The sequence below is a fragment of the Leucopleurus acutus genome (assembly GCF_964270905.1).
Source record: "Leucopleurus acutus genome assembly, chromosome: 5".
Lineage (NCBI taxonomy): Eukaryota > Metazoa > Chordata > Mammalia > Artiodactyla > Delphinidae > Leucopleurus > Leucopleurus acutus.
In genome coordinates, this window is record NC_139147.1 from 128696221 (window position 1) to 128762239 (window position 66019).

The following is a 66019-nucleotide window of genomic DNA, read 5'->3' on the forward strand; positions in this document are numbered from 1 at the left end:
GGAGCAGACGCTAAGGCAGCTGAGAAAACCTCTGCACTGGATGGGGGGGGGGTGTCACTGTGCCACGCAGGGGGCCCGCTGCAGAATCCAGAACAGCTGCGTCAGGCAGGAATCAGCACACCCATTGTCCAGATGAGGAAAGCAAGGCCCAGAGAAGGGACATGACTGCTCCAAGGTCCCACAGCACTAGTGGGGGACCCAAACGGCCTCGTTACACACATGCATACACACTCAGAACTGCCTGAAAGGAGCACCGGTCATGTGCAGGAAGCAGCTGCTCTAGGAAAACACAAACAAAAGACAGCCCCGGCAGCAGAGCACCCAACGAATGCAGTACTTGCACCCCACCCTGCTGTCCCTGGGGTCCCATGGAGAGGTGCTCCTCCCGTGCAATGTACAGAGACGCCCCTGACAGTGAGGGAAGCAGCCATGTCCCGGTTCAGGGCCAGCCTGCACAGCTTGTGCACAGGCACCACCCCGCGCCAGCGTGTGCTGGGCCACAGCCTGCACTACGTCACTTTGTCTTCTAGCCGGGGTGGCAGGCATGATGGATGCTGGCTTACAGATGGGGAGACTGAGGCTCTGACTTGCTTGTCCACGCCAGGACTTTGAGCTCCCTAGGTCCCAAGTGGTTTTCTTAAGATGGAAATAAAAGCACCCAGCAGGGTTCCCCACCCCAGACCCAGGGAAGAAGCAAAGGGGAGGCAGGAGAGACTCTCCTGGACTGAACGGGCCCAGCAGGTGTCCAGGTGCCAGAAACCAGAGCAGGCCCTGCGCATGCGCAGGCTCCGGAGGGAAGGCCTGGTTTCCTGGGGGTTGTGCATCCAGGAGGCCCCCGCTGCTGCAGCAGCCGTCCCGTCCCTCCTGGCTAGAAGGAGGACAGGATGGCAGGATGCAGTGGGAGAAGGCCCGGCTCATGTTCCCCCTCTTCCTGGCAGGGATTCCGTGGTGCGCAAGGACAGCTGAGCTGGCAGGTGGCCATGCCGTGCGGAGGGGAGAGCTGGGGGGGGATGGGCGGCCAAGGGAACTGGACCCAGAGCAGCCACTCTCCCCACCCATGCCCCTTCCCAGTCCTGGGTGCTGGGCCCAAGCCACTGGGCCCTGGACTGATACCTGGACACCTGCATTCCCTTTACCCAAACTTGCTCTCCAGGGCAGGCAGGCAAAGGCCCAGCGAGAAGTTTCTCAACAGACAGATGGACTGACACCAGGGAGAAGACCCACTACTTTGTAGGAAGCAGCAGGCCGCAGCTGAATGAGACCTCTGTAATACTAGAATCTCTGATTCACACTGCCATCCCCACCCAGCCTCCGTGCTGTTCCCTAACCCCACAGCTCTGCACCTGTTGGAAGGCATCCATCTGGGAAAGCACAGGGTCCCTTCACCTTGAGCTGTCACCAGAGTCCTCGGCTGCTTGGACCACCTACCTAACTATCTGGGGACACTCCAGCCTGGGGACATATATTGACAATCAGTGGTCCTTAGAGATTCGTCACAAAAGTCAGGGAACTATTTGGTGACATCAAACAATGAGGACTGTATGTGGATCCAGAAAGTGCCAGGAATGATGAGTCAGCAGCAGAAAACTGTACATCCTGGGTGTCAGAGGCACCTGGGGCTGGGGCTCATGGAGCCCTGGCTGAAGCCCTAACAGGTGGGAAGTAAAGGTGAACTCTCCTCTCTGGGGCTCTATTGGGTCCTCACAAGACCCTACCCCCAGGGGGAGGACTTGAACCAGAAAAGCAAAGCAAAGCTGGATGCTGAACTGGCTGAAGTTCAGTAGGTCTAGCCTGAGCCTACATCCTTGCAGAGAGGGTCCAGGGCCAGGAATCTTCCAGGAGGACCCTGAATCTGGAACAGTCAGCAAGGGAGGCTCCAATTCCATGTCAAACAGATACGACCTGGCATCCAGCTCCAGCAGGTGTGCGTGCCCCCATGACCTCCTTCTGAGCACCACAGGAGCCGATCAACTTCGTGGTTCCTGTCCACAGGCACAACTTCAGGCACCACAGTCCCGAAGTGAACTGTCAGATAGCACGCTCTTCAATTGTCCTAGACCGATTCGCTTCAAGCTCTCGCTCTGATGCTTTGTGATAGCAAGCATACTCAACCCAGCCCTGCTCTTCAGGTTTTATTCATGTTAAACAGATGCCCTATCTGAGACCCTGTCCCTCATCTCCAAACTGCATGTTGTTGAGACAATTAAGATGAATGAAAGCACTTAGCACAGGGTCTCGCATGCAGTGGATATTCAACGCATATTTCCTTCCTTCCTCCCTCCCTACCCCCTCCCTCCCTCCCTCTTCCTTCCTTCCTTCCTTCCTTCCTTCCTTCCTTCTTTTCTCCCTCTGTCCCTCCCTCTCCCTCCCTCCCTCCCTCTCTCTCTCTTTCTTTCTTTCTTTCTTTCATCTTCCCCCCAAAGCAGAAGCTAGTGACCTTAATTGATCTCCTTCAGCCCCCTCTCTTCTGTTTGTCCTGCAGCAATATTCTTTCTGTCGCTCCTCTCAGGATCCTCTTAAATTCCACTGTTTCCTTCATACGTGGACCTGCACACTGTTTTCTAGGTCCACTACAAGAGAGAGACTCATTCATCTCTGTGTGCCCACCACACCAGACTCAAGGCCTGGAACGCAGTGTCTGGTTCTAGATGGAACGAAGGAATTGGTAATGGGATGGGGATGGAGGAGTGGGTGAATGAGGGGGATGGGTCTATGTTACCCTCAACAAGACCAGAGCTCTTGAGAGCAACAGCTGTAGCCTTGTCACTGATCACTGCCTCATTCCAATGATAGAGTTCCTGACAAAGAGTTGGCATAGAAAAAAAAAGTTTTATGGTTTATAAAACAGATAATGAGTCTTACACACGACTGACTATCATTTGGGGAAAAGTGGAATGTATTGGTAAACAACAGTAAGCCTTGATCTAGGACACTGAGTTTCAATCCCAGCTCTACCACTTCCCAACTGTGTGGCCTTATCCAAGTGCCTGCATGTCTCTGAACCTCCATTTCCAAATCCTGTGAAATCACGATAATAGTTGATACCACTCAACTATCCCCTGAGGCTGCGAGGATCCTGTTGGGCATGGGTTCTAATCGGGTCCTTTTGAAGACCCTGCCACCACGAGAGCCTTGATAGCCAAGCCCCAAAGCTGAACATCCATCCCACCTGCTCACCAGGGGGTAGAGTGAGTCCGTGGGGAGGGGACCAGCAGGCTGCAGGATGTGAGCCTGCTCCACTTTCAGGCTTCTGTAACTAGGGATATGCATGATCGTCCTGACCTCAATCTTTCTCTGTGAATTATGGAGAGTTCTCTGAAAATGAGGCATGTGCAAAAAAGTTCCACCGGGCTCCCCACCCTCCCCTCATTTCATCCTTCCCAACTTAATAAGGACCATGGTTTATTAGCTGTTCCCTTCCAGCTCGCCTTGTCCTGTGCCTGCACACGTGAGACTAAAAATATCCATGTCTCCTATTGGAGGCTCTGCCCAGGAACAGGAAGGGCTGGAGCCCGCACTGACACTGAAAACCGGCTCCCTTGTGCCCCCTGGGATCTAGGCCACTGGGCCTGTCCCGCTTGGGGCAGATGGGCACCAGCTTCCTCCCGACAGTCCCCAGGGATCCCCAGTAATGATCAAAAGGCTGTTCTGACTTCATGTGTGTATGTGTGTGTGTGTGTGTGTGTGTGTGTGTTTTAAAACTTATTTATTATTTATTTTTGGCTGTGTTGGGTCTTCATTTCTGTGCGAGGGCTTTCTCTAGTTGTGGCAAGCGGGGGCCACTCTTCATCGCAGTGCGCGGGCCCCTCACTATCGCAGCCTCTCTTGTTGCAGAGCACAGGCTCCAGACGCGCAGGCTCTGTAGTTGTGGCTCATGGGCCCAGTTGCTCCGCGGTATGTGGGATCTTCCCAGACCAGGGCTCGAACCCGTGTCCCCTGCATTGGCAGGCAGACTCTCAACCACTGCGCCACCAGGGAAACCCTTCATGTGTGTTTTTGTTCAGATACTCCAAAGTCATTTTCTGGGAGTCTCCTCACCACCCCGTCAGACAGCCTCCCACCATGAGGCACGAGGGCTCTTCCCCAGGGGACACGCGTGACCAGGAGCACAGCTCTGGGCCCCACAAGTGGCCCATCCAAGTCTTAGCCTGCTCCCGGAAAAGACATCTGTGCCCTTTCTATTAAAACACGCAGGACGGCAAGTGTGTGAGCACTGGGCCCATCTAGAAGCCAGAGTTGGTACACTGGTGAAACCGTGTGAACAGATTTCTTGCTCCTTGTTTCTCTGCCAATAAAACAGACAAAAGGCATCAGCCCAGCCTTGGTTAGAGCGAGGACGACATGAGTTCATGGAAGTAAAAATGCAGAATTCTGCACAGAAGTAGGTGACAGCAGGTGGACGAACTTTGAAGCAGGAAGTAGGTGTGAGGACGCCTTGCTTCCATCAGAGAGAGAAGCAGATCGAGGAACATGTAAGGGACATTTCAATAGCTCGGCAATAAACACTTGGTGAAGCTGAAGGGGTAATCTCTCCATGGGCTTTCATGTGCCACTGGATACCTCTCTTGGCATGGCCTGAGATATTTTGGAAGTGATGATGAAAGACAAATTGATTTTCATCATATCCATCCACAGGAAAAGGCCAAGAACGCCAGCGAGTATAAAGACTCCAAAATTTAAACTACCTGGAACTTGGATGTGGTTCTTCCCACAGGTGCATCTCATTATATGCAAGAAAGGGGGTCGGAATGAGCCATGGACAGAAAAATAGGGACTGGTGATGAGGGTGTCATGGACAGAAATACTGACAGGGAACGGCTGACGGGCCATCGGGGAGGGACATACCAGAAAGGTTGAGAACGGAAACCGTGTTTAACAGAAATGTCACAGCTCTGGCTCCCGGCTGCGGTGAGGTGGGGCGGCTGCGTGGGACTGAACAACACTGTCAGAACCAAACTCTCCCCAGATCCGTGCTCCAGATGGTTCTGCCAGGAGCGGGGGAGGCACTTTTAGAGCTGCTTGTCCTCATTTCACCTTCTTCTCCTCTATCCCCTGAAGGTCCGAGGGAGACATAGAAGAGCAAGTGCTACCAGTCTCTGGACGGCTGGTACCTCTCTCAGCTAAAGGGAGAGGTCTTGCTGGCTGGGAACACTCATTCCACCCCATTTGATTCAAACATTTATCGAGCGCCTCTTGTGTGCGAGACACATAGGAGGCACAGGAAGGGGGACTCAGGAATGAGGAAGACCATGAGTTGGTCCTCAAAGACCTTAACGTGATCCCAGCGTGGCCATTACCTCACCATAGACTTTGCTATGAAATAGAAAAGCTCTAGGTAGTTTGGAAGAGTATTCATTTTTCAAACTGATATTTAAATGTTTGTGCCATTCCAGTAGGAAAAAGGAACTAAGGATTCAAACTATTTAAAGTTTAATGATTTAACACACACATACCCACACACGTAAATTTATGTAAAAAATATTGTTCAATCTCAGTGGTAAGTTTAAAATGAAAATTAGAAAGAGTTACCATGTATCAATTATATTATGACAAAGGTTCACACAATGACGGTATTCATTACTTGTGACGGTCTACAGGGAGTCGGACGTACACAGCTAGTGAGATTGTAAACAGGCATGATTTCTCTGGAAAGTGATTGGACATTATATCGATTTCTCTGGAAAGTGATTGGACATTATATCTATCTCAAGCCTTAAAATAGTCATAACCTTTGACTCAAGTAATTCCACTACCTGGAATCTACTTCTAAAGAAATAATCAGAAATGTGGTCAAAGGTATAAGCACACAGATATTTATCAACATATTATTTATAAAAGTGGAAAATGCAAAACAAACTAAAAGTTCAACAACAAGAAAATAGAAAAATGGATTGAGGTACATCGGTATAGTGGGTGATGAAGCAGCCTTTTAAATTAGGTTTTGAATACCTTTCAGTAAACTATTCACTACCTGTGTTGAGACTAAAAAAATCACGAGACCAAGCTCTATATGATGTGATCCCAGTTTTATTTTTTAAATAAGTATATACACATATATATGTGTGTATATATGCACACACATTTATTATATATGTTGTAATAATTATATGTTGTAGTTGAAGGAAATGCTAAACAACAAAATGTTTAAAAGTGATTATCCCTGGATGATGAGATTGGGTGATTCTATTTTCTTCCCTATATAAAGCTTGCATTTCAATAATGAGCATGAGTTTGGCAGGACGGCTTGTTTCACAGACCCCTCTAGGGAGCCCTGCTGGGGGTGGTCCCACCCTCACCCTGAACGGTCACCTGTGTCTGAGGGTTGAGCTGGGTCTGCCCTCCAGCTGGAGTGGAGGCCCCTCGTGTCACCTGCCTGCTCCACCAGCGCCTGGCGCCTGCCTGTGCTCCTGCCTGCTCTGAGCCCAGCTCCCCACCTCACCTGGGCAGTTCGCACCACACTCCCAGACGCCCCTTCATCACACAGCCCAAGTGTGGTGTCTGACGATCTTTTCACACCAGTATCCCCTTACCCAGCAGCCTCTCCAGAAGCCCAGCCCACAGTATGTACCCTCAGGCCTCGCCCTCGTGAACACTCCCTGCTCTCCCTTCCCTGCTGACAATATCCATCACGGCTCAGGGTGGCAACAGGAGCCCCACCCACTGCAGGCCTCCCCTCATGCTGACCCCCTGCTGCTCTTGGGCTCCCCTCTGAGCCCTCCTCCCTGTACTGCGGCATCAACCAGACCACCCTGCTTTCACTTCCTGAAACGTGTCATCTTCTCTCTCACCTCCAGCACTCTCCCTGTCCCCACCCTCTCCCCCACAGGCTGTTCCTCAGCCTGGAAAGTCCTCACCCTTCTGGGGCTCTTCCGACTCATTCACCACCAAGGACACTGTCTGGATGTCCGCCCCACCTCATAGCCTTCCTGGACCCTCCTCTTTAGGAGGACAGGTACCGCCTCCCTGAGCGCTTACTGTGTCATTTCATCATGATGGCACTGCCCACAGTAGGGTCTCAAGAATAAGCTGCAGCCGGTGCCAGGAAGCATCCTCAAGACAAACCCAGCAGAAATAGCAAGGCTTCTTTACAGATTAACCATCCTCTCTGCAGCACACCTCCTAATGATTCTGCAAATGGCAGAACTCTGCCTCCCTCTCCATCCCTCACAGCTCCTAAAGGCTGCTGAATGTTCCCGACCACCAATATTTGTCTATTGCCACTGCCACCAGTTCTCACCCACCGAGATGACACAGAGCCTAAGAAATCTGTCCCCAAAGGCCCAACTCAGGGCTTGAGCTCAGAGAATTTTCCCAGGAACCTCAACAGATGTCTTGGGCTCCTGGCTCAAGGTGTGTTCCTTATGACCATTGAAAGCATCTCCCCTGCAGGCTGACGGCTGTTCTTCCCCTCGGCTGGGACGCTAGGCATCTCAAAAGCATGTGATGGTCTCAGGGGGCGGGGGGTGGTTCAGCACATGAGCTTCGGGGTCATACAGGGTATGGTGTCTAGGGTTAGGGCACCAGTGCTATGTATGAGACACTGTGGGACCTTGTATAGGTCTCCTTAGGTCCCTGAGTCTCAGTTTTCTCATCCATAAAATGGAGATAATACAGAGGCACATCCCATTGAATGCACACCGTGTTCACAGAGCATAGGTGGGGGGGGATGGGGGGAAGGAAGAAGAGCTGTGCTGAGCCACACTCCGCTGCACAGATCTGAATTCAGTTGTGCAAGAAGTGGATTCTGTGACTCACTGAGTTTCTCTGCAATGGCAGAACAGCGACAGAGGACAGTGACACAGGAGGGAAGGCAACTTCCTGCTCCAGGAGGGGTTCAAGGATGCCTCCAGTTTCTTCTGTCCACCCTCCCCAACTGTGGAACCACATCCATGAGAACCTCCTCAGACCAGGACACACAGGGGTCTGACCAGAATACAGGAAACCACTATAGCTTTAACTAAGCTATCGCTAAGCACTTTATCTCAACTCCCTCACCCATTTGACAGATGAGGAAAACTGAAGCTCAGAGAGGTTAAGTACATTGCCCAAGGTCACCCCGCTAGGAGGGAATCTGGAAGCATACATCTTCCTGGCATAACTGCTTCAGTGGGAATTGACAGGTTTTGTAAATTTGATGAGTGTGGGACCAGAGTTGGGATAATCTTCCAAGTCCTGTTAACTATCGGGATGGATACAATGAGAGGCACCACAGAGAGCTGGCATTCTCTAGGACTTGCAGGAACTAGGGTGCCCAGGAAGGCTTCAGGGTGGAGGTGAGGTCTCATGTCAGGCCTTGAAGGATGGCTAGACCGAGCTTGCCAGGGACGTCTAAAAAGTCTTCCAGGAAGAAGTGAAAGCAATAACAAAGACTCAGAAGTAGAAGCCAGCCAAGCCAGGCTGGTCATGACTCCAGGAGAAGCCCACAACAGCGGTGAAAAAGGTTTCTGGGAAAGATGTCTGGTCCCCCGTGTAACTGTTTGCCCATCTCAGGGGAAGCGAGAGTGTTAAGGGGCGGGGACCCGGTCTGCTGCCCTTCCCCGAGTCGGCCCCCTCTCTGTGCACCCCTTCCCCACTGCACCAATGGAGAAAAGCATGTTGTGTCTACAGATTGCCGGCTAAGAGCCTTCCGTGGGTTGGCTTGCCTATTAGGTCTCTATAGAAAAGGGGAAAACTTGCCTCTTGGAATCTCTAGAGAAGTAAGAGTTAGGACTGGTGGTCCCTGAGGAACTACTATTGCTGAGGAAAAACAATAATGTGAGTCAGAACACAACCCCTTCTGGCAAGGGCAAGCCTCCTCCCATCAACCACCCCCCACCGCCAAAATAGGAAAGTGGGCTCGGGGCTCAGAACCACTCAATTGACAAATCCCCCCTTCAAGCAAAGGGGTGAAAGCAATGTGGGTGACAGCTGGATGTGTCTGGGTATTAGATGTGACAGAGGATAAAGGAGACAATACAGCCATATGACTGCTCTTTGTCTCTAGGTGTCCTGAAATTTCCAAGTCATTGTGATTAAAATAATTAAAGTTCTGCCCTAACACGGAGATATCCCCTGGCTTGTCAGATCCTCAGACGAGGGTGTAGATTAATTAGCTGGGTCAGGATACTGAGGTCCTTGGATCCCGTGTTGTTCAGGATGGTGGCAGGATAGAGGGGCTATTAGGAGGTGCGGAGCAAAGCCTGGCAGCAGAAAGGCCAGATGTGCTCGGGGAGCAGTGGGCATGGCTGTGGCTGCAGCGTGTGTGAGTTGGCAGCGAAAGAGGAAGACATGGGTCTGTAGAAGGAGGCTGGACTAGGGTGTGAATCATAGGCTGAGTGTCTGTTCTCTGTCCCGCTGGTTGTAGGAACAACTGGAGAGGGATTTTAAGCAGAGGGATAGATCCTCTGACGGGTACCTCGTAGCCTCGGTCTTCAGTCCTGCTCCCCCTTCCCTTTCCTGATACACCCTAATGCCTTCGCCCACATCACCTTCCCCGTGGTGTCTCCCTCTCAGCCCGGAACCGATGAGGCTCTAGATGAGGGTATGGGTCACCTGAGGCCGGGGATGGGGGAGGGTGGGGGTGAGGAAAGCATCTCTTCTTTCTGCTCATGCTTCTGGCAGGCCCAAAGACTGAGGGCTGTGGGTGGGAGCCTCTCCAGAGTGGGTCCAGGTTCTGGGCAGCATCAGGATCCAGGAGCGGCACCATCTCCCAAAGCAGTCAAGGCAACGTGGCCCCTATATTTACGGGTTTTTTCCAAATCAGTGTTCTGACTGCATTTTTGTCCCCCAAGAAACATACGTCAACAACTGGAGTTGTTCTGGGTTGTCACAACTGGGAAGTGGGTGCTCCTGGCATCTAGTTAGGTAGAAGCCAGGGGTGCTGCTAAATATCCTACAGTGCACAGGACGTCCCCCTACAGCAAAGAGCTCTCTGGCCTCAAATGTCCATAGTGCCATGGGGGAGAAGCCCTGCCCCAAAGATCTGTTTTCAAGTACTCTGGAAAGGCAGGGGGTCCCAGACCATCTTCCTGGAGCTCAGGCTAGCACCACCACCCTCCCCCCTGCCCCAGGTCATCATCCCCTCCTCCAAAGGCAGCTATGGAAGGTACGCCATGGTGAGCGAGTTCCTAAAATGACACTCCCAGCAGGGGAGTAAGCATGGGGGATGGAACGCAAATGTCTGCTGAGGGGGCTTCAGCTCCCTGCCCTCCCCACGCAGCCCCATTCAGGTGCCGCACAGGAGCTTCTGTTGGGATCCGCACCCTCAAAGGACTTAGCCCCAGTGGTGAGGTGATGCTAGGAACAGAGAGCTGCCTGGGCAATCTCCAAGACCCCAGCAGCTTCAGATATTGAATAATCCATAGTTCTTACTTCCCTAGTCATCTAGAGAGCAAGGCTTAGCCAGCCTCCCAGCCCTGCGTGTGTGTGTGTGTGTGTGTGTGTGTGTGTGTGTGTGTGTGTGCGTGTGTGTGTGTGTACATGCCCACATGCAGACAGGACAGGGAAGGACAGGGCTTGCTGCATGAAGAAACTGCCTTGCGAGTCATCATCTTTACTGGTCCTGCACTCAGCTCTCTCAGGACTCCAGTCAACACTGCCGGAAGCCAGTGACCGCTCCTTTCATCGGATGCCCGGTGGGCAATGGGGCGGCGGTGATACAATGGGGTGGCGGTCTTTACATGTGACTAAACTGTGAGCCACAGTCAGTGAGGAAAGATCTTCAGAGTCTGAGAGTTCAGCTTTGTGACCCCCAGCTCCATCACTGACTTGTCACTTCACCTGTCCCTTTCCTCGCCCTTAGAATCAGGTAAGAATGACAGGTACCACTTGAAGACCACTTACAATGCACCAGGCACCTCACATGCATGTCACTGTTACAGCAGGACCTGCATTATGCCCATGATACGAGTGACAAAATGAGGGGAAGTGGCTTGTCCAAGGTCACAGGGGTAGCAAGTGTGGAACCCAGGCCTGTGCCATACGGTCTGCCTCCAAGAGGTGGCGGGAGGTCTCAGCGGCCACGCTGCAAGGTAGGGTCACCTAACTCCACAGCAAGGAGGGTCCCAGAGCAAAAGCTCTCCACGCCCACGGTATTTCTTAACAGTGGAAACTCAAGTTAAGGGACTGACCCCAGCCCGGTAGGCCCGCGGTGCCGAGGGCTGCCAAGCAGATGCGCTGTAAACACTCCTGAGTCCCAGAGCCAAAGGCTCTGCTGCCGCTGGCTGGGCAGGCCAGGCCTCACTAAAAATAGACGGGCCCTCAGGTCCAGCTCCCTGGCTGCCAACCGAGGCAGGCCGCTCCCCACACCCAGCCTCCTCCCCTCCCTCTCCCCCTTCCCCAGTGGGCTAGGGCCAGGCTTCTAGAAGGTACAGAGATGTTAAGACTTTCACTTCAGACCAGGCAGGGCTGTTAGGCTGACGCCCAGTGGGCAAGTTCCAAGTTCTGGTGGGGCCATAATGGAGGAGGGGGTGTCCTGACCCCAACGCCCCACACACCTCCCTCTAAGGAAGGGAGCTGTCAACCTCCAAGCCCACCCGGGGAGGCAGTGGAGCCCAGGCCAAAACTTGGCCAATTTCTCCACATTTTGGAATTGAATCTGGGCCCCCCTTGCCGTTTCTCTTTCCCTGCACTGATTCTCCTTGTTGACAGCACTGTACAATTTCTGTATTTGCCGCGGCTTTCGGAGATCTGCTGCTGGCCATTTCAGGAAGGCCCGGGGGAGCGCGGGATGGGCCAGCGCCCGGCCGGCAGGGGCGGGAGACAGGGGGCGCGGGGAGGGAGGCTCCGGAGAGCGGCCGGACGGGAATTTCCTTTCAAAGGTGACTTAGAACGTCTTCATTAGGGTAGCGCCCTCCCGGGCGGGCCCTAATGGCGAGTTTGGCAGAGTCAGCGAAACGCGGCGCGGCTGCCGGGCGGCGAGGAGCGCCCTCTCCCGCACCCTCGCCGTCTCCCGCGCCGGGCAGCGGCGCTTACGAGCCATTTGCAGCTCAGGCAGCCTCGCGAGCGGCCGCCGCGCACTGGCCGGAGCTGGCTGCACCATGGAGCTGAAGAAGGACAGCAACGCCGTATCCATCGACATGCTGCTGATCGTGCACTCGGAGAAGCGGCACGCCGCACAGGGCGCGCACTCGGACCGCCAGGCGGACCCGGGCGCGCCTCCGCAGCGCAGAGGAGGTAATGCGCCCCCAGGCAGGGCCCGGCCTCCAGCCCCTGGACCTCCTCACCCCAGGGCCCGCCTGTTGGGGGGTCGCGCTACGCGCCCCCCCGAAAGGGGTCCCCGAGGCCGACCCGCTCCCTAAGGCTGGCTGCGCCTCCGCGCGGCGCCTCTGGCATCCCGTGGCAACGCGCAGCTCCGCGATTGCCCCAGTTGACACCCCGTGCAGGCCTGCCGTGCTTCCGTCACCCCCGGGAGCAGGTTTCCTCCTGGTCACCCTTTGAAGGGTGCAGATCAGGTTGGAAGATGCCCTGGAGGAAAGGGACCTCGGGCCTGACTCCTGCGTGCCCGAGGCCGCATTGCAGGGCACAGGGGACCCAGGGGGATTCGTGTGCTGAGTCAGCTTTGAGGTGGGACCCTCCCTTGGTGTCCTTGCACAGTTCATGGCCTCACTGTCCCCTTTCTTGAGCCCTCTCCCAGCCTCCTACAGCAGAAGGCATGCCAAGTGTAGAAGGCACACAAGCTTGGGTAGGCTTAGACTTGAAATCTGCTCTCCCCACTTTGGCTTCTCTGTTGACTCTACTTGTCCTACAGACTTTCTGGGGAAGAGTAGACTGGCAAAATAAAGCAACTTTTCATAGAGTGATTGTGGAAAGCAGGGCTCTGGCCTCTGTACTCTCCAGAGAACAGGACACAACGTGAAGAGAGTAGAGATGGAGAACAATGGCGGTTAAATCAGCCCCTCATACATCTGGGAACCCCCTTGCCCCGAGTCCCTGAGGAAGCCCTCAGGAGCCCTTGAGGAGACTGGTGTGAGGGCGCACTAGACGCACTGTGTCCTGGTTTTTTGGGAGCGAAGCTTCACAGCCCTCAAAGTAAAATGACCTGCCTCCTGTCTCCCTTCCAGCTCCAGAGCTCCTTGAAGGTGGTCCCCAGTTCTTCTGTCCCCGCAGCCCCTATGCACATTGAACGTGCACCTTCCACCTACCCTGCTGAGCAACAGTGCCGTGGGTGGCTTTGCCCCCCACCAGCCCCACAAGCTGCAGCTGCCCCATAGCTCCTGGTGACCTCCTGGGGAGGCAGACAGGGGAAAGAATAGAGATTCTGGAGAGCTGAGAATGTTGGCAGGTGCCCCAGTCTCCCGAGGGATTTGGGGCCCAGGAGTTATTTGGGTTAGTTGGTTCTTTAGTTCTCAGAGCTGCCCCTGGGAGAAGGGGAGATGGCCCGCGCAGGGGTATTTGTAATGAGGAAATTGGCAGAGGCCGTTGGCCTTCCTTGATAGAAATGTGGCTGCCCCTACTGCACGGACTGCGGTCCGGAAGGCCAGAGGCCCCCCACGAGGCGCAGCTCCAGGTTAGCGCATGAGTCCCCTCCTCCCTCTCTCCTTCTGATCACATCTCTCCGAAAGGCTCTGACACTAGAAAGAGAGGGCAGAGAACACAGAGAAGGCCCAGAGATGCCAGAGATCGGGGCTGCTCAGAGAAGTGTCCAGCACCCAGCATAAAGCCTACATGAGGCCAGACCAATGCACTTCACACTCATGACCGTGACTCAGGGAAAGAAGACTGCTGTTTGCTGAGCCCTCTCTGCTGAAATTTTTCTCCAAATATTTTCCTGACAGACATTTCTCCCAGGTGCTATGGCAGCGGAGAGACCCGTGTCACTTACTGATGATCAGACAGCTCTGCACCAGAGCAGGGAAGAGGGAGCATGCATGACCTCCAAGGCCCGCTGGGCAGCAGTAATGTCCAGGAGACCGCTGGCTAAGCCAGCCTGCGGGCCCACTCCTTGGGACAAGCTAAGGAGGGGAAATGCTGGACAAGACCAGCTTGTTCCAAGGCCTCCTGTTAGTGCACAGAGATCCAAAACCCACCCCTCCCCCACTTCCAGGCATCTCCTCCAGTCTCCTCCCCGCTCCAGGCCCCCGGCTGCACAGGGAATCTTCCCCGGCTCTGCAAAGGAGGGCCTGAGCTCTGCTTTGAGAAAAGAGCAAAGCTTGGTTACTCTCACATGCAGAGGACTGAGTAAGGGTGTGACCAGGTGGCTTTCTGTTGTGTCCCTGTGGCAGAAAAGAGTCAGAGGGAGCGTGTGCACTGGGAATTTGGGCTGCAAGTCAGCAGATACTCCCTCCCCTTTCTTGCAGGGCCCTAGCATTTCCCCAGCAGTTTCCTTAGAGCCGCACTTCTCCAAAACATGCCTAGAAGCCCTCAACTCCTATTGTATATTCCCCTGGCCATGGAGGAGGTAGCCTAAAGCTGCCACACCAGGTCTGAAAAAGCTTCAACGCCTTAGGTTTTATCCCCAAAGTGGATGGGATGTGTGCATTCCACTCCCCAAGTGTCGGTGAAGGTTCTGAGTGGTAAGGCCCAGACACTGACTATGGAGGGCTCTGCGGAAAAGAAGGGTGTCAAGAAAAGCCTGGGGGTGCTCAGAGTGGTGCAAAGGGTTGGAGACCCAGACTGGAGGCTGAGCTTCCAGGAACGCGACCATAAGCTGTGCGGAATGGCTGGTTTGGTGAGGAAGCCTCCGCTGCCACCAAGGAGCCCTAGACGCTCCTTCTGCGCCAGGAACTTGAAATTATTGCAGCAGCTTGCGCTGCCAGAACGTTTGCCTGTTCTGTGCCAGGAACTCGACCTTGCAGCCATCACTTCCAGCCACCACCAGAGAGAGAGAGAGAGAGAGAGAGAGAGAGTGGTTCCATTCGCTTCCCTGTTGCCTCACTAGGTCCCAAGACAGAATGGGACACAGGTTCATATCAGTGGATGCCTCGGCCACACAGGTCCATGCTCTAGCTGCAAGGGAGGCTGGGAGAGCAGGCAACCATCACGTTCAGTTCCCATAAGGATCCATCAGTTTCCATCTTTGCCCACCTGCCACCCACATCAAGACTCTAAAAGTGGGAGATTCACCACATACAGAAGTAGGCAGGAAAAATGAATGGCAAATGTCTTCACAATAATGCTTCCATATTTATGCAGTGGAAATGTGGGAGTGACAAAGGGGCACCTCTATTGTGAAAATTCTCCCTGAATGATCCTGATAACCAACCCACCACCCTTGGAAACTACCGTGGTAATATTTTTTTAATGTTTTGAACGTGGAGGCTTGCATTCATTCCTTCAAATGCATTTCATTCATGGGCAGCCTCCCTCGGATCCCGGGAGAGCCAAGCTCCACCAGTCCCGCTTTAGCCCAGATCAGTTTGCAACTGGTGCATCACACACTTGACCTGAGTCTCCCCACCGCAGAGAGCCTCACGCCAGTCCTTGTCACTTCACAGGGCTTCAAGGTGTTGGAAACGGAATCCGGAGATGGCAGAAATTAGAAAGAAATGACCTACATGGTAAATTCTCTCATTTTCATTTTGTTTTCTTTTCGATCTCTGGAATTCAACACACTGAAAAATGCCTGGAAGCATTGGGTTTCACTTGCTTGAGGACTAGTCTAGACATCTAACCACTCAGACAGTGGCTGCTTGTGATGCAGCCAGGCCTCTGGGGGCACTGTGACCCTGGAAAATTTTCCTTGGCAACAGGTCCACCAATTTCCTGGAGGGTGTGCGGGGAGGCAGGCGGAGAGATGCTATAACCCTGAGCACCCCTTGTTCGCTGACTGAGCTATAAAGAACTTGGCATCATATGGGATGGTGGGTTTGGGTGTGTTCCCATGGGAGGTGGGGCTTCCCAGGTCATGCATCCCATGCATCTTGGCGCACCCATCTTTTGAAAATATTTCTGAACAGAGAAGAGAGCAGCCTGCCTTGGGTGGTGTTACTCAAGGCCTCGGGAGATGCCACTCAAGGGTTCTGTGGCTCCTGGCCTGGGATCCCGAATACAATAAGAAGAAATCAGCTTCCAAAGCCTCTTTATGGTGCCAGGTGTCTTTCCCCCTGCAGGCCCAGAATTTCTCTGACCAGGCCATGCATGAACCGTTATACTGGGCCTTATTCTGTGCCCTTATTGTGAGATTTGTAAGCCCGGCCTCCAGGAACAAACACTGTGGAACTGCACTGTGGGCATGTGAGAATTCCAGTAAGAATCAGACCTCCATTCCCTGAGCCCCAGTAGGGGATTCAGTCAGATTCCGACTGTGTGAGCCCCAGGATCGGATGACTGACTCATCAAATGCCAGTAGGAAGGGATCCACGCCCCCATGACCCTCCACAAATGGGGAAACAGGACCCCAATTGAACAAAACAGAGCACCTATGCTCTGCCATCCTTCTGACAGTAACAAAAGGGGAGGATGAAATTCTAAAAGTAAGTTCATGCATTCATTCCCTCGGTAAAGGTCGACAGTGATTAGTTTGTGCTGGGAAGGGTTCTAATTGTTGGAGATGGAACAGTGAATGGGACAGTCGGGAGTGCCTGCCCTCCTGGGGCCATGTTAGAATGATTGCATCATAATGCCATTCACCACAGCCGAGTCTCAGCACCCTGGAGGTGAAGAGCTTGCCTGTGTCCCCTGCACTGTGCATGGAGATAACTTATCCTCAAGACACCCCCCCACCAGGGACCACCCTCTGAGTCCTGGCTGATGGGCATGCATGGGTGGGACGGCTTCCTAAACCTTGATACGGGGCCATCAGATGGTAGGCGCACCAGTTCCAGCTCTACCTAAGCAGACGCCAAGGTTAGCGAAACTGTGCTGTGGGCTCTTGAGAATTACAGTAAGAATCAGACCTCCAGACACCTGACAGCCACAGAAGCACATAGCAGCCCATGCAGGGAGGCTCGGCCAGTGTGCGGGTGGGTGGAGGGCAGGCGGGCCACGTGGGAGGAAAGAGACACTGCGTCTGTGCTTGTTGCAGCTCTTACTTTGCCTGAGTTGTTGGAAATTCATCTTATGGCTTCTCGGGCATGTTATTAATGTTATCAGTCCTCAGGAGAGGATTGAAATATACTGAATTCATCCTCTTTTTACCGTCTTCGGGGTTCCTGGTTTGGGGGAAGTTTAGTGGAAAAATATAACAAAACACAAAGAGACGTGATAACTCTTACAAGACTCTTCCTTAAGACATGAAGTGGGTCTTAGTACAATGTACCAGCCGACAAAGAGAATGATTATAGTTCTTGCAATACCACCCAAGAACTGAGAGTTTCAGGTAAGTGCAGGGCTGGAGAGAGGCCGCACAGAGGCCTTGAGCCTGGGAAAGATGATAGTTCCACCACTCCACCAACATAACGCAATTTAAAATTTACTAAGTCAAATTTTATTTATTTTTTTGAGTGGCATGCTTGCATCCGTGCAGAGGTTAAAATTCCAGCTTCTTTCTGTGTTTTCTGATGGTGAGGTCCTGGGTACATGCTTGCCTTGCTGGTGCCCAAGGCACCCAGCCCTGGTAACTGGATGGCTTTCATCTGAGAAGGAAGCAGCTGATGGCTTGTGCTTGGTGGAGTGTGCACAAATGTGGCTGAACGTGGGGTTGGTCCAAAGGGCACATGTCCCCCCTCTTTCTGCACTGTGCACTCCTTGGGCTGGGGCGTTGGCAGGGTGGGGGGAGCCCGAGTACTTCAAACTTTTCCAAGCAGCAGGTGTTTGGGCTGAGCCACCAGCTTGCCCGGCAACGGGCTTCCCCTGCTGTGATTGGCTGCTTTCCTTGGTCCTGGCCGAAGTCTGCCTAGCAGCACAGGGACTAACGCCCCACAGCTACAGGGAAACCAACTGTGCAACCCTGACTATAAATAGCCCACAGCAGCTATGCCAGCCAATCATCCTCCTTGAGGATTCCCTTCCCAGATCCTATTTCTTCCATCAGCCAGCAGAGCAGGGATGCGGCCAGCTGTGCCCGCAGGAGGCAGCTGCCCTGTCCTCGCCTGGGTCTGGCCTGGAGCTCCAGCCCAGCATACTGCATCACCCTGGGTTGGCACACACAGCGGTCCTGGCCCTTGGCCAACCAACCGACCTCAGCCCGGTGGGGGCTAAGGGTCCTGGCTGGGCCTGCTTATAGAGAAGGCTGGAGAGGATGTGCTTCCCAGCCAGGAGGATCACACGTCCAGCCCAGCTCAGTGACCCACCCACCCATCCACCCTGACTGGCTTCTGCCTGAGCCCAGGCATGGGAAACGCTGAGTGACAGATCTGGTTGGGTACACAAGGGATGTCGTATGAATGGAACCCGGTCAGGCCAGTGCCCCTGAGTGCTTGCACCAGGTCCAGGCACAGGTGCCAGTGGTCACTTCCAGTGACAGGCCCAACAGCCTTTCTGCAGCCCAGTGGGAGACCAGGGGAGAAGCTGGCAGGCCAGGGTGGTAGTGGCCCTTCCCCCACCCCTCTGAAGCAGAGGTTCAAGGGCAAGACCAGGCCACCACAGCAGCTGTAACGGGAAAGATGGAGAGAAGGCGATGCTTCCTGTAGGAGGGGCAGATAAGCCTGTGGGTTCCCCCTCCATGGCCTGTGGCAGCAGCTGAGCATCTCTCCACAGCAGCCTGGCTCCACTAGGCTCTGAGGACAGCTCTGTGTCCCAGGACATGAATATCGCCAGTGCATGGAGAGCATTCACCCTGCAGAACAGGTGCCCTGCAAATGTCTGTGAAACTGAACCAAACTGCAAGCACCCCAGCTCCTAGGCTACAGTAGGTGGCAGGGTACCCACACCCCCCCATTCCTCTCAGAGGGAGGCAGGAGGCTGGAGACTTGGGTTCAAGTCCCGGGTCTCACCTGGCTGTGGGGTCTTTGGCAAAGTTAACCAGTCGAAGCTTCAGGCCCATAATCAGGATAGGAGCCTCCCTGGCTGTTCCAAAGAAAGGTGTGGAGATCAGCGGGGCAACCCTCTGCACTTTGGGAACTGGGCCCGGCTGCAGCAAAGTCAGGAGCTGTGGTCACTTAGCCCATGGGAGGCATCCCCAGCTTCTCTAGAAAAACCCAGCCTCTGCCGGCACCTGCCGAGAGCGTGAGGCTGTGCATACACGGGCTCCCGGTCACTTGCCTGTGTTCAGGTGTGTGACTCTGCTGATTCACACGTGTTTAGACCAAGCCTGGCAGCTCTCTCCTCTGCCTGGGGAAAAATCCACCCCACCGTGGGCCCAGTGGTCACTGCAGTTCCCTCTGTCTTCCTTAAATAGGAAACCTGGTGGAGAAGCAGCACTCCCAGCAGACCCAGGTCATCACCTCCTACGACAACCAAGGTAAGGTTCCGCCACTGCCTGTGACCTCTCCCCCGGCTCCTGTGTGCCTGGATCCACTGTTCTGGCCAGAGACAGCAGGTGCAGAGCCCAGACCGTGGGGAGCAGGGGCCTCTCTGTCCTGGGGATGCTGGAGCACCCTTCTCCTCTCCCACATGCCATGGAAAACAGTGAGAGGCTGCATGTGTCGTGGAACAGAGAAGTAAAGTCCTCGGGCTCCAGCATGCACTGCTGTCATCATCATCCCCCTGGTTGTCATCACGATACCTAACATTTGCTGGGTGCCAGCTTCATGGCAGGCACCCTGCCAGACCACGTACATGGTCATTCTCATGCGGGTTATGCCTCACGACAGTCGTATTTGATCAGTGCCCTTACTATCTTCATCTCGCAGATGAGTGAGCTGAGGCTTAGAAAGGTTTTCTTTCGTCCAAGATCACATGGCCAGCAAGAGTCAGAGCGGGAGCCGCCTGACCCCCTCCCTGCCCCCCGGCCCCACCCACCCCCCAACAACCACCAGGGCCTCAGCTGTTACACTTCTCACAGCTCTGCTTCTCGTAGAAACTGGCCTCCCCCTACTGGCTCGCCGTGTGCAAGCCTTCCCTCCCACTGAGGCACAGCGGTTCCCTGGCCTCTCCTCCTGAGGCTGAGCCTTCCAGGCCCTTCCACCCAGGGACAAGTTTAACTCAGCAATGGGGAGTGAGAGAGCCCTTCCTCAAGAATCCTCACTTTGCCAGGACGGGTCCTGGGGGCTCAGGGAGGGCAGGCAAGGGCAGCCCCGTGCGGACTCTGCAGGTGACTGGATCTGAGAGCACGGCGGGGTAGAGACGAGATGGCTCCACAGCTACAGCTGGAGGAGAGGCCAGGTTAGAGACCTCCACTCCCCCCACCTCACTAACCTCCCCTCCTGCTACCCCGGTTTTTCTGCTCAGGGCCTGGTGCCTGAGAGCTCTCGTAGACTCAGCCCCAAGATGTCACCACTGGTGCTCTCAGCACTGATGACCTAATCTATAAGGGTTACGTCCAGGGTGCAGTGTGGAAGGAGGATGCCCTGGAGGATTCGGAGGTCCTCGGGGAATCGCTGTCTGAGACACCGGCTAACCCACCATCCCCAGGGAAAGGCACTGGCAGGTAGTGAGGAAGGGCCTGTCAGCTCAAGTTCCCAGCAGGAGGTGGCCAGCTGTCCTTGCAATCTAGGTCAGTATCCATTTAGGGCAGAATTCCTGGGACTATGGCTGCAGGACAAACCCAGGCCCCCTGCTTCTCTGAAATGGACCTAGCAGCACAGCTCACCCCAAATAAGAGTAAGTGATACCTCACTAGAGTGAGAGTGGATTAGCAACCACTTCTCTCGCTTAGTTCTGGCCACATCCCTGATGGGGTCATGGTGTTATTCCTGTTTACAGAGGAGGAGTCTGAGACTGGGGATGCTGCAGTCCCCCAGCAGGGTGCTCCTGTCAGACCTGTGGGGTGGGACTAGTGGAATGGGGCCTGCCACTCTCCAGAGCCTCACCTGGCACACCATACCCTGGCTCTCATGGGCCATTCACGTGCCACCTCCCAGTATCTGAGGCTTCCAGAGGGCAGGAAGGAGGGTCGCCTTGGCATCCAACAAACAGGAGAGGGTCCATTGTAGGTTGGGATAGGATGGGCCGCCCCAGGTCTTAAGGGAGCCTGGACCACAGCGAGGGAGAGGCTGCCCTGCTCTGGGGCTGAGCCAGAGTCCACACTGACGCTGATCCGTCCATTCCACAAAAAGCAGCTCTGGGTGCCGGCACTGGGGATCCATCAGAGAACACAACAGACAAGGCTCCTGTCCCCGCAGAGCTGACACCTAGTGAGGGAGACAGATGACCCTAACAAGAAAAATGCAAGGTGTCAGATAAGGCTGGGGGAGAAAATAAAGCAGGAAGGGGGATGGGGGGTGCACATGGGTGTGTATTAGTTTCCTACGGCTGCTGTAACACATTGTTACAAACTTGGTAGCTTAACACGATGTATTCTCTTTAACAGTTCTGAGACTACAAGTCCCAAGTCAGCCTCACTGGGCTAATCAGTCTCTCGGTTGGCAGGCAGGTTCCTCTCCTTTTGGAGGCTCTGGGTAAGAACCTTTTCCTTGACTCTGCCGGCTTCTAGAGGCTGCTGGCACTTGCCAACTTGTAGCTGCGTCACTCCAATCTCCACTTCCACTATCACGTTGCCTTCTCTCCATAAAGTAGATACATTCCCCTCTGTTTTATAAGAATCCTGGTGATGACATTGGGCCCACCCGGAAAATCCAGGATTGCCTTCCTATCCCGAGATCCTTAAGCGAATCGCATCTGCAGAGTCCCCTTTGCCATATAAGGTAACTTTCACAGGTTCCAGAATTAGGACATGGATAGCTTTAAGGGCCATCATGCAGCTACTACAGGGAATGATTTAAAATAGAGTGATTGAGAAAGGCCTCCCTGGGAAGGTGACATCTGAGTAAGGGAAGCGGTGGAGCAGCGGGTCATGCGGCCTCCGGGTAAGAGCTCCCAGCAGAGGGACACCAGGTGTGGTAACTTCATGCGACAGGTGACGGAAAGATCACTGGAATCTTGGATCTTCGTGCGGAAGAGGGCTTCGGAGGATTCATCTGCAATGGGTGTGTGCGTTGAATGAGAGGGGAACGATCACAGGAGCCCCAGTGACCTCAGGCCCCGAAAGTTATTCGTGACGAATCAGGTTTGGGTTGAGGCCTCATCCTTCCAGGTCACCCACCCTCATCCCCACGCAGACACTCTGTGCCTTCTTGGATCACGCATGCACTAGGCTCCAACTGCCGTGCCTCCAGACTTGTGACATCCCTGTCGAGCTCCATTCTGCAGAAAGAATCATGAATGGCCCTGGGTTTTCAAGAGCCCAGTGGAAGCCAGGGTCAGTCAGGGCTGCAGGAGATGCCCTTCATCACCCCCTGACGGGTGCCCCTGAGGTCTTGGCCCTGAGCTCTGCACACTCTCTGTCATCCCACGACTACAGCCACTGCAGTACCCGGTGCGGGATCTACAGAGATGCACCGTCCCGGGTCATCATTCAGCTCACTGTTCCTGGGATGTCAGAGCTTACGCTTCCGGCACTAAAGCTGACTGCCATACTCTGGGTAGAAACCTCTGTTGAACACCCAGCCAGGGGCTGTTTAAGGGTCATTTTTTTAATAATTACAAATGCTTTAGCTGAGGGTTTCTGACTCTCAGCTACTGCAGGAAAAAATTCCAAGGCAGAGGATCCAGGTTGTAAAGGCGGCAGGCAGCCAGTTACGGGGAGCATTAAGGACCACCTTAAGTCAATGATGGCAAACATCTGATGTGAATCCTGCAGCCTCCACACACTGATATACACCCACGTGTGTGTGTGTGCACTCACACACACACATTCACATACACACGCACATACCTGACAATCTTTGCTAATTGATAAGCGCTCCAGGCAGCTACTTCCAATCAGTCAGAGTTAATGAACAACACGAAATCTGTTTGCCATCTCTGCATTAGGAATTCTGAGCAAATTAGGCCTTTAGACAAAGCCTGATTCAAAGCCGCAGAGACCTGGAGATAAGCTCTCGCGTGGGAGGACTCTCCTGACAAGGTAGAAGGCAGGCCCAGGGCAGCAGGCCAGTGGACGGGCTTGGGCTTGCCTGCTGCATCTCCACGTCTGCAAGGGTTGGGAGACGGAAGCAGAGCCCGTAGCATCTGGGAAAAGGACCTGGGAACCACTTCTCAGATGTAGCAGAAAATAATCGCTAATACACTTTTACTAAGACAGCCAAAGTTTCAGCTTCTGAAAATGCTGTTTGGGTGACAACTGGTAGAAGTGAGGAGGGGTGCCATGAGAGAGCCAGCCAGGTGGCCCGAAATCCCAGGAAGGGCTGCTTTGGGTTTAGATGTGACTAAGATTAGTGTCATGGTATCTGACTGCACTTAGGGTTTAGATCTCACTTTAAATGGTGCTCCAATAATGCTCCACTCTTTATCATTGGCCAAATTATTTTTTTTCCATAAATTAAGAGTCTTATTTGACACAGGAATGTTGTAGTCAGCAAACTCTTAGCACTTCACACCTTTAGGAAGCACGGGTACTGTGACCCTGCTCACCTGGGGACAGCATGCCCAGACCCAGGCCTGTGTAGAGCAGAGAAGCCTCCCGGAAGGGCTCTTACACAGCTGTGAATCAGAGCGGGAATCACACTCCCACACCCATCAGGGAGGCGGGGAGGGGAGCGATAATCAGCAGCGCCACTTTGGGACAGAGCCAGGAGTGGACCTCAGGAGGATGCTGGGCGTCAGAGGGGAGAGAGAAGAGGCAGTGCAGGAAGCAGGAAGGGATGAGAAACAGTGATGGGTGGAGCTTCCGGCCAGGGCGAGTTCCCCGCGTGAGACCACCTCGGAAGGGCTTAAAGAGTATTTTGTTTTTCGGCTTGCTCATTCTCTGACAGAGCGACGTGGCTGGATTGGAGTGGTTGGAAGTACCCAGACGTTAGGAGAAGTTTGGGGAAGAGGTTTGTTGTTGAGCCCTAAACCAACAGGTGGGTCAGTTTTGCAGCTTCCCTCCACTTCTGGAGATCGTTGCAGCTCAGCATTTCCCAGATTTTGTTTGATAAAATAGTACTGGGTCCAGTAGACTTCTGCAGGACTTCTCAGAGCATTGTGTGTTGCGAACTACAAAAGGGGAGAAAGTGGGCATTTTTCTCACAAGGAATCTGGCAGCCAAGTACAGCTTGGCACCCACTTTGAAAACTGACTCCAAGTGTCTCTGGGGGAGAAAGTACAAAGGCAGAGGTGAGCAGGCTGTGCCTCGTGCCTCGTGGGAAGACACACAGGCAGAGTTGGCTGCCCATGGCGATGGTACCCGATCCTGTGACCAGACCTGAATGATGCTTTGAACTCTGAAATGCTTAACGTCTTGTCAAATCGCAGGCTGATTTTCTTTGACAGTGAATGTGCTAGAAACTACACTCAAAATGAATATTAACCCCTTTAAAGTAATCCCTCGGGAGGCCACATTGTATCTTTTAAAATTGTTTGAGAATTACCCTCTTTGGCAGGCAGAGCAAGTTCATGAGCTACACAGGAAAGTCAGTATTGTTATTCTGTGAAAACACATTTAACAGGCAAAGGGTTAGTAAAAAGAGCTCTTACAAAATCAACAGGGAAAAAATAACGCATCAATAGGCAAATGGGTGATTCATTAAATAAGATTTAAAATGGCAAATAAGTATATGAAAAATACTACACTGAAAATTAAAGAAATACACAAAAACAATGAGATGTCATTGTCCATTGATAAAAATGTAAAGGATTAATAACAATCAAATGTCAGTGAGTGTATTGGTACTCTATTTTTACATTACAAACCACCCCAAGACTCAGTGGCTTAAAACAATGACCAGCTTACAAGTGTACAGGTTGGCTGGATATTCTCGTCTGAGCCACACCTGGCTGATCGCAGGTCCTGGCTGGGCTCGTTCATGCGTGTGGTCAGTTGGAGGGTTGACTGGAGAGCAGCTGGTCTAGGGTGGCCTCACCTGAGATGGCTCTGCTCTGCTCCACGTGGTCTGTCATCCTCCAGGAGGCTAGCCTGGGTGCAGTCACATGTCAGTTGTGGCTGGAATCCCAAGAATGGAAGTGGCAGCGGCAAAGTCTCTGGGCCTAGGCTCGGAGCTTGCACAGCGTCACTTCTACCACATGCTAACTGGCCAGATCACGTCATTAGGCTGGGCCAAATGTGATGGAAGGAATAAAAGGCCTCTTCTTAGGAAGAAGTACAAAGTATTGTGGCCAATTTCGCCATCAAACACAGCAAGGATGAGCAAAATAGGCATTCTCTTGCACTGTTGAGAGGATCGTAAACTTAAAATCATTCATGTGAAAAGTTTGCCAGTATCTAACAAAAGCCTTAAAAATCTCCATACTTTTTGATCCATGTTTAAGAATGTATTTGAAGGAATTGATGTGAAGAGTGTGTAAAGCAGTGTGTATCAGAACGTTCATCACATCACTGTTTAAATAGCAAAACATACGGGAAATGTTAACTATCCAACGAAAAGGGATTGCTTATAATGATTATAAGCCATTTGTAGAACAGAGTATTATGCAGCCATTTAAAATGATGACTTGTGAAGATGACTTTATATTCACTGACATGTAAAGACTTAAGTGAGGAAAGCAGGATGCAAAAAGCATGTTTATTATAATCCTGCTTTTCAGGGTCACCTTCTATTTTTACATCTTTCTGTATCATACAAGTTTTTGTTTTGTTTTCATTCTGCTTTGACTTTGGGGTTTGGTTGGTATTTTAAAATTTTTATCTTCAGTTAAATTAGCATACAGTAAAATTGGATTTTCTGGTGTGGAGTTCTATGAGTTTTAACACATGCACAGATTCACGTCACCACCACCACAATCAGAATACAGGGAAGTTCTGTCACCCCAAAAAGTCTCTTGTGCAGACTCTTTGTAGTCACATCCTCCCATCATTCATTCCTAAGAGAATTGTTGAGAAGTACAGCTTGATATAGATGTACCACAAAGTGTTTATCCATTCACCCATCGAAGGACATTTAGGTTGTTTCCAGTTTGGGGTGATTATGAATAGAACTTCTATAAACATTTGTGTATATGTCTTTGTGTGAACATGAGTTTTCATTTCTCTGGGATAAAAGCCCAAAAGTGTAATTGTTGAGTCATATGTTAAGTACATGTTTTGTTTTATAAGGAACTGCCAAACTGCAGTATCATTTTACAATCCCACCTGCATATACTTGTCAGCATATAGTATTGCCACTATTTTTTTTAGTATTGGTCTTCTAATAGGTGTGATATCTCATTCTGCTTTCAATTTGCATTTTCCTAATGGCTAATCATGTTGAACAACAACAAGATGTTGAACATCTTATTTGGTGATATATCTATTCTTTTACCCATTTTCTAATCGGATTGTCCTTGCACTTTTGTAAAAAATCAATTTGCCATATTTGCGTGGGTCTATTTCTTAACGCTGTTATGTTCCATTGAGCTATATATCTATCCCTTTGCCAATATCACACTGTTGTGATTACTCTAGCTTTTTTTTTTTTTTTTTTTTTTTTTTTTGCGGTACGCGGGCCTCTCACTGTTGTGGTCTCTCCCATTGCGGAGCACAGGCTCCGGACGCGCAGGCTCAGCGGCCATGGCTCACGGGCCCAGCCGCTCCGCGGCATGTGGGATCTTCCCAGACCAGGGCACAAACCCGTGTCCCCTGCATCAGCAGGCAGACTCTCAACCACTGCGCCACCGGGGAAGCCCTACTCTAGCTTTATAGTACATCTTTTATTCTTTTTAAGTGATTTTAATTAATTTATTTATTTTTGGCTGCATTGGGTCTTCATTGCTGCGCACCGGCTTTCGCTAGTTGCGGCGAGCAGGGGCTACTCTTCGTTATGGCGCGCAGGCTTCTCATTGCAGTGGCTTCTCTTGTTGCGGAGCACGGGCTCTAGGCGCGCGGGCTTCAGTAATTGTGGCACATGGGCTCAGTAGTTGTGGCTCGCAGGCTCCAGAGAACAGGCTCAGCAGTTGTGGCGCACGGGCTTAGTTGCTCCGTGGCGTGTGGGATCTTCCAAGACCACGGATCAAACCCATGTCCCCTGCATCGGCAGGCGGATTCTCATCCACTTTGCCACCAGAGGAGTCCTATAGTACATTTTAAAATCAGCTGGAGTCCTGTTAATTTTTTTTCAAAATTAGTTTGGTTATTCTAGTTGCTGTACCTTTCCATCTAAATTTTAGAATCATCTTGCCTATATGTACCATCTATAAAATTCCTGCAAGGAGTTTGATTGAAATTGCATTAGCTCTATAGATAAATTTAGGGAGAATTGCCAACTTGACAATATTGAGACTTCCAGTTCAGAACATGATATGTTTCCCCACTTATTTAAGTCTTCTTTAATTTGTGTGATCATATTCTTTAGCTTTCAGCCTAGAGTTCCTGCACTTTTTTTTAGATTTATACTTAAGTATTTCATTTTTAGAGATATGAGAAATAGTAATTTTAAATTCAATTTCTAATCACTTATTGCCAATACAAATATAATTGATTTTGGGGTGCTGACCTTGTATCCTGTGACCATGCTAAACTTACTTTTTAGTTCTAGAAAATTCTTTTGTAGATTATTTGGGATTTTTCTTTGTAGACAGACATGTCATCTGTGAATAGAAGACTTTTATTTCTTCCTTTCTGATCTATATGACTTTTATTTCTTTCTCTTGTCCTATTTCACTGAGTAGGACTTTCAGTACAATGTTTATTAGGAACAGTAAGAGTGACCATCCATGCCTTATTCCCAATCCTAGGGGGAGAGCATTCCAGTTTTCACTACTAAATATGCTCTTAGCTCTGAGTTTTTGGTAGATGCCCTTTTTTCAGATTAAGAAGTTCCCTTCTATTCCTAGCTTCTTGGGAGGTTTTGTTGAATGGATGTTAAATTTTGTCAAATGCTTTTTCTGCATCAGTTTGTATGATTATGTGGGTTTTCTTCTTTAGCCTGCTAATATGGTGAATTACATTCATTGATTTTCAAATATTGAATTAGCCTTGCATTCCCAAAGTAAACCACCCTTGGTTGTGGTATGTTATTCTTTTACTATGTTGCTGGATTTTATTTTTCTAATATTTTGTTGAGGATTTTTATGTTTATGTCCATAAGGGATATTGGTCTGTAATATTCTTTTCTTATACTGTCTTTGTCTGGTTTTGGTATCATAAAAGGATATAAATTATTCGATACTCTTCTGTTTTCTGAAGGATCTTGTGAAAAATTGTCATTGGTGTTATTTCTTTTTAAATTTTGTTAGAACTTGCCAGTGAAACCATCTGGGTCTGGTTTTTGTTTGTTTGTTTTTGGAAAATTTTGAACTACAAATTTAGTTTTAAAAATACATATAGGAAAATTCAGGTTATCTACTCATTGGGTGAGTTTTGGTAGTTTGTAACTTTCAAGGAATTGGTTCACTTCATTTTAGTTGCAGAATTTCTCTTCATAGAGTTATGTGTACTATTGCCTTATTATTATTTTAATATATACGGGGTCTGTAGTGATATCACTCATTTCATTTCTGATATTGGTGTCTTGATTCCTGATTTGTGTCTTACCACTTTTTTATTTGGTCACTCTGGTTAGAGTTTTATCTATTTTGTTGATTATTCTATAATTATTTCTTCAAATATTTTTTTTTTCTGCACCACACTATTTCTCCTCTCTTTCTGGGATCTCAGTGACATGAACATTAGATCTTCAGGCATTGTCGCACAAGTTCATGAGGCTCTGTTCACTGTTTCTCTCTGTTTTTCCTTAATAATTCCTATTGATCTATGTTCAAGTTCACTGACTCTTTCCTTTGTCATCTCTATTTTGCTATTGAGCATAACCAGATAATTTTTTAAACAACTATAGTTTTCAGTTCTAAAATTTTTATTTCTTTCTTCTTTATGTCTTCTACATTTTTCTGATACTTTGTATCTTTCCATTTATTTTAAACTATTTGCCCTCACTTTTCAGAGCATGGTTATCATGGCTCTTTCAAAGTCTTTGTCTGATAATTCCAAAATCTGTATCATCATGGGGTTAGCATCTGTTGATTTTCTTTTCCTTTTTAAGTTGATATTTTCTAGGGTTTCTCTATACTGAGTAATTTGGGATTGTAGCCTTTGCAATGCTATACAGATCTGCCCTGCACATGCACCACCCAGCAGCCAGTCTGGGCATTGGTCTACCCCCTAGTTTAGTTCTCAAAGACTGTGATATGATGCTTAGGATGAGATCAAAGCATGCACAACATGAATGAGGTCCATCCATGAAGAGGTGACCACAGGAGTTCATCCATAACTTTATGGAATTGCTTTCTTGAGCTCCCTCCTCTTTATGACCCACTTCCCAGTCCTCTGGCCCCAAAACTGGGGTTTTAGTTTCCCCACTCTTCTGGGTAGTTCTCACAATTCTGCCTGCATCTGGAACCAATCAGCAGGGAACAAAGAGAGGAAAAAAAAAATCAATGAGTATTTTCTCCCACACTCTTGGGAATCATAGCTTCACTGGTACCTCCCCTCAAAGTCTTAGGTGCCTGCCGGGCCACCAAACACACTGCTGCACTGATACCAGCAGAACTTCCCTGGGGGCTGAGTCAGGAGATAATGGAAAAAAGGGGTAAAAAAACAACAGGGGATTTCCCACACTCTGACTCTTAGAGTTTCCCTTTCTCACTCCACAGGCCAAAAGAAAGGGCTTCTCTTAGAGCACTTTTTCTCTGCATCCATTGTGCACTGCTGGGTTTGGGGCTGCCTTTGAGTCCAGTCTAGGTAATACAGTTGGGGGTGGGGAATGGTCAACTCTGCCAATCTGATGATGCTTTAAATTCTAATCTTCTTTCCCAATCTGCCTATCATTTACTTTGCGGAGTCCTCAAAGAGTTAGCCCATGCATTCTTTCCAATGCCTACAGTTGCATTCGGTGGGAGAGACAAGGTAGAATTTGTTTACTCCATCTTGCCCAGATCTGGAAACTGTCTGCTTATTTCGTGTTTTTTGGTTATGCAAAAATTATTTGCATATTCAAAAGAAAGCTCTAAAACCAATTGTGTTTTATTGATCAAACATCTGTCATGAGACATTGCACCCTTTCCTGGCAGCGTCTGGCTGAGAATATCACCCCCTATTCCTCTGCAGGGACACAGCTGACTGTGGAGGTCCACCCTCAGGATGCCATGCCCCAGCTGCTCAAGAAGTTCTCCTTGGCTAAACGTACGTACGTACAGGGCTACTCATGTGTGAAGGGCTGGCAGGGAGGATTGAGGGTAGCTGGAAGGGCCAGAGCCCAGCCTGGACACCTTCTTGGGGAAGGAGAGGAGTGACCTGGGCCTACACACTGGGAAGAGGCAGAGACACGACAGCTTCATCCTGAGCACTCTCTTCTCCACACTCAACAACCCGTTCTTAAGTCTCTGCCATTAGGTGTGGGTAACACAAGGCATTTAGCTAAAGATGAATTTCATCACACGAGTGCTATTGTTTTTAGACACCATTTATTGACTGCCTAAAAAGTGGCATGCGCAGAGCTAAGCACTGTACACTCAATGAGTTTTTAACTCTTTGATATGCACCAGTATTATCCCCACCTTGTAGATCAGCAAAGGCACAGAGAGGTGAAATAGCTGCCAGTCACCCAGTTAGGAAGCGGATCAGAACCCAGGTCCTAATGAAGCCTGTACCCTTCACCACCGCACCCGGCTGCCTTCTGTGCTGTGCGCACAGGCCCAGACCCACGCCCACGATGTCTCCTCTGCTCCCTTCTTGGTCCTCTCCCTGCATCTGTCCATCCTGTGGGTAAACAGGGGCCTGGGGAAATGCCGGCCAAGGAACGGAGGTTGCAGGACAGCCAAGGCTGAGGTTCATGAAGTGAACCTTCATGTCTGCTCGTGGCGGGGGCCGAGGCAGCTCCTCTAAGGCTGCCTGGTCCTGCAGCCCTCAGCAGCCAGGGCCTCGGGAGGGCAGGCAGGTGTAGAGAGGTCAGGCCCTGGGAGTTGACTGGCTGGGTTCAGATCCCAGCTGTGTGACCTCAGGCAAGTGGCTCAACCTCTCTTTTGGACTCAATTTCCTCATGTATAAAAGGAGGAAAATAATTCAACATCCCTCATAGGATTGTCATGAGCTAAAATGAGATCGTCAATAATGCACAAGCCAGGTGTAGTAAGTACACAAAAAATCTGGCTACTCTTTTGAACCCCCATCACTCTACCAAAGAATGTAGGTGGAAACAAAATGTGGCTGTAAGAAAGACAAGGTCCACTGTTTCTCAGGATGGCCTATGTACATTTGCAACCTTCTGTACATTTGAAGGCCTACGGTGGCCTTCAAGGGCAGAGAAAAACTTGCCTTGGCTTCCCCACCTCTGGCTCCTTCTGGTTCCAACAGGGACCCACATCTTCCTGACCTGGCTTCAGATCAGCAGGAAATTCTCTCCTGTTGCCTGTGGAGTCTAATAACAATTGCTGACCATTCTGCCTTAACAGTCCTGGATTTATAGGATTTGGTTGTCCTTGAACCTTCCGGAGGAATAATTCCCCTCTCCCCCCTTTCATGAGCTGCCCATGGTCAGTTCTTGTCCTGGGGTCATCTGGTAGTGAATTCACTGGTGCTCTCAGGATCCCCAGCTGTGGTCCAAGATGGCAGGAGCGTCCAGAGGAGGGAGGAACACGGAGCTCCAGGCAGGCCCACTGAATAATCGCAAGGCTTGATGCCCAAGCAAATTCTCCCTCTGCTCACAGACTGCACTTCTCTTTCTTGTCATCCCGTCCCTGGCTGTCAGTCCTCCCTACTCCTCAGCAGGAAGCCCGGGGCAATCCCAGCAGCAATTCCATGGTGGGTAGGGATGGGACCAAGAAGGCTGTGAGCGGGAGAGTGAAGAGGAGACATCAGAAACAAGGACACCCACACAGAGAATCGTCTGTGCTTGCATTTCTATTTCTTCTGAAATGTCTCTACTTTTGACCTTTGGGATATTGTAGGTTTACAAGGCGATAAAAATGGAAACACAAGAGCCCGGCAGCCTGGAGGGAAAGACGCCCACGGTAAGTTGTGGTACCTTCTTTGGAGCCATTCTCTGAGACGGTAAGTTGGTTTAGCCTCATGAGCCAATCTGTGCTCAATTGGAAATGGCTCCCTGGAGCACTGTGCTGGGAGTCTGGGGCCACCTCTGGGCTCAGGGGACAGGAGTATCATGATTGATTGGCAGCATCTGCCATGGACACAGGTAGAGAAGTAAAAAGCTCACACACTAGATGTGATCCCAAAGTTAAAGCATAAACCCCACCAATAACAAGGCAGCCCATTATGGGAAACATTAAAAACAGAATTCAGAATTGTATTAACTTTAAATGGAATGCCAAGCATCTGTAAGGAGGGAGGCAGGAGAATAAGCAGAGTGGGGCAGAGGAAGAAATCCCGAATGGGTAATAGACGGCCTGGGTTCAAATCCTGCTTTTGGTGCTCACTCACCTTCCCTGGGCCTCAGTTTCCCCCTCGGCTCAGACCAGATGGCATCTAAGGTTTAGTACAGTTTGGTACTTCTTCCCATTGTTTTGCTTTAAAATTAGAATAACTTAGTTAATGCCACTGGTATTTAAAATGTATTTATGCAAAATCATATTCAAATATTATATAATCTGCTCAGAAGTAAATTTAATGAGGCATAAATCATTATGGATATTCTTAATGTTCAGATATTGTAGAATGGAACCAAGAAAGGGTAAAACTTTCTTAATAATAGGGTTTTTCAGTCCCATTTTAGAAACAGCATCCTTCTTTGAAATGGGGGTGGGGAGACCTCATTTGCAGAGCTGACGCTTGTTAAATGTGTAAGTCCACTTCATATCCACTTAGGTCACTGTGACGGCCCTTGTCAGGGGATGGCAGGAACCAGAGTCCGTGGGGGGAAGAGGGCACCAAGAAGGGGGGAAGCTCGGCAGGGCCTCCTGCTGTGTCCCCCCTCCCTTCTGAGGGTCTGGCTGGACAAGAGCCGCATGGTAGACCACCCGAGATAGGCCCTGAAGTGATCTGAGTGATGGGAGGCGAGAAATCCCAGCTCTGGCACCAGGCAGTCACTGAGCCGCTATGGCGCTGGGCTTCTAGGGAGCTCCAGGGTAAGACTGTACAGGACAGAAGGCTGGGGGCAGGGGACGTCCAGGGAGTCTTGGTGCTTATTAGAGGAGCAGAAAATGAAGAAAGAAAATGCTAGGTTGCTGGGCGAGGCCACAGCCTCACCATAGAGTTTGCACAGCCTGCCTGCCCACCACGCACCCTGTCCCCTGATCCGAGGAACAGCCTCGGATCCTGGATGTGTCAGAGGTCACAGGGACCAGCACCTTGCCCCGCCCCACACCCTCCTTCCCCCCACCGCACCACCCCCCCCACGAGGACTCCTGCAGGGCGTCAGCAGGGACTGAGGGAACAGGGAGAGGGGGCCAAATCCAGTCTGAGGCTGAGAAGGGAGAAGGCCTGGGTCCTAACAGGAAGGGACCCACAGCAGTGGGGAAGTGCAGAAGGACCCGTGTGGCCTGCTCCTGACGGCTGAACTTGACTGGAGGCTGGGAGCTCCTCTGTGGCCAGACGTTGACCAGCTGGCACTGCCTGACATGCAATGCTGGCCCAGGGAGGGTCGTGGAGCAACTCCAGCCAGCGCTGGTGGCGTCCCCACCTCTCACCACACCTCTCAAGTCTATAGCACCAAGGAAACCACTGTACGCATCTCGGTGGGAATGGCGACACTCGCCAACATCCTGTCCCCCGCAGTTCCACAGTCTGACTTACAGCCCTGGTTCTGGCTATGCAGCCTCTACACTTGCTGCTCTGGTCTTCCTGTAGCTCACGCAGTTACTTGAAGACATTTAACAAATTACTTTTCTTTTTAAACTGAAAAAAAAAAGGACTCTCACAGTCCACGAGGGTTGTGTGGGTACATGCGGGCGCAGCCCCGCACCGGGCACAGCGGCTTCGCACCCCTGCTCTGCGCTTGCCGGCAGAGGACGCTCACCCTGCACCCTCCCAGGGAGAAGAGTGCTGCTGACCTTACCACGTGATCCACCGTCTCTTTCACTCTCCCAGGTGCCCCATAGATTGCGCCGGAGGCTGGGCTGCTGGCTTTAGCACTGCCCAGTGAGGGGGAGGTCACCGGACTAGATCCCAGGCCTTGTGCAGCCCCACCAGGCACTTTCCCATGTTACTCTGCTCTTCCCAGGCTTGCTGTCATGTCCTGGGGTCCCACCAGCACCCCTGACTCAACCAGCACCCAGAGGTTCCTGACATAGCAGGCTGAGAGTTGATTCACTGGAGTCAGGGGATCAGTGCCCCTTTGGCCCCATCCGCCTCTCACCCCCGCCCTGTCCTCCTATCCAGCTTGCCTGATTTTGGTCAGCCTGGCTCAGAGGGCCTTGAATAAGAAAGACCCAGCCAGAGCCCAGGCTCTTCTCTGGGCTGGGACAGGGGTTTGCTGCCCATCCATCCATGGGTTGGTCTGACCACTGGTCAGACAACCCTGCAACAGCTGCCTGGGGCTGTCCTGTGTCCTGGCTTCCTCTGAGAAAGGCTGTGCGTAGAAGAGTGATTCTGAGGCCCAGCTTCCCTCAGGCCCCCCCCCCCACTGTACTTTGGGCACCTGTTGCCAGAACTCTTAACTTTCTTGGGGTGCAAGCGGTCAGTCTCCAGATGACCATGGGCAAGGGAAGAAGCCTGTCTGGGTGCCAAACGCACTTCACCCTACAGAGGTCCAGGTGGCCCAGGACCATCTTGCCCTCTCCCACACCCGGGTGCCCTTCAGACCACCCTGGGCACCGTGGCCAGGACATCAGTGGCAAGCAGCGCTGCCTGGGTACTTCCCACAGAGCATTCATTCCTGGAAAAGCTAGCAGGGAATCTGCAGGAAACTGTGGGGTGGGGAGGAGGGATTCTGTCATCAGTCCGTCTGGGGCTGCTGAATTCACTGAGGTGCGATCAATCACTTCTTTTACTGCTGGCTTCTGGGGTCTGCTTACTATCCCTGTGGGTCTCCCAGAGGACTAGAGGAGTTGCCACGCTTCCCAAACCAGTTGGACCGAGGAACCCTTCTAAGAGATCTAGCTCTTGAGAGCAGTGTTTCAGTCCGGGAATCATGTTGAAGGTCAGGCCGTCACAGCTCCTCAAAAAGACAGGGAGCCCTGGGCCAGGCAGTCCCGTTGGCCGGTCTCAGACCCTGACCAACCTCCTTGTGTTTCCAGCCTACCCCTGGGATCGCTCCAGCCTGAAATCCATGCCCCTGGACCTGCGGCAGTTTGAGAAACTGGACACCTATGCCTCACAGGTAGGAGAGCCAGGCCCTCTGCCTGCGATGGTCACCCCCACAAGGCGGCTTGGAGTTTCCCAAACCAGAGCGGCAAAGGCTCTCCCCAGACCCCTCCTGAGTGTATCCTGAGTCCCTTGGGTGGATAGTACGGAGCGCCTTTCCACAGTATGTGGGAGGGGGACAGGAGGGCCCCAGACAGAGGCCATTTCACCCTCCCACCCCACCCATGGTCCTGATGCTTTCGCCCCAGGCTACACACCCCGCGCTGCCCTGTTGGCAGGCGCCTCCGGCCAGCCCTGTCCTGTCCTCCCCTGCCCACTGGGGCACGGCTGCTGCTGAGCCCTGCCAGCCCCAGCCCATGAAGGAAGGGACGTGAGGATGGGAGGAGGACCACAGATGCAGATGGCCAGCACCCACATGACCACAGCAGTCCTCACCCCTGAACACGTGGGCAGCTGAGCTCCCGCACCTCTGGGCCTGGGCACATCTGGGGCAGGTGTGGAGAGGGGCAGCTACAAGAGCTGATGCCCTAGGGACCCACTGGGGTCCTGGGAGCCAGGAAGGAGCCATACCACAGAGAGTCTGATTGGAGCAGCTAAGGAGCTGGACCCGTCGCTACGGTCAGAGTGAGCAATCCTAGGCCGATAAGCCGGGAGGTCGTCTACAGTCCTAGCAAAACCACCCTGGGGTTGGCAGGTAGTGGATACTCAGGAAGCTTGTTTGCTGAACTGATGAGTGATGATAGGAGCTCGGATCCGAGAGTCTGATTCAAGGCAGGGGCATCAGTAGGGGGTGTCCAGCTGTCCTGGCAGGAGGAGGCATCCCTGGATAAGGCGGGGACACTGAGAACAGAGAGGAGCTGGAAGCAGAGGGGAAGGACCCCTCCCCAGTGTGTGTGCAGTGAGGTAAAGGTAGGGCAGGGCTTGCCCAGTCACTGCGCTGAGCGGTGGAGGGCAGGCAGGGTAGCTTCTCGGCGCGCGGAGTGAGGGAGCTGGAGCACGTGTCGGGGGTGATGGTTTGTGTGGGGTGCAGTGGGCTCTAGCGCCTGTGAAGGTGACCCCTGGGCAGCTGGATAGCCGAGCCCGGAGCTGTATCTAGCCTGGAGAGGTCTGGGCCGGAAAGCCTGCTTTGGGAGCCGTCAGATTCAGCTAAGAGCTAAAGCCATAGGGAGGGTGCCATCTTGGGGAAGGCAGGGCCAGGAGCCACCTGAGGCGGGGCGAGACCAGGAACGGTCAGTGTTCTAGAAGGTGCGGTCATGGTTCACTCTGGCCAGGCGAGGCTAGACAGGCTCCCTTCCACTGCTCAGCACTGAGGCCCTTCGTACTTCCAGGGGGGCAGCTCAGAGGAGGTTGAAGGCCTCGGCCAGGCTCTGGCAGGCTGAAGGGCAAATGGGGGTTGAAGGGGGAGGGAGTGGAGGGAAGACCCCACAGGAGCCTGGCAAGGAAGGGAGACTAGATGTGGGCAGTCCTGAGAGAGAGACTGGGGGGCGTTTTGAAGAGACACGGCAGACAGGAGAGGCTGGGGCCGCCAGGGCCGGGAGGAGGAGGTGAGGACGCAGCGGAGCGAGGGCAGCGCCTGAGGAAGGAAGGGCAGCTTTGCCAAGGCAGGCGGCCTGGCTCCGAGGCCAGCAGAGAGCCCAGCGGAGGAGGAGGGCTCGTTGGTAAGGAAGTCTTGCCTGGCCTTGTTGAGTCTGAGGCCTGGTCATCTGTGAGAGTGAGGGAAGGGAAGGGGGGCGTCCAGAGTCTGTGCAGGGTGGGATATGTTGTCATGGCTGCCAGAAGGGATGGACAGCCTGCTGGACAGCCTCAGAGAGCAGTGAGTGGGGACCAAAGGGCCAGAAACCATAGAACCGAAGCTGGGGATTAAGTCAGGAGTCAGCCAGGCTGTAATGCGGGCCTGCAACGTGTGCTTCTAGGCCCTGGGAGAGGGACAAAGACAGGACTGTGGTGTTGGAGCAGCTGGGCAAGGGGACACGCGGAGGGGCCTGGTGGTCTCCCTGTGCTCAGAGGGTGGGTCCTGGAGCTCCCGTGTGAGCGGCGGAACCTCCTAGGTCAGGAGGACCTAGGGTGGGAGCTGACGGAGGCGCGGGCAACCATTGCAGAGGTAAGCGCACAGGTGCCCCTACTTCTCTAGAAAGAGTGAGCATGGCCAGGACTGCCTTTCCAGCAACCCCAGCCCTGTTTTCTCCTGAGGATCCACGCAGAAAACCTAACTTGCTCTTTTTTTATATATTATGGTAAAACTTATGCCATATAATTTGCCATTGGAATCGTTTTTAAGTGTACAATTCAGTGACATCAATTACATTCCCAGTGTTGTACAACCGTCACCACTGTCTACTTCCAAAATCACCCCAAGCAGAAACTTTGTACCCGTTAAGCAATAACTCCCCATTCTCCCTCCTCCCAGCCCCTGGTAACCTCTAATTTATTTACTGTCTCTATGAATTTGTCTAGTCTAGATATTTCATATAAGTAAGAATCATACACTGTGTCTTTTTGTGTCTGACTTGTTTCACTTAGCACTGTGTTTTCAAGGTTCATCCATGTTGTAACATGTCTGAGAACTTACTTACTTTTAATGGATATTTCATTGCATGGATATACCACATTTTGTTTATCCATTCATCTGTGATGGGCACTTGCATTGTTTCTACCTTTTGGCTATTGTGAATATTGCCCCATGAACATTGGTGAACAGGTATCTGAGTATCTGTCTGCAGTTCTTTTTGTATATATACCTAGGAGTGGAATTGCTGGGTCGTATGGTAATTCCATGTTGAAATTTTTGAGGAACTGACAAATTGTTTCCCACAGCAGCTGCACCATTTTACATTCCCACCAGCAATGTACAAGGGTTCTAATTTCTTCAAATTTTTGCCAATTTTTTTATGATTGCCTTTTTCTTTTTTTTTTTTACTATAGCCATCCTAGTGGGTATGCAGTAGTATTTCATTGTGGTTTTGATTTGCATTTCCTTAGTGACTAATGACATTGAGCATCTTTTCATGTGTCTATTGGCCATTTATATATTTTTGGAGAAATGTATATTCAAGCCCATTTTAAAATTAGGTTGTCATTTTGTTGTTGAATTATAAGGGTTCTTTATATATTCTGGATATTAAACCCTTATCAGGTATATGATTTGCAAATATTTTCTTCCATTCTATAAATTATCTTTTCACTTTCTTAATATTGTCCTTTGATGCACAGAAGATTTTTATTGTTATGAAGCCAAATTAATCTATTTTTTCTTTTATATCCTGTGCTTTTGTTATCATATCTAAGAATCCATTGCCAACTCCAAGGTCACCGCGATTTACCCCTGTGTTTTCTTCTAAGAGTTTTACGGTTTAAGTTCTTATATTTAGGTCATTGATTATTTTTGAGTTAATTTTTATATATGGTATGATGTAGGGGTCCAACTTCCTTCTTTTGCATATGGATATCCAGTTGTCAGGTACCATCTATTAAAGAGACTATTCTTTCCCCATTGAATGGACCTGGCACCCTGGTCAAAAGTCAATTAGCCATAGACGTATGAGTTTATTTCTAGACTCAATTCTGTTTCATTAGTCTATATAACCCTTATGTCGATATCACACTGTTGTGATTACTGTAACTTTAAGTAAGTTTGAAATCCAGAAATCTGTGTCCTCCAACTTTGTTCATCTTTTTTCAAAATGGTTTTGGCTATTCCAGGCCCCTTAGAATTCCATATGAATTTGAGGACTGGTTTTTTCGTTTTTGCAAAAAAGGCTGTTGGACTTTTATAGGGATTGTGCTAAATCTGTCGATTGCTTTGGGTAGTGTTGACCATGACTAGGGGCTGCTACAGCACCCAGATGGCCACTTGACTGGCCCCAGGAGCTGCTGCAGAGAGATGTGATGGCTCTAGGGCCAGTGGTTCAGCTGGTCAGCACTTCCCACTGCGTCCAGACCGCATCAAGGTTGCCCTAAGCCCAGCCTTTGAGCCTCTGGGCCTCTCCTCCTTCTCTGCCCAGAGGAAGGGCAGTGCTGGCTGCAGGTGGCAAGGCACCGGGCTCCTCACAGCCCTTGTCTGGGCCCTGACGTAGCACACTCCTCCCACTTCCCAGGTGACAGTCAAGAGCGGCCTGGACGCGCTGGTGAGCGACCTGCTCCAGGAGGCCCACAGTGACCTGGAGAGGGTCCGCGCCATCTGGATCTGGATCTGCCACCACATAGGTAGGCCTGCCGGTAGGGCCACTGGCTCTGGGACCCTGTTCCCAGAGGAACGTCTCTGGGCTTGACTCCATCACCCATGTGTGTGGAGGAAGAGGGAAGGTGGAGGAGAGGGGCTCTCAGATGGCTGGGTTCAATAACCAAGGTTAACTCACTGTGTGCTAGCAGTCTTCATGAAGGGTGCATGGGCAAGGATCCCACGTGGCCCTCTGCCCACAGCCAGAGCTGAGGCCCCTCACCCAGCAGCAGCCTTCCCTCAGTCCTGCCTTCCTGGGCGACCTGCTCCACAGAGATGAGAACCCAGGGCAGAAGGTCATCTCCAAGAAGGAGGAGGCTGGGGATGAGCCATAGCTATTTGAAAAGTTGCTGTAACACCAGAGGTTTCTCAAAACACCCGGGAGTGGTGCGTGAGTGGGCACCCCTCTCCCAGCTGCCTGCTCCCACAGTGGGGGCCTCAGCTTCTGCTCTCAACCCAGTCTCCAGGTTCTCAGAGCCACCCCAGGGGACCTGGGCCTGCGCAGCTGCCCACAGCTCTGCATGGGACACCCTTGAGAGTCTGACCAGCTCAAGCCAATCCCACAGGTGGTTGCTAAGGGGAAGCTGGATGCTGCACCCCACAGTCCATGGAGGAGCTGGCTGGTGGGATGGACTTCTAGTGACTTCCCTGTGACATAGAGACCAGCAGGGCTTCCCTGACCTGCTGCCACTGGGCTTTCTCTTTGTCCTCCCAGAGCAGCAGTTAGGGATGCAGCTTAGAGGATGAACTCACCTGACACAGGTAGGGCATCTGCCATAGGACCTGAGGAGCCACTCCTCCAACTCCAGCCCTGGCACTCAGCCTGGGCTTTAAGGGCACAGGATGGGAAACAGAACATCCGTCAGGACTTTGCTGCACCGCCCACACACACCCACACACACACACGCACACACACACACACACACACACACACATCCCCACACACACACACGCACACACACAAACCCCACACATGCACACCCCAAACACACGCGCACACACGCACACCCACACCACACCCACACCCACGCACACCCATGTGCACACACCACACACACAAAACACCCCACCCCACCCACACACACATGCACGCACACAAACCCCACACGTGCACACCCCAAAACACACGTGCACACACACACCACACACACCCCTGCACACCCACACATGCACACACAGACAAACCACCCCACCCCACACGCACACATGCACGCACACACACACATACAACCCCACACACACCACACACACATCCCCACACACACCACACACAAACACACACCACACACATGCACACACACACCACACACACACCACACACACCACACACACACACACACAGCCCACCCCACCCCCAACATGCATGCACACAAACACACACACACACACCCAAAACACCCACACCACCCCACAACCACACATACACACACGTGCACACACACACCCCACACACATGCACACACACACAAACACACACAAACCACCCCACCCCACATGCACACAAACCACCCCACCCCACATGCACACATGCACGCACACACCCACACACACACACAGCCCACCTCACCCCACAGATGCACACGCACAAACACACACCAAAAACACACACAACCACACACACACACAAGCATACACACACAAACCACCCCACCCCACACACACACACACACACACACACACCCCACACACACCAAAAGCATGCACACCCACCCACAACCACACACACACACACCACACATACGCACACACACACACAAACCACCCCACCCCACACGCACACACCCAAAACACGTACACCCACCCACAACCCCCACACACACACACCCCACACACAAGCACACACACCTCACCCCACCCCCTACACACACGCACACACACACACACCCTACACACACACACAAACCCACACACAGCCCACCCACCCCACAGATGCACACGCACACACACACACCAAAAACATGCACACCCACCCACAATCACCCCCCACACACACACCCCACATGCACACACCAAATACACGCACCCACAACCACACACACACACACACATACACGCACACACCCCACCCCACCCTACACACACCCCACCCCACCCCACACACACCCACACACAGCCCACCCCACCCCACAGATGCACGTGCACAAACACACACACACACCAAAAACACGCACATCCACCCACAACCACACACCCACACGCACACACACACACCAAACACACACGCGCACACACACACACACAAACCACCCCACTCCACACGCACACACCAAAAACACGCACACCCACCCACAACCCCCACACACACGCACACAAACCCCACCCACCCCGCACACACACGCACACACACACCACACATGCACTCGCACACACACACATCAAAAACACGCACACCCACCCACACACATACACAGACCCACACACACACACACCCCACACACACATCCCCACACACACCACACACACAACCCAACCCACCCCCACACACGTGTACACACACACACCACAATCACACACACACGCACACACACCCACACAGGCATACACACACCCCACACATGCACACATGGACACACACCCTCACACACACCCCACCCCACACACACATGTGCACACACACACACACACACGTGCACACACACGCACAACCCACCCCACCACACACACACGTGCACACACAGCCCACACACACACTACACACGCACACACACACACACACACACCACACCACCAGCCCCACACACACACATGCACACACAGACACGTGCGCATGCACACACACATGCACACGCATACACATACCACCACACACACACACACACACACACCACCCCCCACCACCACCACACACACACACACCACCCCCCAGCCCCCCACACACACACACACCTCCTTTGTGCCCTCAAAGGCCACAGGCTCAGGTCCTCCCCCATGCCTTAAGCTCTACTGTTACTGAAGTGACAGTCTGTCTTCTCTGTTTGGGAGAAGTTTTAATAGTAGCTCAGTTCGCCCCCTGCAGGTCAGTGTGAGGCTTTGGCCTTGGGGGCTGCCGCAGGGATGGGTGAGCTGCCTCACTGGCCCAGCCTGCAGAGCTGTGTTGTGGTGGGGACACGCAGGCAAACCCCAGCCCAGTGCTGTCTTTGTCCCTCCCCTCCCAGCCGCTCCTACGAGGCCTAAGGAGCCAGTGGCCCCTCAGCCAATGCCTTGCTCTTCCTGCCCTCACCCACACAGAGGGGACATTTGCCAGATAGCACCTGGACTGGGGCCCTGTTCCCTTCAGTCCATAGCGGTTTCTCCCCGGCCTGAGGGAGGCCAGCCCAAGTGATGCTGGAAGTACAGTGGAGGGCAGGGGCAGCGCCACAGATTGTGGACCCCTCTCTCCTCTGCACCAGCCGGGTCGTCTCCAGGGACCTGGTTCCTCACGGCCTCCTCCTCTGCCCTCTAGAGTACGACATCGAGGCCGCCCAGGAGAAGGACCGCCAGGCCTTCAAACCCACCACCATCCTGCAGACCCAGAAGACCAACTGTGATGGCTACGCTGGGCTCTTTGAGAGAATGTGCAGGTACAGAGGCATCCCGGGCTGACCACCCTGACCCAGCCCCTCCCCCTGCCAAGTGCCCTGCACCTTCACCCACGTGCCAGGCCTGAAACCCGAGTTTGCAAACTCTGCTCTGAATCCAAGTGAGTCCTGAAAAGGTCAATTTCTCCCTTTTTAACACCAGCGTAATTGACTTTGTACCATCTGTCGGGCTTCGGGATACATTAACATAATGGCAGATGAATGCACAGAGATAATTTGGTTATAAAAGGCCCTTTTTCCACCTTCTCCCATCCCTGTGCAGCTGAAGGTTAGAAGAATGGCAGATCTGGGAACGCAAGGACAGTGACTGCGGGCGCCAAGAGGACTGTGAAAGGCTGTCCTCAGGGCTGGCACAGGGGCCCTCTTGGGGCAAACAAAAGCTCCACCCTCGAAAAGATTTGTCAGTTGGAAAAGCTGAATAACTAGGAAGCAGCTTGTCTCGTGGAGCCTTTGGGCTCTGTTTCCATTGCTCCGGGAGCGAGCACCTGGCCAGGTTGCCCAGGTGGGTGAGAGCAGGCGAGTGGCTGCTCTCATTTGTGTTTGGAGACCTCACTGCGGGTTCTAGGTGACCTGGAGACAGACTCAAGGCTGGGGGAGCCCCGCCGACCTGCACAGCTTCCTGTGCCTGCTCTCTGAGGTTTGCCGTGTTCCCCGGGAAACAGTCAGCCAGCCCTGGGGACCACTGAAAAGCCCATCCCCAGGGGTGTAGACAGACTGTGCCCACTGCCCCTGCAGCCCTCTGGGAGCCGGGGTTCTCAGGCACCCAGACATCAGCCAGCCAGGACTGCAGGGGGCAATTCATCAAACCAAGAGTAGCAACAGACACTTAAGAGTCCACGGGCGGGCGGGCATGGTGTGTTGGTGCTGTACAGCGGCCACAGGATGTCCTGCTCCTGGGGGACACGCATCCCAGTCCCTGCCTGACCCCCAGCGGTCCAGCCTTCCGCACCCAGCAAGCACAGACATGCTTCTCCACCCCTCCTGTTCACCGTTTGCTCTTAGAGGGGCCCACGGCGGGTCAGGGTGCAGAGGTGCAACCCATCTCCCAACCCCCGCATTCCCACCCCACCCTAGACCCAGGCACCCCACATGCCTTTGGGCCTCTCCAGAAACCAGGGTCCTCACCGGCCCCCTGCCCAGGCCCTGGGTTCCTGAACCAGACTAAAGGCTTATGCTGCCCCATAATGTCCTCCCAACTGCAGCCTCATCTCCCTCCTGGCCTTGCCGCCTCCGCCGCTCCCCCCACTTCCAGCTCCTCAGGCCCTTTCTGCTCTCCTCTCCCTAATGCTCTTTGGGCCCTGCTGCAGGATGGCCCCCCTCCCCCTCCCAGGGTGCCGTCAGCACACCTGTACACCAGCTCAGGTCTTGCTTAGGCTTTTCTTTAACTCACTTTTGTAAATTAAAAATAAAACTTAACTATAGATTTATAAAGTGCATAGAAGCAAAAAGAAGAAAATTAAGTTACCCGCATCCTACCACTTAGAGATGACACTTGACATTTTGTCATATTCCTTTCTGGACTTTGTTCTATCATGTAGGCTTTGCCTGTGCTCATTTCTTCTTATAGGTCTTATAGGTCTTCTGTGTCTTCATATGTCTCCCCGGACCCTTTCTGCTTTCCCTGTGAATATACATCTCAGAATCCTACACACAGTAGGCCCTCAATGACAGGAAATGACAGGATATTCCTAGCAGACTTGTATGCAATGGACCTTCTTCTCTTTTTAAATAATGGAATAGCCCTCCCTCTGTGTTCAGCTCTATTTGTGCCTAGCACCTTTCAGCATTTTCATCTCAGTTTGCAAGTTTGAAAACACTCAGGGTTTTAAGTCATAGAATATATCCTTCTTTATCCAGTAGAAGCCTTCTTAGCATGGTATGGACGAGTATCAGATTTATAGCAGAAGGACTTCCAGGCCTCTGTTAGTTTACCAGTCCTTGATTTCCAGTCCTTAATGTACCACTTATTAGTTTTGTTCCTTTTGGAAGGCACTAAGCCTCTGGGAGCCTCAGTTTTCTTATCTGTACACTGCGGACTTTATTGCCTACTGGCAGGACTGCAGGACTAAATGAGAACATGCAGTTTGGAGTTTGCTAACCTGACTTGGGGCTTGTTGTTTTTTTTAATCCTCCCTGTCTTCCCACAGTACTGGAGTGTCTTTGCTCTGTAGAACTTTCCTACAGACCCACATAGACTCACATAGGCTCAGAAAATTGACATTGGCCTTGAGTGGAACTGTCAGCTCTTTTGGCCTGGTCCAGATGCTTAACAACGGCCGTATTCTGGCCTGAAGCTGATCATTAAAACACATCCCAACGTTTTGCATCATTTAAAACTAGGTTCCAACCTGGCAGTTACCATGTGAAATACTCTCTGCATTGCCTGGGACATTTAACAATAGCTCACAGTTCGCTGAATTCCTTTAACTTTGGCTTTAAAGTTCGATAACCTCGTCCATCCATCTTTCCTAAGTCCCCTTCCCTTTAAAATAACTGCTGAAGGTTTGGTAAATTCATTACCGGACTCCTTAATAACTGAAGACGTGTAATCCACACTTGCTGGTTTACCCCTGCTTAGTTGTCAAGGTGGCCTCTTAGCAAGAGTTGTATCCACACGGCTGTCATTACTTCTGCCAGTCCATTTCACCTCCCTGCGGTGGCCTCATTAAAGACTGATATAATAAAGTAATTTGGTGGGGAATTCAGATATTTTTGCAATGTCATTCATTTCTTCATCGTCTTTCCCAAGTAACCAATATACCTTTTTTGTTAGCACTGTTGCTTGTAACTGCTGGACCAGTTTCTTTCTGACCTTCTCTCATCCAGCATTGATGTCTCTCCTTTTGCCTCAGTTCCCCGACAGCCTTCATGAATTTTGCTTCATTTCCTTGCAAGGGTCAAGCTTAATTCCCCAGAATTCTGCCGCTAAGTCAGCCTCCAGTGCAATTTCTCCCCATTATCACCGCGCTGGCACCACCAGCTAGCGGATTTTCCGGGGACTTCTGATAAGGCCGGGAGCTTATTGCCAGTTTGGGACTTTGGTGTTGAGGAGGCTCGTTGTCACCAATCAGATGTCGGTGCGTTTTGCATGCATCCTTCAGCTGTCACAGTGGCGTGCTGCTGCGTGCCCCAGACCATCCCAGAACATCACATGGTTCCAAAGGCGCAGAAGCCTGGATACGTTAAATAACCTTAAATGATCCTCACCATATACGGCCTCTGAAAGGGGCATCTAAACTCTCCCATCCTTATAGACACACCAAAGGAGAGTGCTCACGAAGATGAAGTATATCACTATAGCAAACCAGCCTTTAATTTCATTCTGTATACCACCCAGAAGTTTATAGATTAAAACAAATCTCGGTGTACAAAAGGGCTGGTGCAATTACAGAGCCTACTGAACTGTGCATCAGGAAAAACGAGTCCTGGCGCTGCTTTGGCCCCTGGACTACTGAGTGTCCCCAGGCAAGTCAGCCTCCCTCTCTGAACTGCCAACTCCTCACTTGTCAGAGAGGAGGCCGCTGAAGTCAACCTCAAAAGGCTCTAAACAGGGCTTTGGAGTGAAAATTATTACCATGATTACGGTTACTGACCTTGCTGTAAGAGTGGTGGTATAAGAAAAGGGTAAGGGGACCGACCATATAGCAGAAATATGAAGACACTGTCAAATTTACAAGAAATCAACTACATAAATTGTGAAACATAAATCATGGTTATTCATGTCCTGCTGTAGTATAGAAATCACAATTTTTTTGCCAGTTTAGAATTTACCTTTTTTTGGATTTATATAATATACCTTTTTTAGTTTTTATTGAAACACATTGATTTGAAATGTTGGGTTAGTTTCAGGTGTACAGCAAAGTGATTCAGTTATACATACATATATATATCCTTTTACATTCTCTTCCATTATTGGTTATTTCAAGATATTGAGTATAGTTCCCTGTGCTATACAGTAGGACCTTGTTGGTTATCTGTTTTATATATAGTAGAGTGTATATTTTAATCCCAAACTCCCAATTTATCCCTCCCCCACCTTCCCTTTGGTAACCATTAATTTGTTTTCTATGACCTTCTTGAGGACCATTTCAGGAACAGCAAGGCCCTAAAAATTCTAATTCACACATTTGCCCAGTTAAACTGGCCCTTGGGCTTAACGTTAACGAAACCATGTTTCCTAATTTTACTATTAGAAATCACAATGTTTTCATCAAGATGGGAAAAAAGAGCATGGCTCACTGCCTCTCCTATAGCCTTCCCACCCTCCCTGTTTTTTTCTGTGTGGCTCAGACATCCTGGGAGAAGTGGTCCGAGGTGAGGAGGCCCACTATGGTCAGGGGCTGATATGTGCAGGGTACACCGCCCACCCCAGGCCGCTCAGCCACCCTGCTGCCGAGGCCCGGATCGTCTCTGTTTAAAATGAGTCACAGTCTGGATCCATCACCTCCTCAGTAAAACCACTGGTGTTGGGATTTTCCAAACTGTCAAAAGTAAAAACCAAGATTCTGCAGCCTGAGGTTATTAGATATGTCTCCCTGGCTGACATTTGGGGCTCTAGGATGGCTGGTTGGGGTTCTTTGAGAGGCGAAAACGTTTCTCGTCCTCCGCTTATTCAGTGCTCTCCCCGAGCTTTCCAGCAAATTCCTGCTCCTTTGGCTTCCCTGAAAGGGCCGTGCTTATCACTAGCATTTTCGTGACAGTTCACATATCTGCCCCCTTCCGACCATGAGCACATCTAGGGTGGCCAGTGACCTTTATGTTCAGAATATTACAACTTATTATGTTATACTATTTATTACATTTTGAAATGATATATGTGATATTATCCCCTGGTGCCTGCGCCTGGTACAGTGCTTTGCAGTGTATACCGTTGGTGATCTTTTGATGACCTGAGATGGTGGTGGGTCATCTGTCTAGCAACCAGCAGCTAGAATTACTAGGTCCACACCCTCGCATGAGAGTTATGGATTATTAACAATAATGCTTTACATTATGACTTCTTTGTCCAATTCCTCTAGCACATTGCTGCCAGGTAATAAAACACCCTCATGTCATAGTCAAGCGTGGCAGAAGCTTACAGCTGAGGGGGTTTTTTCATCTTTACTCTGCCCTAGGCATTCCCCACGGCCCTCCCAGCTTCTCCTCAGCCTGTCAGAAGAGAATCAACCCCTAGAGATCATTTAATGCCAACCTTCTGTGTTGCCCACAGTGAGCCTGGCAAGGTCACACTGGGGTGAGCCCCGCCCTCCCGGCTCAGCCAAGTCACCGCCGCCTCCAGCCCCCCCCCCCCCGCCCCGAGCCCTCTGGGAGGACAGCTGGCCACTCGCTTCTCCCCCCTCCGGCCCTTTCCAGGCTTGGGGAGGGGTGTTCACTCTTATTCCCCTACTTGGTGCTCAACTCTGACCTCCACTTCACACCCGTGGTGGGAGGATACCTCTGCCCCGGGGACACGGCTTCTCCCAGGAGGACACTCCGGCAGAGCTCGAGTCAGCCATCTGCCCACATCAGCACCAGCACCATCTTTCTCACAGCACCTGGAGGCCGCAAGGGTGCTCAGCACCTCTCCTTCCCCCCTTGACTTCGCTCAGAGCGGAGCAGACACCCTCCCAAGGTACAGCTCCCCTCCCTTCCTGCAAAGCAGCCCCTTGTGTAAACACTGGTGTCCCAGTACTCCACACTCCTCCACATCATCCTAGAAATTCATATGCACCGACGTTCTGGGCAAGAAAGGAAAATAACTCACTAAAAGTGTCATTTTCAAGTAGTATTTATGGATTCTTTTCCAATTCGAAAAGTAACGCATAATCGTTATTGAAAATTTTAAAATTAAAGAGAAGCTTAAAGAAGAAAATTAAAATCACCCATAATCCCATCACTAAGAGACCAGATGACTTTTGGACTGTCTCTCTCACTCTGCCCTCCCCCATCTCTTGTTTTCCATGCATGCGCGCACGCACGCGTGCACACACACACACACACACACACACACACACACACCCCTTGTGCTGATGGCAGGGTTTTATAGGCTCTTGTCAGTTAACAGCGTGTCAGGAACATCTCCTACCTCGTTAAATGTTTTTCACAACATTCCTTCTCCTCGTCCACTCTCTGAGTATAGGGAGCCCTACCTCCTATGGAAGGCGCCCCCATGCCTCCCACGTACCTCAGTCCCAGCCCTCTGGCCTGGCATGGGACCCTTGCCTCTCCCCTCTGCCGGCTGTTTCCTCTAAGACTATAAACTCACTCAGATCACACAGGCTGACAACCCCCTGGGCCTCATCCCATTGCAGCTAAATGAGGAGGGGGCTCTCCAGGCATGCTGCTGCACTTCCCTCCCCTGGGGTCCTGGGCCCACCCCTCCCAGGCCTCGAGCCTCTGGGCGGCCCTTCTGCTCCAGGGAGTCCGTGTTGGCTTTTACCAGCAGAATCCTGACATCCACGGGAATCTGGTTTCTCTAGTTCTCTGCTCCCGCCCCCCAAGGGGTCCCGAAATCCTCCCCACGGGCCCAGCTGGTCTGTTCCCATGGGATTTCTTAGGCAGTCTGGGAGGCCTGGACGTCCTTTTGGCAGGCAGAAGGGTGGGGGGCTGCAAAACTTCCCAGCCCATAAGGAGCCTCAGCAGAGCAGGCTTGCCCCCCGGCAGGAGAAGGGAGCTCAGGCCGCGTGGGCACGTGAGCGGCCCCCATGGCAAGGTGGAATCCGGTAATTTGCAGGCTCCATATTTTGCCTCACTAGGTCTTTCAACAAATGATATGTAAATAGAGATAAGTCGTATTTAATCCAATATTCTACTAATTGTTAATTAAATGGTCGTTTTTATACGGAAAATTTCCCCATTCCTATCCTGTGTGCATGGCCATTTCACCCCATTAGCCTGAGGCTCCATGGCCTCTTGTTCAGAGCAACTGAGACTGCAGACCTGCTCCCGGAGGGACCCCAGCTGCCCGAGGCCGCTTCCCTGATTCAGGCCGGGCCTACACCCGGAGCACAGCCCTGGTTCGTGCAAGGGGAGGGCAGAGTCAGCGGGCAGCTCGTGCTGAGCCCCATCCGATGGGCCATCACGAACATCCTGGATATCACGGGTTTGGGCATTGATTACACCAAACTTCCACAGTGAAAGGAAAGTGTCCTGAAGAAGGAGCACCTTGTTCTAGCTCACACAGAGGCCCCAGAAGGGCTGGCACTAGGGGTCCCCTGCACCAGAAGAGCTGCCATGTGGGGGCAGGGCTGCTGAAGGAGAGGACCAGCTGGCCATGGCAAGACTCTCGGGGTGCTTGCCGTGGCCGTGCGGTGCTGCCCACAGCCCAGGTCTGGGCCTCAGTGTTCCAGCTGCAAGTGCCCAGATTAGAGCTTGCCATTTGGTCCCCAGAGGTGACCAGCGCCCATCGCCCCACCGTCCAGGCCAGCTTGGTTGTGAGCAGTGAGGGAACACACTGTCAAGGGGGTCTTGATAAAAGCTCGAGCTGACCGCTCAGCATTTCCACTCCCGAAGTAACAGCTACAGGGGACTCTGAAACCGTGGCCAGGGCGATCAGTCGGCAAATGGCCTTAATGCACCGTGGTGGCCCTGGCAGTGGGCCAGTCCTCCCCAGGTCAAGATGGGGACCCCAGCTGGCCTGCCCCAGGGGTCCCCGCACAGGTGTCCGCGGGCAGGACGTGGCGGTGGAGGTGAGCTCAGCTTTCTCCCTAACCCTCGCGTGCAGCACCCTGCCTGACGCCCCACCCGTGGCACCTCAACCCAACTCCCCAGCCACGTGAATCGAGTCGAGAGCATTGGCATGCCCCTGGTTTCCGTGTCCGCCAGGCGCCCCTCACCATTGCACCACTGTCCTCCTGCGGCTGCCGGCGGAGCCCTCAGGCAGGCTCTGGGGAGAGACATTCCCAAGTGCTCTGTAGAGGCTGGAGGGGGAGCAGACAGCGGGGACCGCAGCCAGGCTGTGCCAGAGGGACCAGCCAGCCCTGTGTCCCCCTGTCCTCCGGCTCTGCAGACAAAAGTCTGTGTGTGTGTGACTGGGCGAGAGTCAGGGAAGAGGAAAGGCCCGGAGGGACTTCCGGACAGCAAATGCACCTAAGGCTTGGGGCCACAGACAGACAGACTTGTGCTGGACGCAGCCCCAGCAGGAGCCGCCTCTCAGAGCCCTGTCCCGCCCCAGGATCGCTGGCGTGCAGTGCATGACGGTGCCTGGCTACTCCAAGGGCTTTGGCTACCAGCCGGGGCAGAGCTTCTCTGGGGAGTTTGACCACGCCTGGAACGCCGTGTTCCTGGAGGGGAGATGGCACCTGGTGGACAGCACCTGGGGCAGCGGCCTGGTGGATTCTGCCACCTCCAAATTCACCTTCCTGTAAGTACCTCGGTTCTGCGGGGTGCCTGGTGGGTGGAGATGGAGGAGGCAGCAGGTGGAGAAGGCTGGATGGAAGGGGAAGGAGGGCTGGGGGGCCTCCTCCGTGTGCTGCTGGCCGCTCCCACCCTTCCTCTGGTGGAGGGAGTGAGCTAGCTCCAGGCCAAGATAAGGGCCCAGGCCTTCCTGTCACCTCACTCTCCACTGTCTAAATCCCCCCTCTGTCTCCCCAGCGCTCCCTCCACCCAAGTACCAAAAGCACAGTGTTTGCCCACAGGCCAAGTGCAAGGCAAGGCCGGGCTGAGAAGCTTCTCTAAGTGTCTGTAGGTTCCCCTCAGGCCTTTGGCCACTGACCGTGTTACAGTTGCCAGAGTTGTCTCCTACTGCTTCTCGCAGACACCGGGCTTCCTCCTCCTGCTCTCTGGGCTGAATGCAGCTGAATCCCACCTCTGAGAAGGGGGGTCTGGTGTGCGGGACGGGGTGCTGGGGTGTGCAGGTTCCTGGTGGCCACAGCGGGGGCTGGAGCGCACCTGTCTGCTGAGGCTCCAGCCTTAAGCTAAGGCCCTGACATTCGTGCTGGATCTTGATGGCCGTCAGCAGCTCAGATGCCTTTTCATCCAGAGAAATGAGAGCACGGCCCCATTTGTGCAGCTAAAATCCTGGCGGTCCTGCACGCGGGGCCGCTACAAGTGCGTGCACGGAGCCCGTACATGCAGGACGTGTTCACTCACACCCCTGCTTTGCTGCCTCAGCTCTGGGCGCTGCTCACTGAAGGCTCGCCCATGTCGGATGAGTCCCCCGTTCTTCTCCTGATCTGCATCACTGACCAGAGAGCCGTGTCTAGGCAGCCCCAGGGACCACATCAGGGCCTCCCACCTGCACAGCTACTCACATCAGGTCACCATGTGGACGGAGCCGGTGCACCAGGCTTTCCCTCCCTGCCCTCCCTCCACTCCACTGGCACCTGGTCTGCGGGCCACGGCTTTGCTCCCTTCAAATCTCTTTGGCTTTGAGAGCAGGGGCAGCCCATTCCCCGCCTGGTCACAGCCCCTCCTGGGTGGTGGCCTTCTCTTAAAAGGGGCCTCAGATCCTGTCTCACCTCCTATTCATGGAAGCGGCCACTGAGGGGGCATCTGCAGCGCCCACGTTAGGGTCGGAAATGGTGCCTCTTCCCACTGGGTAGTGGCTTGGACCCCCCCTAGGATACGTTAGCCCAAAGAAGGCCCCAAAGTCCCCCTGTGGGCCCCCCTGTGCCTCTGCACAGCTGGGGCCTGCTCCCCCCACATGACTACTGACCTGCTTTCCTCCTCCAGCTACAATGAATTCTACTTCCTCACCCACCCTGCACTGTTCATCGAGGACCATTTCCCGGACAACAAGAACTGGCAGCTGCTCAAGCCTCCTCAATCTCTGAGGCAGTTTGAGAATAACATGTATCTCAAGAGTGAGTTCTACAACAAGGGGATGCTAAGCGCCCACCCGCAGACCTCCGTCATCAAAACAGGTAACCCGGGCCCGTGGGGCTGCCCTGCCAGGGCCCAGCTCACTGGACGCTGTATATGGGGGCTGTGCAGGGGAGACAGAGGCAGCCCGGGCCGTCAGGCCATCAGGGCATGACGCAGCCTCAGGTCACATTTGCGGGGACAGAAGCCCCTCCCACCAGCATAAACCAAGACAGGGATGCGTAGGGGGTCCGAGGTTTCCCTGGCCTGAGGGCCGCGTTCTCAGCCCGGGGTCGGGGCACCAGGGCTGGTGGGCCCGAGCTGGGGGAGTCTCTCTCAGCTCACACAGCAGGGAAAGGACTGCCTCAGACCTGGCTACACCTGCCTCCCAGCTCAGGTGCCCGACAGATGCTCCTAAACTCCTGGCAGAGAACGTGTGTTGACCCGGCTGAGCCAGGGTCTGTGTGTCAGTGGCTTAAGCAGCTAGTGGGCGAGCGGCGGGCGTGTCCCAGGACAGAGCGCTGGGGGCTGTAGTAGGGAGGTAGCCACCGAGCTGGGTGCTGGGAGCTGGAGGAGAGCAGGCATCACGGGACATGGAAGGACGTGCTCCAGGAAGGACACAGCAAGGCCTCCAAGGTCTGAGCTCAAGCACCCCAGACGACGGCCGGGCTCCAGGGGCGCTGCCTGGCCTCTCAGAGCTCCGCTCGCTGCCTGGATGCCGGCCGGTTCTGCCCGCTGCCCTGTTTCCTTCCCTCCTGAAGGCAGGACCAGCCTCTTCAGCCGACTTCCCCAGGGCTGGGCATGCAGGACCCCCGGCCGAGCTGTCCCCAAGGCTGGCCTGGACTGACCTTTGTTCCCCACCTCCCCACAGGGGCCACGGGCAGCCAGCTGGGTGTGTTTGGGAACTACAAGGCCTATGGGGGGGCTGGGCCCAGGGGTGCCCGAGCCACAGTCAGGGCTCAGCCCAGCAGGATCAGTGCACCCCCACACTTCCTCCAAGGACTGCCTACGGGCCCCATCTCTGCCCCCAGGGCCCTGTGTGCTCCCAGGAGAGAAGGCCTGAGCTCACCTGGTATGAGCACAGCGGGCTCTGTGGGAGGGTCTTCTGGGGACCCCCACCCCACACTCAGGAATATAGGGGCACCCACATTAGTCCCAGCTGACTTGTCCCTTCTACCTCACAACAGTCTCCTTAACTAGGCTGCTGAGCTTGGGAATACTTTTTCTAACACTACAAATACCTGGCAGCTCCCTCTGCTAAGATAACGTCGTGAAGCTGCCGTCTCAGGAGTGCGGCTCCTACACGTATGTCAGATGGGGCCCTGCTCCAGCTGTCATGGGCCACGGGGCCACAGGGAGGAATGGGCCAGGTCACACCAGCGTCAAAACAGTGCCCCCAAGGGGTTTGCCTTTTCAAGAGACAGAGAAATGTAAACACTGGGTTTCTTAATATATAGTAAACCTAAAATGTGATTGCATATTCATGAAGCATATTTATAGAACATTTCTTTGCTGGAGCTAGTTTTCTTAAGATTGGGGATGGGAAGAAAGCTGAGAGGAAAACTGAGGTGGGCAAAAGGCAGGGAGGAGAGAGTGAGAGGAGGCAAAGGAGGGGTGAGAGGAAGAGGTGGTCACAGGCTCCAGCTTTGTCCCCAGGTGTCTCCAATCCTTGATTTCAAGTCTTCCCAGCCAGTCAACTTACCTTTGCCAAGAACGCCCTGGGCCAGGCGCCCCAGCCAGGCCTGGGACATGGCAGGAAAGGAGGCAGGTGGACCCTTCCCTGTGGCACCCTCAGGGAGGACAGACGGACGTTACCCATAACCAATTCATTAGTACAGTGCTAAGTTCCCTGGAGGAGATGCAGAGCCAGGAGAGAGGCTTCCAGGCAGCTCAGCCTCACCCCAGGACATCAGGAAAGCTTTCTTTGCAGTCAGAACGTTACACTGAGGTCTTATCCAGGTTTGGGGGACAACGGTATGGGGAAGAGCATGTGTGAGGGCCCTGGGACGTGAAGGGGTGTCCCCCGGGAGGATGTGAGGGAATACCGTGCAGGCCCGAAGACGGTCCTGACTCAGGCAAGGCAGGAGGGGACAGGCCTCTCCACTGGCCTCTGGTTTGATGGTGAAGTGAGCCCCGGAGTGACCGGGTGGATATTTTCAGGAGTGCTCGGGCTGCCATGTGGAGATGCTGGGAGTACTCCATGCATCAAAGGTGAATTGCACGGGGACCACACAACCAACTGTGGTGCAGGATGGAGCAGGACAGGGTCCATGAGCAGCTGAGGGCTGAGACAGCTTCTGCCCTCTGAGCTGGCTTAGATTAGGAAGTGAGGGGAGAGAAGGGATTCAACCGAGAGAGGTTGATAACAAGTTTGCTGATCTTGGTCACTTTCCTTTGGAGGTCACCAGGTCCCATGGTGGCTGGTGGCAGTGGAGAAAGAGTGTAGACAAAGAAAATAGCACATAAGCACAAAGAATGCCACAATTAGTGTATGGGAAAGGGAAGGGATCAGGTGGTGGTCAGAGGGTGGAGAGAGGGCCAGGCTGGAGAGGGTGGTGGATGCAAGGCGAGGAGAGGACTTCCAGGAGGGCATGGCCAGTGGCGCAGCTCATCCAAGAACACTTGAACACTTGGAGAATGGGAACGGAGGCCAGATTTCAGAGAGCTGACTGGGTGGAGGGGAACTGCAGTGGGCAGGTGTTTGGGAGAGTAAGGTAGGTGAGGAGTTGGCAGTACCTGGGAAGGCAGGGAAAGTCTTCCAGATGGAGGAGGTAGCACTGAATGCAGTCGCTGAGCAACCTGGAGTCAGGGACCTTGTGGCTGATTAGACAGGAAGTCTCAGGGACACTTGTCCTAGAGCCTGGGCATGGCTTTCTGCCTACCCAGCAAGAGCACTGGACCCCCAACTGGGGAAAGGCTACTAGGGAGCATGGATCAGACGCTAGTCTGTCTCCTTCCTTTGCGCTCATCCACGCACGGGACCAGGGAGGTAGCTGGGAGGAGCAGGAGATCAGCTTCTGAGAGGAAGGCGAGGCTCTCAGAGAGGCCCTCCCCCTCCCTGTGGCCCTGCAAAGCAGGGAGGGCCAGGTAGGGGTGTGCTGGTGGGCTGCAATAACCGGAGAACTCGGCCCCTCTCCCCGACAGCAATGACCAGGACAGAGGAAGACAGCACTGGAGGGCAAGGGGAGAGGCAAGGAGCGGGGAAGGTGGGTGCAGAAGACCCTCCCTTGCACTCACTGACCCCATTAGAGACATGTGGCCTGGTGTGGCAGGGGGGGCTCAGGGAGAGTGGGGGACACGCAAGGAAGCAGCCCTGCCCCTTGAGCACAGCCTCCAGGAGGGAAGCCATTCCAACCCGTTTTTAAGGTGATGTGTTGACATGACAGCTGTGATAAGGTAACGCCCAGATGCTGGAGGGAGCAGTGTGAAAGCAAGACTTGAGAGTTGGAGGCTCTCCAACCAGGGTCTTGGGCCCTCCTTGTCCCTCGGCCCTCTCCCCTGCCCTAGAATCAGGTTAAGGCTCCGTGTAACACTCATCTGATACGAATCAAATGGGCAAGGCGAGCACATACAGCTGGGGGCAGATTTTTTTCTTGAGACACCCTCCCACCCAGCTTGCAGCTCTCAAAGAGAGCCACCTAGAGGGGGTAGGGGCGCCCTTCCAGAGGTGTGCTGCTTCTGGCTTATATCATGTTCAGTGAGATCACACAGGTGACTTAAAACTATCATGGTTGGGCTTCCCTGGTGGCGCAGTGGTTGAGAGTCCGCCTGCCGTTGCAGGGGACATGGGTTCCTGCCCCGGTCTGGGAAGATCCCACATGCCGCAGAGCGGCTGGGCCCGTGAGCCATGGCCGCTGAGCCTGGGCGTCCGGAGCCTGTGCTCTGCAACGGGAGAGGCCACAACAGTGAGAGGCCCAAGTACCGCAAAAAAAAAAAAAAAAAAAAAAAAAAACTGTCATGGTGAAGGTATTTACACCACGGAAATGGGCAGACGCTATATGTCAGCACTTTCCCCCCAGATATCCCGTTTTTAAACATTTACCAGCACATCCGCACAGGCCAGACCCCTCTCACCTGACCCCAGCTCTCTCCCCACAGTGAACGGGAAGGTCACAGTCACCATCGAGAGCTGCGCCCCGACGCTGTTCATGTTCATGCTCAACGGCAAGCAGGAGCACGGGCTGCTGAGCCTCAGGAAGAACGGGATGAAGCTGGACGTGTACCCTCCAACCGTGGGCACCCACAAGCTGCAGATCTTCGCCAAGGGCAACTCGGAGATCTACAGCTCGGTGCTGGAGTACACACTCAAGTGCCACTACGCAGACATCGACGTCCGGCTGCCCGCGGAGCTGCACCAGCCCGTGGGGCCCAGCTGGTTCTCGGAGCAGATGGGCATCACGAAGCCGTCCCACCCCGAGCCCGTCATCTACACCAGCGACGGGCGCTGCTCCGTCAGCTTCGGCGTGGAGGAGGGCATCAGCGTCCTGGCATCACTGCACGGGGACGATGGCCCCGTCACCGAGGAGACACAGCGGCGCTACATCTTCCAGCTGCAGCGGGAGAAGCGGACGGAGCTGAAAGTCCAGTTGCCCCACGCCGGCAAGTTCGCGCTCAAGATCTTCGTCAAGAAGAGGCAGGAACCGGGCAACTACGTCTTCGTCTTCAATTACCTCCTGTGCTGCACCAACAGCAAGGTGAAGTGGCCCGTGTTCCCCGAGAGCTTCGGCAACTGGGGGCAGGACAATGAGCTACTGGAGCCCCTGTCGGGCGTGCTGCCCGCCAACCACAACGTCCCGTTCAAACTGAAGCTGCACGGTGTCGCGAAAGCCCTGGTGAAGGGGCAGGACACGTGGCCCCTGACCCTGAACCGCGAGGGCTACTGGGAGGGCAGCTGCAACACAGCCGGCTGCCAGGAGGTCTACGTCATGGTGCTGGAGAATGCCAACCACAACTTCTACTCCTACATCCTGAAATACAAGGTGAACGCCCAGTGAGGGCTGGGGCCCCGCCACCCCTGCTCTGGGCAGTGCAGAGAGCCCCAGACACCCCTGAGTCTGCATGGAATCCCTTCTAGGCCTCTGCCTCAGTCTCGCTGCTCTGCCGCGGGAGCTGTGACGTTTGTGTTCTGGTGGCCGAGGGGACAGAGGCAAAGGCCCTTTAGAAGACAAAGGTGCTATGTAAATCTAAAGTATTGTAAACTGTACACCACTGCCCAGACGCCCCCTTCTCGTGCTGATGCTGTCGTTGTTATCTGGCTGGTGTGGGAAAGCAGGGATGCTGCCCGGGCCGAAAGCTTTTCCCATGATGGGGAGAGAGAAGAGGGCGTACTCTACGAGGCTGAGTCATCCTGAATCCTAGAGCCCCTTTCAAGGAGCATCACAGTGTTTCTCACCAACTCCTGGACACCAGGGGAGGCTGGACTGTCATCTTTTTCCCAGACCTGACCACCTTCCGCATTCCCGATGCCACTTGTTGTTCCAGGGTCCGAGAAGGAAGGTGTGGAGAGGAAACTAACTGCCCCCCAGCTGACTAGGGGCTGAGGGCCTCCACAATCCCTGTGTGTGCTGGGAATGTGGCAACAGAAAAGTTATGGGAGACTCCAAGGCCAAGAGCAGCCGGTGCCTGCTCTTGGTGTCCTGGGTAGGGGCCAGGAGGTGCAGGGATACATGGCAGCCCTGCCACCTGAGTCTAAGGATGTAAGACCTCCGACTCTGCTCTCAGAGGGAGTAATTCAGTCCACTCTGTCTAAGAGCAATTTACTCGGCCCCTCCAGGCCCTCTCAGGCCCCCCCCCCCCGCACCCTTCACAGGAGGCCCCAGGAGGCTGCTGGGCCCTTGGGGAGCCCTGGAGATAACCCTAAATAAAGACTTTGGGTGAAGTAGTGAGAATGCCGCAGTGCCAAGGGGCCCCCGCGATAACAGGGCCCTGCCAGCCCCAAGATCCCTACCACCAAAGCCACACCTGGGGGGACCTCGACCTGTCTTGGGAGCAGTTTCTGTGCTGATCGCTATCCTATGCTCCCTCCTCCCTTTCTCAGACAAGAGAGACCCCCAGGGCCCGCCTTCGTAGGGACAGTCCAGAGTCCCTTACTTGCTCAGGCCTGAGAAGCATCGCTGCCCAGCCGGCCCTTAGCAGCACCTCGGGCCAACGTTGCCATGGCAACAGCAGAAAGGCTGGCTCCAGCAAGGGCAGCAGGAAGGGAAGGATGGAGAGGCCCCAAGAGGCCCTGTGTGGCCACTGCAGCACCATCCCAGCACATGGAGACACTGGAGGTGGTTCCGCCTGCCCTCCTGGCTTCTCCAGCTCTGCAGCCCCTGCCTATCAGTGCCTCAGCCCCTGAGAGCCAGCACTGCCCAGCACTCTCCTCCACACACTGTCGCTCCACATGCCCGGACTCAGCTACAGCCGGGGCCCCCGGGGATCCTCACAGCCTCCTGAGCCTTCATCCTCACGTTTGTATATTCAACAAATGTTCGTGGAGCACTTAATAAGCACCAGGTACGGCGTCGGTTGACCTTTCATGCTGGGGTTACAGAGGAAACCAAGGGGCCCTGCCCTTGCCATCCCAGAGCTCAGGGTGGGTGGCAGCAGCCTCTCTTGCCCAGGCCTGTTTCAAGTTCCAGGCTCCTAACACTTCAGTCCATCATCCCCCTAGGATCTCTGCCCCGAAAACCCCCACTGTCACCCAGTATGGGCCCGGTCCAGAGACATGTCACTACGGGGTGCCCATCCTCCACCAGGCGGGGGGGCCTGGAACTCAAGGGCAGTACACCGTGGAGGGCCAAGCTGCCCTGGCCTGTGTCCAGCCATCCTCTGATAGGCTCTGCCACCCAGGCATTCAGCACCGTGTCACTCATGTCTGGAAAATGCACAAAGGCCGCAGACGCAGAACCGTTGTGCACCACAACAGGGAAACAAGGGGAGTTTCTGCACCCTGAAAACAGCCTTTTCTCACCCCTTTGATTTTATGGGCTGAAAGAAATGTGCTGTGTTTCATCAAAATAATAAGTGCCTTCTATGACTCACGTCACTCCCTGGACCCAGAGCTGGCTGCTAGTCCTGCCGGGAACAGCATGCATCCTTTACAAAACAATACAATTAATCTATACATCCTAGAGCACACAAAGGATGCCACCCAGAAAAATAAGAGCTGTCCCTAGACGGAGACGGAGGCCCAGCCTCTCAAAGCGCTGGGGAGCATCAGCGGCCCTCCCTGCTCATTTCAACAGGCGCCCCCGCCCCTTGTAAAGACAGCTGTAGGCACAGTCAGACGACACGTGCATTTCTTCCCACTAAAGCAAAAATACATGAAATGAAATCCAATCTTCATGAATTTTTACACGCACGCTGCTCAGGGTAGAATTCGGGGTTGCATTTCGAAGTCTTTTATTCAAATCCCTATCTTTGTTTTCCGGTCGAGGCGTTCCAGCGGCCAGCGGAATGGCACGGGCGCCCCCTGGTGCCCGATGTGCGGAGCTGCGGGCGCTGCAAATCCCCTTGAGGCTGAATCTATCACCGGGGTTTTTACACAGAATTTGAAAAATGCAGCTGAGATGTTTATGTTAAATTCACTGAGTGCTTTCTCGTGGCTTCTCAGCGCTTCCTTGTGTATACATGGAGCACGTCGTTGCCACGCACAAGTTGTGAGGCGAGACTGGGGCCCTTCCTGGCATGGTGAGACGACGTGAATGTAATAGGACTGGGGAGTATTTTGCCCGGAAATCCCTTCCCGTAGGCGTGGATGGAACAGTTTGACCACACTCATTCCTGCGCCAGTGAAGGATTGGAACTGATCGAACTCAGAGAGCTTTTGCTGCAAGTCCCCAGAAGGGCATGGAGGAGGGTGGGGGGAGTAGGATGGGGCAAATGGGCTACAAACACAACCGCAATTAACTTCTTTTCAGCTTGTTTCGGAAGCGCCACCAGCGCAGCTGGACTCCGTTTTCAATCTGATTGTGATCATTGTGTGTTCCCCATATGTTACATTGTCCCACCAGGGCGAACCCCTCACAGCCTGCTGAGATTAAAAGGAAATAAATAGATTAACTGAAGCATGAAAGATTTAGGCTAGACATAAAGTATTTCCTGTTGTTAAGCAGGAGGGACAAGTTGCCAAGAAAGTTTGTGAAATCCTCTTCTTAAAGGACGGGAAAAATAGAAAAGTTTTCCCAGTGGTCTGGGGTCTTTGATGCCACACTAACCGGAAGGACTAGGTTCTTTCCAAACCAGTTTAATTCTTGAAATACGCTCGATCACCCACAGCAAACAGGGGACCAGAATGGTATGGTCGCGTCCTTTGCTGTTGGCTAAGCATTCAGAGGTTGTCGGCATCTGTGTCCCCCGTCAGTTTATCTGAGGTCGATCATTTCTTTTATTTGGATGAGTAGTTGGAGCTCTGAAGAGGTGATTAGTTTTCATAACGTGTGCATTGAGTTGTGTGGGCCACTGGCTGTTGAGTATGCTTTCCCCCACATTGTTGCTCGGGTTGTTTTTCAATAAAATTTATATTCATTTTTATCCAACAATGTAATTATCGATCCATTCTTATCACTGTTCTCACAAGGGGGGTAAAGAACAGGAAAAAACACTTTGATGTTCAAAGGGAACGCTAGGAAAAAAAAATCAATGTCCCAGATATTTGAATGTGATGGTGAGATGCAAATAGAATGTCAGGCAAATAGCTGTTTCACATTAAAGCAAACATAATTAGGTTAGCTCCAGCCCCTCTCCGGCACACGTGCCTTTGAAGAACATAAAGGCAGTGTTCGTTTCATTGAATCTTGTTTAACTTGAAATTTTTTAATTCGATCCTAATTTCTGTTTTTAGTGGGAGAAAAAAAAATGTTCCAAAAATGCCTATCAGCCTACTTTTTGTTGTCGTTGTGAATATATATAAATATATATTCCTTGATATACGTATACTTGCAGAAACTTTCCAGCAGGTTATCGAAACAGATTATTCATAAATTAGACATTTAGGGAAATATAGAAAATGAAAATCTAGACACCTCTAAGAAGCTGCCGTAACCATGGAGACCATTCTCATAGCTGTCGTGTGAAGGACAAAAAGAACTCGTGTTCCCAAATCTGGCCTTGTCACGCCCCTCACTGCTAGACTGACAAACACAAGCCCCAGCACGCTTCTCCTTACGAAGGAGGCCCACGGGTGATCTTTAACAGCATGATAAGGGAAAGTCAGAAGACACACTTTCCGCATAATAGAAGGGGGGACTCTCAAATTCTTAGACCAGTTTGAAAATGTCAGCCCCGAGGCTGCAGTGGATGACCTCTAAAATCCCTTCCAGTCCAGAGAGTTTGTGATGCTGTGTCTCCGTGAACAGATGCTGGCAGGCGGTAGGCCTGGGATTGTCAGTGAAGGAACATCTGAAGGGCCCTGCTGGGTTAAGAGCCTGCCCTGCGGCCCCCAGCAGACTGCGCTGCTGGCTCCTCTCTTGCCTGAGGGACCAAAGGGGAAGCAACAGCCCCTGACAGGATCTCTGATTTAGTGAGCAGAACTAAAGAAAACTAAAAGTCAGGCGGCAACTGGGATGCCGTCTCTTGGAATGTCCCACCCGCATCCCTGAGTCAAAAGATACTGAACCAAAGTCACTTCTCTCCCCTAGATTACCTCCACCTCCTCCTGGGCCCCCAACAAATGCATCCCCATCCCCTAAGTCAAACTCATGGTGGCCACTAGTAACCCCAGCATCCCCTTCAGTGAGGAAATCTGGTCCATTCTGCCGTGTTCCCTATTGGGAACCGTCCAACGCCGTGAGCGTTCCTTTGAGCAGCCTTTGCCGTAATTCGGGCCCTCCTCGTCTCCCGGTGACACTGTGTGCTGCTTCTTCTGATGACATGAGCCTCCACCTGCCCTGTGACTCTCCATGCTTCCTCTTACTTGAGTACCAGGACTAGTGTGTTGGTTAAGACAAGGTGTCCATGAAAACCTTCCAGAAGTTCGCCACCTCTGGAGCAGGCATAATTTGGTCAGGTGTTGGTGGAAAATGTAGGTCTTCAAACAAAATCTGGTTTTAATAGGGAGGCAGGTAAAATCCCAGAGTCTCCTCCTTTTCCTGGACTCTGAAGAGGCAAGGTGCTGAGGACGTCTCTAGGAGACAGTGTGGAGGATAGCTCTTAGCACCACAGCCAGGGGAGACCTCCGACAGGTGCAGCGGTGCTGGCTGCAGGTGGTCACCCTGCTGGTAAGGGGGATGGCAGAGGATGGTCAGGGACCCTCTGGCCATGAATAGTCTTATGGAGTTGCCTTTCCTTCATCTAATGATGTTTCCTTCCCCCGCTTCTCCCCCAGGGCCCAGTCTGAAGGAGGCTCTACAACCTAAGCTTGGTGCTTCCGTTCAGGAACACAAATACCCTTGGAGGCACCTGCTGGTCCCACCCAAATAAGCCCAGAGAATAAACCTTCCTACAGGAAAGCTTCTAAGACCCCAGGAAAACCTGTTACCTTAGGAAAGAGCTGCAAAAATGGCACATTTTTGTAATTTAAGACCAAAAAGCATAAACATTTTTTACTGACAAAGTCTGAGTATTTTCAGGCCTATCTTCAGGAGGGAAGGTTGATGTCTCAGAAAACAATGGTCCAGTGAACACTCAGAGCTCCTGGTTCTTTGAGCATTACTGTCCCCAAGGCCGATCCTCTAAAGAGAAGCGCCTACAGGATGAGACATAAAAGAGACAAAATGCCTCAAGGTCCTTGTGTATCCAGTGGCAAAGCTGAGTCACAAGGGTTTGAGAATGAGAAGGAAACCTGGACTTAAACCGGCTCTCCACGTGTTTGGTCATTGCTGCCTGGAGCATTGGGTTAAGAAGGATTCTGAGGTCACATCGGGCTCAGTAGGAAAGAGTATTGTGATTAGCTAGTGATCCATAGACACTGGACTGAAGGGTGAGGTGCACCATGCATTTGCCAGTTCTGACCGAAAGGCAGCCAAACTCAAGCCAAGACCAAATGATACAGGAGATTATTCAGACCAGTGGGTGAGCGCTGGCTTCCCGGCAACTTTGCCCACGGACGGACAACCAGTCACCTCCCACCATAGACCCAAGGTTGTTGCTCTGGAGGCGTCCTGACCACCTCTGGGCTCCAGGAGGTCACCACCCAACCCACCCGCGTGGAGCACACACACGCGCACAGACATAATGCTCCAGGAAGGAGGAAGCACCCCGAACTTGTGTGTTATTTCATCTCATGATGAAACAGCACCTTGCATTTAGAATAAGCCATCAGTACGTGTTTGAAGTGAACATCAATTTGTCCTTTCAAAAACGAAATTATAAATCACTGGATTTATTTACATGGCTGTTGACCCAAAAGACTGTTGAGTCATCTTCTTTTTCCCAACTAACTGAAAGCTATATGCTGGGCGACGAGCTCCTTTGCCCCTGTGGGAAATGTGGATTTAAGGGACACAAAGGTTGCCACCTGGCTGGGCGTACTCCTGGTGTTCACCTTCAAAAAGCAACCAGGGCAACCGGTCGACCGGAGGAGTGCCCTTCTTCCCGGGGGAACTGCCGCCCTAGGCTCGTGCTGAGATTGCTCTGTTTCCACTGGGGGGACGGCTGAATGCCTCCGTGACACGAGGAATCAGACATAATTCCACCCCAACTGTGCGGGGACCGGGCGAGGACGCCCCCTCTAGGGTGGCAGGGAGGACAGTGGGGAGGATCGTGCCATGAGGGCAGAGGGGCAGCCACACCGAGAATGACCAGGAGGAATTGGGCCACACGATTAATGGAGAACAGATGTTAGGAGTGAGGGGCCCCTGGCAGCTCCCATATGGACAAGGAGTGGTGATGAGGGAGGACGGGGAACGTTTATGTAAAAGAAATGACTGCGGGATGACAAATTGTCTGGTGAGCGCTCTGCTGGCCTGCATATGTATTAGTGTGTATGTGAACACCAAGGGGATCTGAAAGTTAACATTGGTCATTTCATTATACGACAAAAAATTAAATGTAGCCAAGATACCATAGGCATCTGGAGGCTGTTCCCCACCTTGCCCTCAGGACTGGATGATGAGCGTGGGCACTGTGAACCCTCTCGTGTCTGTTTCATCAGCCTCAGATCCCCTTCCCCACCTCCCAGGAGAAATGCAGTGGAGAGAACCTGATCTTGGGAGGAAATCGACTTTGTCTGTGAAAGCTTCACTTGACATTTTTAAAGCTCAACAAGAGTGTTCAAAGGAAAGATGGCCTCTTAGCCGCTGGTCACTGTTTGAGCAAAAGTTGCCTTGTGCGGTCAGGAGCCATTAATGCACGACTGAAACCTCAGTTTCGCTCTGTAAATATTGGCTTGACTCAGGGTAGACGGGGGCGGGGCCTGAGGATCCCCAGGGACCCCTCCTCACAGAGCTCCTGAGGCCGGATCCGTGGATGACACGAGGATGGTACCAACCGTGCAGTCAGCCACCCGGATTCCAGCCCAGCGCGGCCACCTGCCACTGCTGTTGGCAAGTTACCAAGCCTCCTGTCTCAGTTTTGTCATCACTAAAATGGGGCTAATCATAGCACCCACCATGTAAGCTTCTTACAGGGTTTGAATGAGTGAAAAAGAACACAGTGAACAAAGCCCCTGGCACATAGGAAGGGCTCAGTGAGACTCAGATGTCATCATCACCACGCCACAGTTGTCACCAGCATCACGAGGATGATACTGATGTGTTGTGTGTTGTTCCCTGAAGAATCCGAAGGTCGCAGGCCCCTCCTAAAATCATACCAGTCACTGATTCCAGCCTAAAAAGAAGAAATCCTGTCTCCAACACTTGGCCACCCTGCCTGTCCTAGAATTTTCCAGAGACCAGGAGCTCTGCACTCCACAAGGCAGCTATTACATTACTGGGCACTTCTGCTGAAAGGGGCATTAAGTGAGAGCAGTTGACCAATCCACCCACTGGCTGGTGGATATATCTGTTATATTCCAGGACCACCATGTGGCAGGAGCCCTGAGCCACCAGTACAAGACCCATCTGATGCATCCCAACCCCACTCTCCCTTCACCGTCTCCCTCTTCAGAGGATGAGGGTGGAAATTCTTGCTTTATCTCAGTAATGTTTAGCAAACTTTTTTAGAGCCTTGCATATCTTTTATTAGATATATTTCTAAGTAAGCACAGATGTATTTTTCATGATGCAGTAAATGGTATCAATTTTTTTTAATGGTATCAACTTTTAAGTTCATTTTCTACTTGTTTTTTTCTAGTGTACAGAAATAACAATTATAGAACCTGAAATCATGCAGTGTGTTCTTTGTGGATGTGTACAAATACAAAAATATGGTTGTGAAATGTTAACACTATCACCAGGATAG

General features: G+C 52.6%; 1 protein-coding gene across 3 annotated transcripts; it reads left to right on the forward strand.

Annotated features, from left to right (window-relative positions):
* Positions 1–12017: 12017 nt before the first annotated feature.
* Positions 12018–57690, forward strand: KY (kyphoscoliosis peptidase; the record flags this gene model as incomplete). Of its 3 annotated transcripts, XM_082840303.1 has the most annotated exons (11): positions 12018–12153; positions 15414–15476; positions 19196–19258; positions 29975–30049; positions 31813–31875; positions 35056–35138; positions 39217–39325; positions 42781–42898; positions 51069–51257; positions 52568–52758; positions 56795–57690. In XM_082840303.1, 11 exons carry the CDS (start codon positions 12018–12020, stop codon positions 57688–57690), a joined length of 1986 nt encoding a protein of 661 aa, XP_082696429.1. The 3 variants fall into 3 exon arrangements, with proteins under 3 accessions (XP_082696429.1, XP_082696430.1, XP_082696431.1); XM_082840304.1 differs by lacking the exon at positions 19196–19258 and having other exon boundaries at positions 29975–30073; XM_082840305.1 differs by lacking the exon at positions 19196–19258.
* Positions 57691–66019: the final 8329 nt, after the last annotated feature.